At 45.1% G+C, this 66,966-nt stretch overlaps 1 protein-coding gene across 2 annotated transcripts; it reads right to left on the bottom strand.

Moving 5' to 3' along the window:
• Nucleotides 1–26,725: 26,725 nt before the first annotated feature.
• On the bottom strand, nt 26,726–66,312 carry LOC115167286 (coiled-coil domain-containing protein 69). 2 transcript variants are annotated; one of them, XM_029721557.1, is made up of 10 exons: nt 66,109–66,312; nt 60,776–60,842; nt 56,442–56,626; nt 38,582–38,620; nt 31,351–31,438; nt 30,681–30,754; nt 30,444–30,545; nt 29,871–29,990; nt 29,475–29,572; nt 26,726–28,029 (listed from the first exon to the last, which is right to left on the bottom strand). In XM_029721557.1, exons 1-10 carry the CDS (start codon nt 66,127–66,129, stop codon nt 27,861–27,863), a joined length of 963 nt encoding a protein of 320 aa, XP_029577417.1. In that variant the 5' UTR covers nt 66,130–66,312; the 3' UTR covers nt 26,726–27,860. The 2 variants fall into 2 exon arrangements, with proteins under 2 accessions (XP_029577417.1, XP_029577427.1); XM_029721567.1 differs by lacking the exon at nt 38,582–38,620 and having other exon boundaries at nt 66,109–66,311.
• Between the last annotated feature and the right edge of the window lie 654 nt (nt 66,313–66,966).

Below are 66,966 nucleotides of genomic sequence, written 5' to 3'. Positions count from 1 at the left end.
CTCTGTACCGGTACCCCCTGTATATAGCCTCGTTATTGTTATGTTATTGTGTTACTTTTCATTTATTTTTATTTTTTACTTTCCTTTATTTGGTAAATATTTTCTTAACTCTTCTTGAACTGCACTGTTGGTTAATTAAAAAACGTCTTCAGGATTAGTGGGTCCACTGAGGTACGGTTGAGCTAACGTAGGCTAACGCGATTAACATGAGGTTGTAAGTAACAAGAACATTTCCCAGGACATAGACATATCTGATATTGGCAGAAAGCTTAAATTCTTGTTAATCTAACTGCACTGTCCAATATACAGTAGCTATTACAGTGAAAGAATACCATGCTATTGTTTGAGGAGAGTGCAAAACTTTGAACATGAAAAGATATTAATAAACAAATTAGGCACATTTGGGCAGTCTTGATACAACATTTTGAACAGAAATGCAATGGTTCATTGGATCAGTCTAAAATGTTGCGCATACACTGCTGCCATCTAATGGCCAAACTCTAATTTGCAGCTGGGCTGGAATAATACATTATGGCCTTTCTCTTGCATTTCAAAAAAACGTTTTTTTTTCTTCTTTGTATTATCTTTTACCAGAACTAATGTGTTATATTCTCTTACATTAATTTCACATTTCCACAAACTTCAAAGTGTTTCCTTTCAAATGGTACCAAGAATAAGCATATCCTTGCTTCAGGACATGAGCTAAAGGCAGTTGGATTTTGGTTTGTCGTTTTAGGCGAAAATTGAAAAAAAGGGGTTGATCCTTAAGGGCTTGTAAGTAAGCATTTCACGGTAAGGTCGACACTTGTTGTATTCTGCATTTCACGGTAAGGTCGACACTTGTTGTATTCTGCATTTCACGGTAAGGTCGACACTTGTTGTATTCTGCATTTCACGGTAAGGTCGACACTTGTTGTATTCTGCATTTCACGGTAAGGTCGACACTTGTTGTATTCTGCATTTCACGGTAAGGTCGACACTTGTTGTATTCTGCATTTCACGGTAAGGTCGACACTTGTTGTATTCTGCATTTCACGGTAAGGTCAACACTTGTTGTATTCTGCATTTCACGGTAAGGTCGACACTTGTTGTATTCTGCATTTCACGGTAAGGTCGACACTTGTTGTATTCTGCATTTCACGGTAAGGTCGACACTTGTTGTATTCTGCATTTCACGGTAAGGTCGACACTTGTTGTATTCTGCATTTCACGGTAAGGTCGACACTTGTTGTATTCGGCGGCATGTGACAAATAAAGTTTGATCTCATTTGATAAAGCCAGAGAGTTGTATTGACAGATGATGGTGATATCATAAAGCCAGAGAGTTGTATTGACAGATGATGGGGATGAGGGTATCATAAAGCCAGAGAGTTGTATTGACAGATGATGGGGATGAGGGTATCATAAAGCCAGAGAGTTGTATTGACAGATGATGGGGATGAGGGTATCATAAAGCCAGAGAGTTGTATTGACAGATGATGGGGATGAGGGTATCATAAAGCCAGAGAGTTGTATTGACAGATGATGGGGATGAGGGTATCATAAAGCCAGAGAGTTGTATTGACAGATGATGGGGATGAGGGTATCATAAAGCCAGAGAGTTGTACTGACAGATGATGATGAGGGTATCATAAAGCCAGAGAGTTGTATTGACAGATGATGATGATGAGGGTATCATAAAGCCAGAGAGTTGTATTCACAGATGATGGTGATGAGGGTATCATAAAGCCAGGAGAGTTGTATTGACAGATGATGGGGATGAGGGTATCATAAAGCCAGAGAGTTGTACTGACAGATGATGATAAGGGTATGATAAAGCCAGAGAGTTGTATTGACAGATGATGATGAGGGTATCATAAAGCCAGAGAGTTGTACTGACAGATGATGATAAGGGTATCATAAAGCCAGAGAGTTGTATTGACAGATGATGATGAGGGTATCATAAAGCCAGAGAGTTGTATTGACAGATGATGGGGATGAGGGTATCATAAAGCCAGAGAGTTGTACTGACAGATGATCACTGTCAGGTTCCATCCGTTACAGTCCCTGTCACCCGTCACCATATTACTATCTCTTTACTTGACATACGTACAGTTTCTGCAATCCACCGTTGCTCCATTATTTACATTTACATTTTAGTCATTTAGCAGGCGCTCTTATCCAGAGCGACTTACAGTAGTGAATGCATACATTTCATGCATTTTTTGTTGTTGAATATATACATATATATATTATATATATTTTTTTGTTCTGGCCCCCCGTGGGAATCGAACCCACAACCCTGGCGTTGCACACACCATGTTGGCGTTGCACACACCATGCTGGCGTTGCACACACCATGATGGCGTTGCACACACCATGCTGGCGTTGCACACACCATGCTGGCGTTGCACACACCATGCTGGCGTTGCACACACCATGCTGGCGTTGCACACACCATGCTGGCGTTGCACACACCATGCTGGCGTTGCACACACCATGCTGGCGTTGCACACACCATGCTGGCGTTGCACACACCATGCTGGCGTTGCACACACCATGCTCTGGCCATTAGGAAATATCAAATTACAAATTACGTTTTCCTGTCCAAATGCATACTTAGAACCTCCACTAGTCAATCAACACGACAAATGATGTCTAGGCTCATTAAGTAAAAACACACACTTGCATCCCTATTGGCACTATATTTCCTGTTTAGTGCAGTACTTTTTAACCAGTGCCCAAAGGGTTCTCGTCAAAAGTAGGGAAAAGGGTGCCATTTGGAAAGTAACCAACCTGTGCTTCTACTGGTGTCGCTTGGTCTTAGATGAAGTACTATTGACTTTCAAACGTAATTTGGACGACTGGGTGCAGTTGGAAAGAGCTATAGTAGCGTCACTGATGGGATTTAAAGTGCTCCATTTTCAGCGGCCGTCACAGAATATGCAAATGTTGAGTGGCACCAGCCGAGTTTAAACAAATGCATTGTCGTCATGTATCATTAAGAACTGCTGCATGGGGTCAATATCCTCTCAACCCAATGCCTTTCTGCTGCATGGGGTCAATATACTCTACTATCATGGTAAATAAATGTTGAGGTCTTGAATTCTTCAATGTAGATGTGCAGTAAATACAGTGAGACACGAGATCAAATACAATACCAAGATGTTCCTATCATTGTAAATACAATACCAAGATATTCCTATCATTGGAAATACAATACCAAGATGTTCCTATCATTGTAAATACAATACCAAGATATTCCTATCATTGTAAATACAATACCAAGATATTCCTATCATTGTAAATACAATACCAAGATATTCCTATCATTGTAAATACAATACCAAGATGATCCTATCATCGTAAATACAATACCAAGATGATCCTATCATTGTAAATACAATACCAAGATGATCCTATCATTGTAAATACAATACCAAGATGATCCTATCATTGTAAATACAATACCAAGATGATCCTATCATTGTAAATACAATACCAAGATGATCCTATCATTGTAAATACATCGTAAGTTTGACATGTGTGTAATGCGATCCTCCATTTAGACTTGTACCTTGGAATTAGCCGGTTGCTCAACTATGTCACCATATTATCTTAACTAAGCCGACAAGTGAGAAGTCTGGAGCAAAACGATGACTGAGCCTTGAGCAAGAGAATGGAGACAGTTGTGTTTTTTTTCTGAAGCTAATCTGTCAGTTATGAATTGTCAGACGCCATACCACCTGACACTGAAGGGTTTTTGAATTTGAAACATTACTTGCTAAATAGTCAATAGTCTGTTGATGTTCAGGTAAATAGTGCAAGTTTGGGCCTGAGATGAGAGCTCTACAAGCCAGCCAATGTATTCATGATACAACTGTATTTAAGATAATCTCAGTGTGACTAAGATCCCTTCTGGCTAAATAACATCTAGGTTTCCCTGAAATCTGTGGCTGGATTTTATTCAGCAGTCATTTCATATGTTTGACCAAACGTCAGAGCTTTGGCGTCATACAATTAACAATAGCAGATTTTTTTTTTTAAAGTGATCATTCACAATCTTCCTCAGAGTTATGATTCTACAACGACTAGGTGTGAGACTACGCCACCAGACTACAATGTGAGTACATACATCCTAATAGAACGCTTCATTCTCGGTAGTGTTGCCTTTGTAACAGAGTTCCAGTCTATCCAAAGGTATACTGCATCTTCATTAAGACAGATGAATGACAGGCATGATCAAAAGCTACTTTCAACAAAGTCTCAAGCCAACATCATTGTGGTATGATATATTTAGTTGTATTGTGTTCATTGGTACCTAAATGACATCCTGTTATCCCGTTCTGTTAAAAGGTTTTGACACAATGATTTTCTTTGAGTTGGGTTCACTCCAGAACATAGGTGTGTGTTAAGCAGTTTAGTGTTGGTGTAGATAGATGATTGACACCTTGGCATACTACCATCTCTGCTAAAGGTTAAAAAACATGCTATTGATGCACAACGTGGCATCTTAGGGCAGAGTTAGACACACTAAAGTATTGCTGTTAGTGTACACAAGGAAGTTTTCCAACCAAAGCCTGTCGAATAAAGTAAGCACATCTGCCCACAATGCCGAAATCTACGTTAGCAACAATACATTACGCCAGTGGTTCCCAAACTGTGGGTCACGACCCGCTTTGTGGGTTGCAGCAGGTTCCAGGTGGGGAGCGGGACGTCTAATTGGCGAAAGAGTTTCATGTGAATATTCAAAATCTGCATAAAAAGAATGTGTATTTTCCCACCAGAGATGTGTTTCATCAAACTGACTTTCTGCAGATAAAAATCAGTGATGAGGTAGTGCATACAATTTTTTTTATTTTTTTATTTTTATATTAACCTTAAACCAGGCAAGTCAGTTAAGAACACTGATTTACAATGACGGCCTACCAGAAGGCAAAAGGCTTCCGGCAGGGATGGGGGCTGGGATTCATAATAAAATAAAAAATATAGGACTAAACACACATCAAAACAAGAGAAACACCACAACACTACATAGAGAGAGACCTAAGACAACAACATAGCATGGCAGCAACACACGAAAACACAGCATGGTAGCAGCCTCAAAACATTATTGGGCACAGACAACAGCACAAAGGGCAAGAAGGTAAGTATGAATTCACTCGGATTTAAACTGTGGATGGAAATGTTGTTATTGTCACTGAAATATGTTGATTGGGCCACAACAACAGTCGAAAAAATATACTTCTCAAATGGCACACAATTCCCACAATTGGGATGCAGTCATTTGTCTAAAAGTAACAACCACAGGTAAATAGACTTCTTAGGAAACGATTTGTGGCCACATCATGTCGCAACTGGCATATGTTACAGTAAACGTAATGCAGCCTGCCTTCCCCCTTCCAATACCTTTCACTACAATCATCAACTCATCACTGTAAAATACCTGTATTTAAAGCGTAAAGGTATGACGAAAATACCTACCTACCGCCAACCTAGTTTCTGTTGCTGTCTCTGCACGTATTGGGCCATTTCCATACATCTGTAGAAACACATCACCTCTAATGCACTAGCTGGAGGTACTGTCTGTCTGTGTCGGAGTCCCAAATGGTACCCTATTGCCTTTATAGTGCACTACTTTTGACCCCTACCCTATGGGCCCTGATCAAAAGTAGTGCACTACACAGGGAATAGTGTGCCGTTTGAGTAACAGCCATGTGTCTGTGGATTTATAGGAAGGTGTCTGACTGTTAAATGTATAATTATTTTCACATTTCCTTCCTGCCTGATACCACCTCTCTCTCCACACAGCTAGGCCTGGAGCAGGGGGCCGGGGGTGCAGAGCAGTCGAGCAGCCGCTGATGGTGTGTGTGTCTGAGGGTGGAGAGCAGAGGGACTGGCTGGGAGAGGGGCCTTATCTGATCCAGACCACTTTGGGATGGAAAGAGACACGTGGAATTCTGGAACGATATATTACCACCTAAGTAGCCATAAACCCAGAGTTAGTGTTATACCTGACTAGGCAATCTGTGACGGCTTCAGGCATCATCCACTCAGCTCCTCAGAGTGGAAAAGAGGGTTTTATGCGGCAGACGTGAGGAGGCTGCTTAGCTTAAATGGCATTTAGAGAAACAGACAAAAGCATATTTGAAAAATAAATACTGGACAGAGAGACAGGAACATTATTATTAAAAATATAATGGTAACACATTCTTCTGCATTATAACTACAATGAATAACTTATGCTGTAGTTGTCATGGCACCTTGTGGCAGCCTAGGCAGAGAGCTCATGTCAATTCTGTACATATTTCATCATATTTAAGAATTTGTATCTAAATAGTTTAACATACTTTTGTTTTTTCAATAGCTAAATGAGTGCAGATCAAGTCTTATATCATTAATTGGATTCCTGCCTGTAAATGAATGAAAATCAACATTGTCAACAAGCTAGTTAATGCTACATAATTGGTGTGTGTTTTTATTTGAACTACACCTACAGACTTGGGGTTGGTTTTTACCAACAGTGATCCAAGAGGAGGCTATGCATCCAGAGTTGGCAGCTTTTTCATTGCTCAGGAGGATACTTTTAAAGTAAGGAGTGGGCTGTACTCTGTGGGGAACTCAAACTTCATCACAGAGTGTCAATACAGAGATTCTGCAGACGAGGGAGATTCCCTGATGACATGGAGCTGCCTGTCTACCTGCCTACCTAGAGCCACCTGCCTGCCTGCCTGCCTGCCTGCCTGCCTGCCTGCCTGCCTGCCTGCCTGCCCTTGGACATGCTGACCGGATAACCACACTCTCCATCTAGCTATGAGCTTCCAGATCCTCTCATGTCCACGGCTGCCCATCTGGAGGTTTCAAGAAGCACTCAAACAGACTTGATCTAGAAGCACTCAAACAGACTTGATCTAGAAGCAATCAAACAGACTTGATCTAGAAGCACTCAAACATACACTTGATCTAGAAGCACTCAAACATACACTTGATCTAGAAAAACTCCAACAAACTTGATCTAGAATCAAATGAAATCAAATAAAAATGTATTTGTCACATACACATGGTTAGCAGATGTCAATGCGAGTGTAGCAAAATGCTTGTGCTTCTAGTTCCGGCAGTGCAGTAATATCTAACAAGTAATCTAACAATTCCCCAACAACTACCTAATACACACAAATCTAAAGGGGTAAATGAGAATATGTACATATCATCATATCACATCATATCAACTGTATATGCAGAGAGGCTGAAACTTCAAACTCAATGTAATCTGCTCATAAAGCAGAGTTTCTGTGGCAACGAACAAAGGGGACGTCCTACGAATATGGTGACAAGGCCAGCTGCCTTTTGGCACACCAACTTAAAGGCCAGTCAATATCTCATCTTATCTCTCAGCTATATGTGTCACGGCTGTCGTCGGTGAATGAGGACCAAAATGCAGCAGGTACGTGTATGCTCATTTTGACTTTTATTTAACTATCAAAAGAACACTCCAAAACAACAAAACACGAAAACGAACGAACAACAAAACAGTCTGGCAAAGCCTAGGGCTGAACACAGAACAATCACCCACAAATCACAAACAAACACACCCTTATATATGGGACTCTCAATCAAAGGCAGATAGACAACACCTGCCTTCAACTGAGAGTCCCAACCCCAATTAACCAACATAGAAACACACTCACCAGATTAGACATAGAAATACATAAACATAGACTATAAACCAAAACCCCGGAAATACTAAATCAAACACCCTTTAACCAAACACACCACCCTGAACCACATAAAACAAATACCCTCTGTCACGCCCTGACCAAACTACAAAACAATTAACCTTATATACTGGCCAGGACGTGACAGTACCCCCCCTTAAAGGTGCTACCCCGGAAGCACCTTAACAAAACAAAAAAAATACCCCCAAACAATACCCAAAAGAAAAATACCCCCTTACTAAAGGGAGGGAAGGGAGGGTGGCTGCCGTCAACGACGGCACTGTGCTACACCCCCCCTCCCCAACCCACCTATTTTTGGAGGTGGCTCCGGCTCAGGCCGTTCCAGGCTGTCTGGGCAGTCTGGCAGCTCGGGACAGTCTGGCAACTCGGGACAGTCTGGGCAGTCTGGCAACTCGGGACAGTCTGGGCAGTCTGGCCACTCGGGGCAGTTCAGCGCAGTCTGGCCACTCGGGGCAGTTCAGCGCAGTCTGGCCACTCGGGGCAGTTCAGCGCAGTCTGGCCACTCGGGGCAGTTCAGCGCAGTCTGGCCACTCGGGGCAGTTCAGCGCAGTCTGGCCACTCGGGGCAGTTCAGCGCAGTCTGGCCACTCGGGGCAGTTCAGCGCAGTCTGGCCACTCGGGGCAGTTCAGCGCAGTCTGGCCACTCGGGGCAGTTCAGCGCAGTCTGGCCACTCGGGGCAGTTCAGCGCAGTCTGGCCCCTCCGGCAGTTCAGCGCAGTCTGGCCCCTCCGGCAGTTCAGCGCAGTCTGGCCCCTCCGGCAGTTCAGCGCAGTCTGGCCCCTCCGGCAGTTCAGCGCAGTCTGGCCCCTCCGGCAGTTCAGCGCAGTCTGGCCCCTCCGGCAGTTCAGCGCAGTCTGACCACTCCGACGACTGTTGACTGGCGGGCAGCTCCGACGACTGTTGACTGGCGGGCAGCTCCGACGACTGTTGACTGGCGGGCAGCTCCGACGACTGTTGACTGGCGGGCAGCTCCGACGACTGTTGACTGGCGGGCAGCTCCGACGACTGTTGACTGGCGGGCAGCTCCGACGACTGTTGACTGGCGAGGCTGGGTTTACGCACTTGCCGTTTAGTGCGGGGTGCGGGAACAGGACGAGTCGGACTGGGTGGACGCACTTCCGGGTCCGCACGAGAGACAGGAGCTGCAAACCCAGGGCTATGGAGGCGCACAGCCGGTCTAGATCTTACCTCCTGTACAACCCGCCTTGGCTGGATGGAACTAGTAGCCCTGTACGAGCGGAGTGCTCGTACAGGGCAGACTGGGCTGTGCAGGGGCCTGATGGTAGCCGTGCGTAGAGCGGGAGTTGGGTAGCCTGGTCCTCGGAGGCGTACCGGCGACCAGATGCGCTGCGCAGGCATCCTCCTACCAGGCTGGATGCCCGCTCTAGCACGGCACCTGCGAGGGGCTGGAATAACTCGCACCGGACTGTGCGTGCGTATGGGTGAGAGTGCGCTTCTCAGCAAAACATGGCGCTCCCCACCTCATACGCTCCTCCATATAACCACGGGTAGCTGGCTTCCGGCTCTTCCTTCGCCTAGCCAAACTACCCATGTGCCCCCCCCAAAAAAATTCTTGGAGGTGCCTCTCGTGCTTCTCTCTCAGCGCGTCTCTGGCCTCGTACCATCGCCTCTCCGCCTTGGCTGCCTCTATTTCCTCCCAAGTCCACTTCTCCCGCCAGTCCAACTCGAACGCCGTCTGCTCCTTCCTCTGCTGCTTGGTCCTTGAGTGGTGGGTGATTCTGTCACGGCTGTCGTCGGTGAATGAGGACCAAAATGCAGCAGGTACGTGTATGCTCATTTTGACTTTTATTTAACTATCAAAAGAACACTCCAAAACAACAAAACACAAAAACGAACAAACAACAAAACAGTCTGGCTGAACACAGAACAATCACCCACAAATCACAAACAAACACACCCTTATATATGGGACTCTCAATCAAAGGCAGATAGACAACACCTGCCTTCAACTGAGAGTCCCAACCCCAATTAACCAACATAGAAACACACTCACCAGATTAGACATAGAAATACATAAACATAGACTATAAACCAAAACCCCAGAAATACTAAATCAAACACCCTTTAACCAAACACACCACCCTGAACCACATAAAACAAATACCCTCTGTCACATCCTGACCAAACTACAAAACAATTAACCTTATATACTGGCCAGGACGTGACAATATGACTCCTCCCGTAATCTTACAAGTGATCCCTCTAATATTAATTCAAATCAAATCAAATTTATTTATATAGCCCTTCTTACATCAGCTGATATCTCAAAGTGCTGTACAGAAACCCAGCCTAAAACCCCAAACAGCAAGCAATGCAGGTGTAGAAGCACGGTGGCTAGGAAAAACTCCCTAGAAAGGCCAAAACCTAGGAAGGAACCTAGATAGGAACCAGGCTATGAGGGGTGGCCAGTCCTCTTCTGGCTGTGCCGGGTGGAGATTTTAACAGCACATGGCCTAGATGTTCAAATGTTCATAAATGACCAGCATTGTCAAATAATAATAATCATAGTAGTTGTCGAGGTTGCAACAAGTCAGTAACACAAGAGTAAGTGTCATTTGGCTTTTTCATAGCCGATCTTTGAGAGTATCTCTACCGCTCCTGCTGTCTCTAGAGAGTTGAAAACAGCAGGTCTGGGACAGGTAGCACGTCCGGTGAATAGGTCAGGGTTCCAGCAGGTCTGGGACAACAGGTCTGGGACAGGTAGCACGTCCGGTGAACAGGTCAGGGTTCCATAGCTGCAGGCAGAACAGTTGGAACTGGAGCAGCAGCACGGCCAGGTGAACTGGGGACAGCAAGGAGTCATCAAGCCAGGTAGTCCTGAGGCATGGTCCTAGGGCTCAGGTCCTCCGAGAGAGCGAAAGAAAGAAAAAGAAAGAGAGAATTAGAGAGAGCATATTTAAATTCACACAGGACACCGGAAAAGACAAGAGAAATACTCCAGATGTGACAGACTGACCCTATCCCCCGACACATAAACTACTGCAGCATAAATACTGGAGGCTGAGACAGGAGGGGTCAGGAGACACTGTGGCCCCATCCGATGAAACCCCCGGACAGGGCAAAACAGGTAGGATATAACCCCACCCACTTTGCCAAAGCACAGCCTCCACACCACTAGAGGGATATCTCCAACCACCAACATACCATCCCGGAACAAGGCCGAGTATAGCCCACAAAGATCTCAGCCCAAGGGGGGCACCAACCCAGACAGGAAGACCACGTCAGTGACTCAACCTACTCAAGTGACGCACCCCTCCCAGGGACGGCATGGAAGAACACCAGTAAGCCAGTGACTCAGCCCCCGTAATAGGGGTAGAGGCAGAGAATCCCAGTGGAAAGAGGGGAAACCGGCCAGGCAGAGACAGCAAGGGCGGTTCGTTGCTCCAGCCTTTCCGTTCACCTTCACACCCCTGGGTCAGACTACACTTAATCATAGGACCTACTGAAGAGATGTGTCTTCAGTAAAGACTTAAAGGTTGAGACTAAAAATGGAGCTCTATAGGAGAAAGCCCTGCCTCCAGCTGTTTGCTTAGAAATTCTAGGAACAATTAGGAGGCCCGCGTCTTGTGACCGTAGCGTACGTGTAGGTATGTACGGCAGGACCAAATCGGAAAGATAGGTAGGAGCAAGCTCATGTAATGCTTTGTAGGTTAGCAGTAAAACCTTGAAATCAGCCCTTGCCTTAACAGGAAGCCAGTGTAGGGAGGCTAGCACTGAAGTTTATTTAGTGCTTTATCCGGGTAGCTGGAAAGTAGAGCATTGCAGTAGTCCAACCTAGAAGTAACAAAGGCATGGATTAATTTTTCTGCGTCATTTTTGGACAGAAAGTTTCAGATTTTTGCAATGTTACGTAGATGGAAAAAAGCTGTCCTTGAAACAGTCTTGATATGTTCTTCAAAAGAGAGATCAGGGTCCAGAGTAACGCCGAGGTCCTTCACAGTTTTATTTGAGACGACTGTACAACCATCCAGATTAATTATCAGATTCAACAGAAGATCTCTTTGTTTTCTGGGACCTAGAACAAGCATCTCTGTTTTGTCCGAGTTTAAGAGTAGAAAGTTTGCAGCCATCCACTTCCTTATGTCTGAGACACAGGCTTCTAGCGAGGGCAATTTTGGGGCTTCACCATGTTTCATTGAAATGTACAGCTGTGTGTCATTCGCATAGCAGTGAAATTTAACATAATGTTTTTGAATGACATCCCGAAGAGGTCCTAAAACGGAACCTTGAGGAACACCGAAATTTACAGTTGATTTGTCAGAGGACAAACCAATCACAGAGACAAACTGATATCTTTCCGACAGATAAGACCTAAACCAGGCCAGAACTTGTCCATGTAGACCAATTTGGGTTTCCAATCTCTCCAAAAGAATGTGGTGATCGATGGTATCAAAAGCAGCACTAAGATCTAGGAGCACGAGGACAGACGCAGAACCTCGGTCTGACATCATTAAAAGGTAATTTACCACCTTTACAAGTGCAGTCTCAGTGCTATGATGGGGTCTAAAACCAGACTGAAGTGTTTTGTGTACATTGTTTGTCTTCAGGAAGGCAGTGAGTTGCTGCGCAACAGCTTTTTCTAACATTTTTGAGAGGAATGGAAGATTCGATATAGGCCGATAGTTTTTTATAATTTCTGGGTCAAGATTTGGCTTTTTCAAGAGAGGCTGTATTACTGCCACTTTTAGTGAGTTTGGTACACATCCGGTAGATAGAGAGCCGTTTATTATGTTCAACATAGGAGGGCCAAGCACAGGAAGCAGCTCTTTCAGTAGTTTAGTTGGAATAGGGTCCAGTATGCAGCTTGAAGGTTTAGAGGCCATGATTATTTTCATATAAGTATATGGATGAGTGATGGCCGAGCGGCATAGGCAAGGTGCAATATAAAATACAGTATATACATGTGATATGAGTAATGTAAGATATGTAAACATTATTAAAGTGGCATTGTTTAAAGTGACTAGTGATCCATTTATTAAGGTGGCCAGTGATTGGGTCTCAATGTAGGCAGCAGCCTCTCTGAGTTAGTGATTGCTGTTTAGCAGTCTGATGGCCTTGAGATCTCTCGGTCCCAGCTTTGACGCACCTGTACTGTACTGACCTCGCCTTCTGGATGATAGCGGTGTGAACAGACAGTGGCTCGGGTGGTTGTTGTCCTTGATGATCTTTTTCACCTTCCTGTGACATCGGGTGCTGTAGGTGTCATGGAGGGCAGGTTGTTTGCCCCCGGTGATGCGTTGTGCAGACCTCACTACCCTCTGGAGAGACTTGCTGTTGAGGGCAGTGCAGTTGCCATACCAGGCTGTGATACAGCCCAACACGATGCTCTTGATTGTGCATCTGTAAAAGTTTGTCATGGTTTTGGGTGACAAGCCAAATTTCTTCAGCCTCCTGAGGTTGAAGAGGTGCTGTTGCACCTTCTTCACCACACTGTCTGTGTGGGTGGACCATTTCAGTTTGTCCATGATGTGTACGCAGAGGAACTTTCCACCTTCTCCACTGCTGTCCTTTCGATGTGGATGGGGGGTGCTCCCTCTGTTGTTTCCTGAAGTCCACAACCATCTCTTTTGTTTTCTTGACGTTGAGTGAGAGGTTATTTTCCTGACACCACACTCTGAGTGCCCTCACCTCCTCCCTGTAGGCTGTCTCGTTGTTGTTGGTGATCAAGCCCACTACTGTTGTATCTTCTGCAAACTTGATGATTGAGTTGGAGGCGTGCATGGCCACGCAGTCGTGGGTGAACAGGGATCACAGGAGAGGGCTGAGCCCCTGTGGGGCCCCAGTGTTGAAGGTCAGCGAAGTGGAGATGTTGTTTCCTACCTTCACCACTTGGGGGTGGCCCGCCAGAAAGTCCAAGACCCAATTGCACAGGTTGGAAGCACTCAAACAGACTTGGTCTAGCTGATCTGGATACTTTTGTAGCCTACATTTATTTTTTAAATACTTTTTGTTGTTTATTTTGTTTAACAAGCGCTTTGAGATTTTGTCCGTAATGAAAGTGTTATATAAGTTAAATAAATAATTTATTATAATTATTAAAACATTATTATAATGCATTATAACACTTGCCATGAGCGTTGTTTTAAGATAATCTCATAACGATTCTGACTAAAAAACAGGTATTTGGAGTAAATCAAACCTGCTGTCTCCTACTACCAGTCTCTATGGCCTGTCTCCTACTACCAGTCTCCATGGGCCTGTCTCTATCTACCAGTCTCTATGGACCTGTCTCTTACTACCAGTCTCTATGGGCCTGTCTCTTACTACCAGTCTCTATGGACCTGTCTCCTACTACCAGTCTCTATGGGCCTGTCTCTTACTACCAGTCTCTATGGGCCTGTCTCTTACTACCAGTCTCTATGGGCCTGTCTCTATCTACCATTCTCTATGGGCCTGTCTCTTACTACCAGTCTCTATGGGCCTGTCTCCTACTACCAGTCTCTATGGGTCTGTCTCTTACTACCAGTCTCTATGGGCCTGTCTCTTACTACCAGTCTCCATGGGCCTGTCTCTTACTACCAGTCTCTATGGGTCTGTCTCTTACTACCAGTCTCTATGGGCCTGTCTCTTACTACCAGTCTCTATGGGCCTGTCTCTTACTACCAGTCTCTATGGGCCTGTCTCTTACTACCAGTCTCCATGGGCCTGTCTCTTACTACCAGTCTCTATGGGTCTGTCTCCTACTACCAGTCTCTATGGGCCTGTCTCCTACTACCAGTCTCTATGGGCCTGTCTCCTACTACCAGTCTCTATGGGCCTGTCTCCTACTACCAGTCTCTATGGACCTGTCTCTTACTACCAGTCTCTATGGGCCTGTCTCTTACTACCTGTCTCTATGGACCTGTCTCTTACTACCAGTCTCTATGGGTCTGTCTCTTACTACCAGTCTCTATGGGCCTGTCTCTTACTACCAGTCTCTATGGGCCTGTCTCTATCTACCAGTCTCTATGGGCCTGTCTCTTACTACCAGTCTCTATGGGCCTGTCTCTTACTACCAGTCTCCATGGGCCTGTCTCTTACTACCAGTCTCTATGGGCCTGTCTCTTACTACCAGTCTCTATGGGCCTGTCTCTTACTACCAGTCTCTATGGACCTGTCTCTTACTACCAGTCTCCATGGGCCTGTCTCCTACTACCAGTCTCTATGGGCCTGTCTCCTATTACCTGTCTCCATGGGCCTGTCTTCTACTACCTGTCTCCTGGGCCTGTCTCCTACTACCTGTCTCCTGGGCCTGTCTCCTACTACCTGTCTCCTGGGCCTGTCTCCTACTACCTGTCTCCATGGGCCTGTCTCCTACTACCTGTCTCCTGGGCCTGTCTCCTACTACCTGTCTCCTGGGCTCTCTCGTCAGAGACTGAATCTGAACAGAACACACCTTATCACAGCTCTTCTCTGTCTCTCTGGCATGCTCTCTAGGCCAGATCATCGTTCTACAACCTGGTCTTTTAGCGTGATCTGCCAGACACACACCTAGCCCAGCCTGTCAGGAGCCGTGCCCTTTTATCTACTGGGTTTACCTGCTGGCCCAGGTTGAAAGGCTGTTTATTTGACACCTAATGTGTTGACAGGTGTCAGGGCCGTCAGGGCCCAGAAAACCGCCTTTCCCTTTGTCTTCCCCCAGCCAGAGGGAAGGAGTGAAGGAGGGAAGGATGCATCTCCTCCTCCTCCACCTCCTGAAGGCCCTAGGGTGTTCCTGTGGTGGCGTATGTTTCCAGTTCTCTCCCAGGAGGTTATGGGGCTTTAACCAGCCCAAACGGGTCCCCGGGGAACAACATTAAGCCTTAAACACCTCAGTGCTTCTGCTCTGTTTGTTTTGCAGCTGGTCTTTATGTTGATGACTTGTTTGTTTGTCTGTCTGTCCTCTCGCTTGTTTAACGCCGTTGTATTTGAAGGAAGGAAATGTCTTTTGTTCGATGAATTAGAAAAACATAAACGCTTAAAAACACATCAGGCTTAGTTATCTTTTTTCTTTTGTCATTATGTTTAATAAAGTTGTATATCTTGTAATTGGCATTACAAAATATAATTGCAATTTCTCGTAATGTCAAATGTTTAGTATAACGTCATATTATATCGCATCACTAAATGTAATTGTCATGATCTAATAACCTATAACGTAATGCTCTATGTCAATCCTGTACAGGTGTTCATATCAATTGTCACAGAAAAAAACACCCTACATTTCTCCTTGACGGAATGACGTTTTACCTCCAAACTGATCCTAATGCCTGGGAGATGTCTGTCTGACTGACAGAGTGAGTGAACTCAAATGAATGATGAGTCTCTCTGTGATGTTGTGCACACGGAATGACGAGGTAAAAGACTTGTCTCTGTGATGTTTTGCACGGACAGAATGTGGTCAGGCCTGGTCTGTCACTGTTCTGAGGAAAGTGCCACTTATATACACTGATTTACCCACAAGGCCGCAGGCAGGCCGGTCCCTTCTGATGACAGCTTTTCATTTTCAAAATGACTTTGAGTATCAGTACCTACATCTGTGATAGTGGGGAGGAAACCTCTGTCTACGTGTGAGTGAGTGATGGGACATATGTTGTGAGATGGTTTAGATAATGCTTGGGAATCAATGTGGAAGGTCACACCATGCACCACACCACTGTCCTCTCAACTATCTGACTGCAGTTACTATGGTGTTAGAGGCAGAGGGTTCTCTTCAGTCACTATGGTGTTAGAGGCAGAGGGTTCTCTTCAGTCACTATGGTGTTAGAGGCAGAGGGTTCTCTTCAGTCACTATGGTGTTAGAGGCAGAGGGTTCTCTTCAGTCACTATGGTGTTAGAGGCAGAGGAGGGTTCTCTTCAGTCACTATGGTGTTAGAGGCAGAGGGTTCTCGTCAGTTACTATGGTGTTAGAGGCAGAGGGTTCTCTTCAGTCACTATGGTGTTAGAGGCAGAGGAGGGTTCTCTTCAGTCACTATGGTGTTAGAGGCAGAGGAGGGTTCTCTTCAGTCACTATGGTGTTAGAGGCAGAGGAGGGTTCTCTTCAGTCACTATGGTGTTAGAGGCAGAGGGTTCTCGTCAGTTACTATGGTGTTAGAGGCAGAGGGTTCTCTTCAGTCACTATGGTGTTAGAGGCAGAGGAGGGTTCTCTTCAGTCACTATGGTGTTAGAGACAGAGGGTTCTCTTCAGTCACTATGGTGTTAGAGGCAGAGGAGGGTTCTCTTCAGTCACTATGGTGTTAGACGCAGAGGGTTCTCTTCAGTCACTATGGTGTTAGAGGCAGAGGAGGGTTCTCTTCAGTCACTATGGTGTTAGAGGCAGAGGAGGGTTCTCTTCAGTTACTATGGTGTTAGAGGCAGAGGAGGGTTCTCTTCAGTTACTATGGTGTTAGAGGCAGAGGGTTCTCTTCAGTCACTATGGTGTTAGAGGCAGAGGGTTCTCTTCAGTCACTATGGTGTTAGAGGCAGAGGAGGGTTCTCTTCAGTCACTATGGTGTTAGAGGCAGAGGGTTCTCTTCAGTCACTATGGTGTTAGAAGCAGAGGGTTCTCTTCAGTTACTATGGTGTTAGACGCAGAGGGTTCTCTTCAGTCACTATGGTGTTAGAGGCAGAGGGTTCTCTTCAGTCACTATGGTGTTAGAAGCAGAGGGTTCTCTTCAGTCACTATGGTGTTAGAGGCAGAGGAGGGTTCTCTTCAGTTACTATGGTGTTAGAGGCAGAGGAGGGTTCTCTTCAGTTACTATGGTGTTAGAGGCAGAGGGTTCTCTTCAGTCACTATGGTGTTAGAGGCAGAGGGTTCTCTTCAGTCACTATGGTGTTAGAGGCAGAGGAGGGTTCTCTTCAGGCACTATGGTGTTAGAGGCAGAGGGTTCTCTTCAGTCACTATGGTGTTAGAGGCAGAGGAGGGTTCTCTTCAGTCACTATGGTGTTAGAGGCAGAGGAGGGTTCTCTTCAGTCACTATGGTGTTAGAGGCAGAGGAGGGTTCTCTTCAGTCACTATGGTGTTAGAGACAGAGGAGGGTTCTCTTCAGTCACTATGGTGTTAGAGGCAGAGGAGGGTTCTCTTCAGTCACTATGGGGTTAGAGGCAGAGGAGGGTTCTCTTCAGTCACTATGGTGTTAGAGGCAGAGGAGGGTTCTCTTCAGTCACTATGGTGTTAGAGGCAGAGGAGGGTTCTCTTCAGCATTGTGTGACATAAGTCATCTCAGACACTCCTGCTGAGTAGATTAGATTCGATTAGAATCACTTTATTATCCCTTTGGGGAGATTCTGCTTGTAGTGTTGTGAACAAAATAGGACAATACAGGACATAAACAATCAAACCGGACAAGACCACACAGTGCATTGTTGTGTATTGTCTTCTTTATCCTATTGTAGAAGTATATGGTGCTCTATAAGAGCTCATAGTCCATAAAGTCCATGAGGAGTTAGATCTGGAACAGTCATGATGGGCTCACAGACTTCCTGTTTCCATAATAATTAGCCCCTATCATTGGCCAAGTTGTAGCCTATCGTCGTTGGGGATGTCATGTAGAACGCTATAGATTCACCACATCCTTCACCATGAACCAGAAGGATTCTAGACAGAGAAATATGTTTCCAGAATAGATCTAGAAATGTCAGAAGTTGCCCATTTAACTATAGTATGTCATTATAGTGACGCAAGTTATACATCACATTAGATTACATATCATTTCTATGGTAAAGTAACAGATAGTTTACGTCTTATTCAATGTAACTTTTAGTTTAACGTCTACCTGTAGGAATAGGAACCGCAGGGTTATCATTGACTATGTAACTTTTAGTTTAACGTCTGCCTGTAGGAATAGCAACCGCAGGGTTATCATTGACTATGCAACTTTTAGTTTAACGTCTGCCTGTAGGAATAGGAACCGCAGGGTTATCATTGACTATGTAACTTTTAGTTTAACGTCTGCCTGTAGGAATAGGAACCGCAGGGTTATCATTGACTATGTAACTTTTAGTTTAACGTCTGCCTGTAGGAATAGGAACCGCAGGGTTATCATTGACTATGTAACTTTTAGTTTAACGTCTGCCTGTAGGAATAGGAACCGCAGAGTTATCATTGACTATGCAGATCGTTTTGGTGGCGAAAAGTCTATATTTTGAGTATGGGGTCCATTCATTGACGACATCTCACAGACGGTATATTTTTGTTCCAGACCCTAACCAACTGAAATTAGCCAAGTGCCTCTTAGTGAGGCCTACTTAACACTTGTTGTCGAGGACAAATTTCTCCAGGAGGTGTAGTACCATTAACTAAACTCCGACATGTTTTCACCTGTATGAGAGCTATGCCAAAAATGTCATAACTCACTGTTTCCCAGGGTTTAAAGCAAAGACATGACGTTATACCAGAGACGAGGCAGTCGGCAGATGAGGGAGACTGATAGGTTTACCCCTACAGAAACAGAAACAAATAGCTCCCGTTCAGGATCTAATCTACACTGTTAATCTGTGTGTGTAATGAACATGTCATTAATTGTGTCATGGCATATCCAGTGACTGGCAGAACAGTAGACGTGTTGGCTGGTTATTCTGACAGACAAATGAGAGAGTAAATAGAATTAATTCATCATTGTTGTCTCCAGTTTGAGGGATTTTACAGTAATAAATAATAGAAGGATTGAAGTATTTATTTTCGTCTATGAGATTGATTTTAGCCATGTAATAAAAGACATTATTACGTCAAAAGCTGTAAACGAATGCCACATTAGCATGGCCCTAATATCAAGGTTAAAATCTGATTTGTATCCCTATAACTACCTATTTGTATGTGTATTTCTGTATAAAACAAATATTACATTTTGAATGTCTATATCTGTTTTTCTATGCAAGTTTTCTTGTTGTGATTAATTAATATAACGTCTTAATAACGTGACATGTCCATAAATCCAAACCCCAAATCATCTTCATCAGTGTTACATCATCTGCTGGGCCGGATCAGTCATAGGACTGATGTACAGATACAGACTGGAACGACATGCACCTGGGACAGAGCGGGATTGGGTTTCATTGGAAGGCAGGCAGCGCTACCTCCAAGCCTGTTGATTTATACAGTGTAACTGACTTGTTTAAGACATTAATCTTCCTTATTTGATGGGACGGCTGAACAAACAACACCACGGTGTCTTAAGCTGATGGAAGCTAACTACGACCACAAGACAAGACTCCAGTTGTAATACGCTCTGGAACTACACTGAGACCTCTAGTGTTTTATCTCAGGAACTCTCTTGAACTCATGTTGCAAGGACAAACATTACATACCGGTATATACAAATACTGTACGTATATGAACAAATATTAATTATACACATTGTATACAATTGATATGAACATGAATATATTGAACAAAGTATACAGAACTAAAAGGAAAAAAAATATGTGAGATGTCAAATCTAAATGGCCCGTATGTTCAAAGCCTTGTGGACATTTAGGTTTGAGTCATTTGTAAATGTAGAAAGCAGGAGATGGGGTTGGACAGGAGGGTGCGAGGCAGACCATCTGTACATGGAGCCCTGCCTACAAGACCATTTGGCTCTGGGTGAGGTGGTATAGTAGGACCTGCTAGTGCTGAATGGCTGGTCATGTATGAACAGGGTTGGTGCTGGTTAATGGCTGGTCATGTCTGAACAGGGTTGGTGCTGGTTAATGGATGGTCATGTATGAACAGGGTTGGTGCTGGTTATTGGCTGGTCATGTCTGAATAGGGTTGGTGCTGGTTAATGGCTGGTCATGTCTGAACAGGGTTGGTGCTGGTTAATGGCTGGTCATGTCTGGACAGGGTTGGTGCTGGTTAATGGCTGGTCATGTCTGGACAGGGTTGGTGCTGGTTATTGGCTGGTCATGTATGAACAGGGTTGGTGCTGGTTAATGGCTGGTCATGTCTGGACAGGGTTGGTGCTGGTTAATGGCTGGTCATGTCTGAACAGGGTTGGTGCTGGTTAATGGATGGTCATGTCTGGACAGGGTTGGTGCTGGTTATTGGCTGGTCATGTATGAACAGGGTTGGTGCTGGTTAATGGATGGTCATGTATGAACAGGGTTGGTGCTGGTTAATGGCTGGTCATGACTGGACAGGGTTGGTGCTGGTTAATGGCTGGTTATGTATGAACAGGGTTGGTGCTGGTTAATGGCTGGTTATGTATGAACAGGGTTGGTGCTGGTAAATGGCTGGTCATGTCTGAACAGGGTTGGTGCTGGTGAATGGCTGGTCATGTATGAACAGGGTTGGTGCTGGTTAATGGCTGGTCATGTATGAACAGGGTTGGTGCTGGTTAATGGCTGGTTATGTATGAACAGGGTTGGTGCTGGTTAATGGCTGGTCATGTCTGAATAGGGTTGGTGCTGGTTAATGGCTGGTCATGTATGAACAGGGTTGGTGCTGGTTAATGGCTGGTCATGTATGAACAGGTTTGGTGCTGGTTAATGGCTGGTCATGTCTGAATAGGGTTGGTGCTGGTGAATGGCTGGTCATGTATGAACAGGGTTGGTGCTGGTGAATGGCTGGTCATGTATGAACAGGGTTGGTGCTGGTTAATGGCTGGTCATGTATGAACAGGGTTGGTGCTGGTTAAAGGCTGGTTATGTATGAACAGGGTTGGTGCTGGTTAATGGCTGGTCATGTCTGAATAGGGTTGGTGCTGGTTAATGGCTGGTCATGTATGAACAGGGTTGGTGCTGGTTAATGGCTGGTCATGTATGAACAGGTTTGGTGCTGGTTAATGGCTGGTCATGTATGAACAGGGTTGGTGCTGGTTAATGGCTGGTTATGTATGAACAGGGTTGGTGCTGGTTAATGGCTGGTCATGTATGAACAGGGTTGGTGCTGGTTAATGGCTGGTAATGTATGAACAGGGTTGGTGCTGGTTAATGGCTGGTCATGTCTGAATAGGGTTGGTGCTGGTTAATGGCTGGTCATGTATGAACAGGGTTGGTGCTGGTTATTGGCTGGTCATGTATGAACAGGGTTGGTGCTGGTTAATGGATGGTCATGTATGAACAGGGTTGGTGCTGGTTAATGGCTGGTCATGACTGGACAGGGTTGGTGCTGGTTAATGGCTGGTTATGTATGAACAGGGTTGGTGCTGGTTAATGGCTGGTTATGTATGAACAGGGTTGGTGCTGGTAAATGGCTGGTCATGTCTGAACAGGGTTGGTGCTGGTGAATGGCTGGTCATGTATGAACAGGGTTGGTGCTGGTTAATGGCTGGTCATGTATGAACAGGGTTGGTGCTGGTTAATGGCTGGTTATGTATGAACAGGGTTGGTGCTGGTTAATGGCTGGTCATGTCTGAATAGGGTTGGTGCTGGTTAATGGCTGGTCATGTATGAACAGGGTTGGTGCTGGTTAATGGCTGGTCATGTATGAACAGGTTTGGTGCTGGTTAATGGCTGGTCATGTCTGAATAGGGTTGGTGCTGGTGAATGGCTGGTCATGTATGAACAGGGTTGGTGCTGGTGAATGGCTGGTCATGTATGAACAGGGTTGGTGCTGGTTAATGGCTGGTCATGTATGAACAGGGTTGGTGCTGGTTAAAGGCTGGTTATGTATGAACAGGGTTGGTGCTGGTTAATGGCTGGTCATGTCTGAATAGGGTTGGTGCTGGTTAATGGCTGGTCATGTATGAACAGGGTTGGTGCTGGTTAATGGCTGGTCATGTATGAACAGGTTTGGTGCTGGTTAATGGCTGGTCATGTATGAACAGGGTTGGTGCTGGTTAATGGCTGGTTATGTATGAACAGGGTTGGTGCTGGTTAATGGCTGGTCATGTATGAACAGGGTTGGTGCTGGTTAATGGCTGGTAATGTATGAACAGGGTTGGTGCTGGTTAATGGCTGGTCATGTATGAACAGGGTTGGTGCTAGTGCTGATTGGATGGTCATGTCTGAACAGGGTTGGTGCTGGTTAATGGCTGGTCATGTATGAACAGGGTTGGTGCTGGTTAATAGCTGGTCATGTATGAACAGGGTTGGTGCTGGTTAATGGCTGGTCATGTATGAACAGGGTTGGTGCTAGTTAATGGCTGGTCATGTATGAACAGGGTTGGTGCTGGTTAATGGCTGGTTATGTATGAACAGGGTTGGTGCTGGTTAATGGCTGGTCATGTGTGAACAGGGTTGGTGCTGGTTAATAGCTGGTCATGTGTGAACAGGGTTGGTGCTGGTTAATGGCTGGTCATGTATGAACAGGGTTGGTGCTGGTTAATGGCTGGTCATGTATGAACAGGGTTGGTGCTGGTTAATGGCTGGTCATGTATGAACAGGGTTGGTGCTGGTTAATGGCTGGTCATGTATGAACAGGGTTGGTGCTGGTTAATGGCTGGTCATGTATGAACAGGGTTGGTGCTGGTTAATGGCTGGTCATGTATGAACAGGGTTGGTGCTGGTTAATGGCTGGTCATGTATGAACAGGGTTGGTGCTGGTTAATGGCTGGTCATGTATGAACAGGGTTGGTGCTGGTTAATGGCTGGTCATGTATGAACAGGGTTGGTGCTGGTTAATGGCTGGTCATGTATGAACAGGGTTGGTGCTGGTTAATGGCTGGTCATGTATGAACAGGGTTGGTGCTGGTTAATGGCTGGTCATGTATGAACAGGGTTGGTGCTGGTTAATGGCTGGTCATGTATGAACAGGGTTGGTGCTGGTTAATGGCTGGTCATGTATGAACAGGGTTGGTGCTGGTTAATGGCTGGTCATGTATGAACAGGGTTGGTGCTGGTTAATGGCTGGTCATGTATGAACAGGGTTGGTGCTGGTTAATGGCTGGTCATGTATGAACAGGGTTGGTGCTGGTTAATGGCTGGTCATGTATGAACAGGTTTGGTGCTGGTTAATGGCTGGTCATGTATGAACAGGGTTGGTGCTGGTTAATGGCTGGTCATGTATGAACAGGGTTGGTGCTGGTTAATGGCTGGTCATGTATGAACAGGGTTGGTGCTGGTTAATGGCTGGTCATGACTGAACAGGGTTGGTGCTGGTTAATGGCTGGTCATGTATGAACAGGGTTGGTGCTGGTTAATGGCTGGTCATGTATGAACAGGGTTGGTGCTGGTTAATGGCTGGTCATGTATGAACAGGGTTGGTGCTGGTTAATGGCTGGTCATGTATGAACAGGGTTGGTGCTGGTTAATGGCTGGTCATGTATGAACAGGGTTGGTGCTGGTTAATGGCTGGTCATGTCTGAACAGGGTTGGTGCTGGTTAATGGCTGGTCATGTATGAACAGGGTTGGTGCTGGTTAATGGCTGGTCATGTATGAACAGGGTTGGTGCTGGTTAATGGCTGGTCATGTATGAACAGGGTTGGTGCTGGTTAATGGCTGGTCATGTCTGAACAGGGTTGGTGCTGGTTAATGGCTGGTCATGTATGAACAGGGTTGGTGCTGGTTAATGGCTGGTCATGTATGAACAGGGTTGGTGCTGGTTAATGGCTGGTCATGTATGAACAGGGTTGGTGCTGGTTAATGGCTGGTCATGTATGAACAGGGTTGGTGCTGGTTAATGGCTGGTCATGTATGAACAGGGTTGGTGCTGGTTAATGGCTGGTCATGTATGAACAGGGTTGGTGCTGGTTAATGGCTGGTCATGTATGAACAGGGTTGGTGCTGGTTAATGGCTGGTCATGACTGGACAGGGTTTTTCTCACCTCACTTCAGTATTTTTCTCACAGAGGTTTATCTGGATATACAGTGTAACATAAACAAGTCAAATGTATATCATTAGCTTTTAATGAATTTGTGATGTGTTTTTCACAGTCTGTAATGGCCATCAATTCCTGAAATGAAACACACTGGAGAGAATGGAGAAAATGACTTGCCGAGTTGCATTTTTGTCTGAATTTAAAACAAATAAGGTAAAATAATTGTTAGGATGCCACCAAAATCGACTAAAACCCAAGGCGGGTCGAGAACAGGCAGAACACAGTGAAAGAGATGGTGGGGGGACTACACCTTCTTTTCCTCAAAGCTGTTTTCCCTAGGGTGCAATTTTCACCTTTTTTGTTCTAAGCAAATGCGATGAAAAACACCTCAGTTACCACAAATAGCAGTTGGCAATAACCTACAGAAATGTGCACGAGGTTTTTAATTCCCCACTTGGTAATTTAAGGGGTTATCGTTGCCTGTAATAAAATAATGGAAATTATTATAAATAAAGGCACTAGAAGCAGTCCATTTCACACGTTATTAATCAGACATGAAGACACAGAGCAGAGGTAACGGCAACATTATTTTCAGTCGTCTGTTAATGAATATGGGGGATATGCTTTTATTTCTGAGCAATTAGGAAATGATGATGAGACAGGGACAGGTATGGCACTAAATTCACACAGCTAATGATGCACAGAGGGACCAAGACAATTCAGGTGTGTTCAAAACACGGTCATGACACCAGACACTGCTCCTCGTCTCTCTTTGTACTCCACCTCCCAGGAAAGATTAACGGTAGAACAGAGTTGTACTTCCCTGTCGAGACTCTGTTTCACCAGGAAGCATTGTGGGTGTTTGGCTTGGTGATAACTTTAAATGTTGTTAACCTCTAACAATAAACAAAGACCATTTATAGGAAAAATATAATAGTAAAAAAAAAAAAAAAGGAAAATGAGGAAGTAACAAAGGACAGGTCACCATTTCAGCATTTACAGGTTCAGCCTCCGGTCTACGGTTAGTTGTTATGCTAGCCAGGCTGCATGTGTCTGTGTGCAGGTGGGGTTGACATGCTCCTCATTGTGACTGGGAGTTGTAATAGGATGCTGCAGTGTGTGTCATTGGAGATGTAAACACAGAAAGGTGTTCCTCCAGTCCTGTGAAATGCCCTGGGAACTGGGTGACACCACAGCCAGGGGTTTGACCTGCAGTTAGCGTGGAGCCCCACCAGGTATTGTCCTGGCTTGTCAAACATCCACTGACATAATGATCCTTTTTACATCCGCTGAGCAAACGGTTCCGCTGCCGGCCGCAACAAGACAGAGAACGGGTGAAAGGGATGAGAGTGGTCCCACGTTCACCTCCTCTGCTCCCCATCTGCCCTGAGCAAAGCACCGGGAAGGGATGGGGGAAATCAAGCCCCAGGGTGCAAAAGCCACCAATGAATGTGTCAATCAGCTTCCCCTTAGCGGTTGTTGTTAGTGACATCTAACACACAGTGGGAGTGGATGAGGTCATGACTGCAGGGTAAATTAGTGTAGAAGTTATGAACTAATTAATAGTTTATTAACAGTTTCTAAACTACTTAATAAACCTTTTTCAACATTATAAAGTATACCTTAAACATTGTCAGCATCTTTGTTGCATACTCACATTGATTAGACGAATATATAATGTTCATAATGTTCATTATGACGGCCTTTTTCTTTCAGTGAAAACATACCAGTGAAATCAAATAAGGTGACAGTAGAGAAGATAATACGGAAAAGGACACAGCCAAAGCAATACTCATCAAGTCTTTCCACCCAACTGTCCTGTTCTGCCCCCTAGCGTTTATCCCGGTGAATTACACACAGTATGGAAAAACAACCACGTGCGGAAAAGGACACAGCCAAAGCAATACTCATCAAGTCTTTCCACCCAACTGTCCTGTTCTGCCCCCTAGCGTTTATCACGGTGAATTACACACAGTATGGAGAAACAACCACGTGCTACTTGCCACTAAAAGCAGTTTAACATATATCTGAGAAGAGCCTTTTGGTAGAAATAGGAAGAGAATAAACACTAAATAATACAGCAAGAGAATATGACTTCCCCGTTTGTCAGATGGAATATAAAAAGTTAAAAAATAATGAACACTAGCTTATTACTCTCGTGTGGCGCAGCGGTCTAAGGCACTGCATCTCAGTGTTAGAGGTGTGTTTGGGAGTCCCATAGGACAATTGTCCCAGCGGTGTAGGCCGTCATTGTAAATAAGAACTTGTTCTTAACTGACTTGCCTAGTTAAACAAACGAATGAAAACTATTTACATTTCACACAACCTGCCCCCTAGTGGAGACAATGACACATTTCACACAAACACTTGCAGTTCAGATGCAGCTGTTTATTGTGACCTCCTCTCTCCTTCTAGATCTATCCGCTACCTTCGAAGAGAGGAGCATCAGCTAAATGATTCAAATGAAAATGTAAAACCAACAAAATGTAAAACACAGAAGTAAATGCAAGAATAACAAAATTACATGAACTACCTCTCACATTTAGTACTAGTAAAATACTGATTAAAAGTGCTAGTGCATCAGAAGAAAAAATATATTTTTAAACACAGAAATGCTTCTGTTTCTTTGTTACTTAAAAAAAAGTCAAAAAAATATCCATTGTCCTCATCTGCAAAAAAAAGAACAAAATCAAACTGCCAACATGGCAATCTATTTTCCATATTCTATAAAAGAGTATAAACATATCCCAATACAAAGGCAGTTGTCTAAAGTAACTGTTTAAATGGTATATATTGCATTATATTCTGTAACGTCTATTCCATACTGAGTGATGTAAAACCTTGACACTGCATTTTGATAGACGTAATAGTGTCTCGATAGGAAGCTAGATAAAACATTTTTTTTTTAGCTACTAAGTTTGTACTACATGATTGAACATCTGTCTACAACCGCAAGTCAAACCCTCAAAGTGAACACTGTCACATTCACCTAGAATATTCTCAGTTGAACAGTAACACAACTATGAGAATGTCATTTGAATGATAATCTCAGTTAAACAGCAGGAGTCAGTTAAGTCCAACAGCCCCAAAAACAGTCCTTTTGTATGAACACCATACTGCTATAGAAAACATGATGTACTGTAAGGCACAGCAGGTACAAAACTGGACTAAAAACATTATTTGGCATCAGGTTTCATCAAACATGTGACTATAGCCTTTTGTAAAGGTACCTGGACTTTGGTTGTCAAAGTAAGGTTAGGGTTGCAAAAAGTCCCGAAACATTCCCAAAAGCCCCTGCTTTTTCAGAAATCCCACTTGAAGAATTTCAGGGTGGAGGAATCACTCATTATGTATTCCTTCCTGATTCTTAGAATCCTCCAAGAAGGGATTTCTGAAAAAAAAAAAAAAAACTACTTTCAGAAGTAGGGGAACGTTTCCGGATTCAGGATCCATGCTTACAACCCTAGACAGGATTAAGACCGAGGTAACCCTGACTGTCCTGTTCGGATCAGCTGGGGGAGATCTCAGACACTATGGGGAAGGACGGGAAGGTAGGACAGGAGTCTCTGTGCTTCAGTTTAAACATGAGTTGCTCTTTCTCCTGGGTGAGCCTCTGACAGAGACCTGTCTGCCTGTCTAACACCCCCTGAAGGTCCAGGTGCTCCTTGGAGAGCTGCCTACAGACAGGAGCACAGGGAAGGATATATAATCAGAAGAGAACACATTTATCAACATTGACAGTTTAGGACAGAAAGACATTGATAATGACCTAAAAAAAAAAAAATCTGTAGCAAAGTACTTTATAGTCAATCTTTTGCTGACCTCAAATTACTATTCTTCATCAAAATCCTACATGCATTGTCATAAGTAGAAGTAGCACTAAAAACTAATCCAGCATCTATATAAACTACACAAGTTTGGATGGTGAAATGTAACTTTTACACTTAAGTACTGTAAACTGCCATAACTTGCTTCCACTAAGAAATATCCCTCCACTTTCTCCACCAAGTGGCGCCACATTCACATCTTATGTAAATGCAATAGCCGTTTCCTATATTTGAGTTTGCTTGAACAGAACTTGTTAAGTTGTTAATCTATTTACAACCTTGTTGCCATGTATTCTTCTACAATGTGACTTCCTGGTAACAACATTAACTCCAGGGTAACTGACTGACTGTTCCCAACAACTCCAGGGTAACTGACTGACTGTTCCCAACAACTCCAGGGTAACTGACTGACTGTTCCCAACAACTCCAGGGTAACTGACTGACTGTACCCAACAACTCCAGGGTAACTGACTGACTGTACCCAACAACTCCAGGGTAACTGACTGACTGTACCCAACAACTCCAGGGTAACTGACTGACTGTACCCAACAACTCCAGGGTAACTGACTGACTGTTCCCAACAACTCCAGGGTAACTGACTGACTGTTCCCAACAACTCCAGGGTAACTGACTGTTCCCAACAACTCCAGGGTAACTGACTGTTCCCAACAACTCCAGGGTAACTGACTGTTCCCAACAACTCCAGGGTAACTGACTGTTCCCAACAACTCTAGGGTAACTGACTGTTCCCAACAACTCCTGGGTAACTGACTGTTCCCAACAACTCCTGGGTAACTGACTGTTCCCAACAACTCCAGGGTAACTGACTGACTGTACCCAACAACTCCAGGGTAACTGACTGACTGTACCCAACAACTCCAGGGTAACTGACTGACTGTACCCAACAACTCCAGGGTAACTGACTGACTGTACCCAACAACTCCAGGGTAACTGACTGACTGTACCCAACAACTCCAGGGTAACTGACTGACTGTTCCCAACAACTCCAGGGTAACTGACTGACTGTTCCCAACAACTCCAGGGTAACTGACTGTTCCCAACAACTCCAGGGTAACTGACTGTTCCCAACAACTCCAGGGTAACTGACTGTTCCCAACAACTCCAGGGTAACTGACTGTTCCCAACAACTCCTGGGTAACTGACTGTTCCCAACAACTCCAGGGTAACTGACTGTTCCCAACAACTCCTGGGTAACTGACTGTTCCCAACAACTCCTGGGTAACTGACTGTTCCAACAGAGAGACAGAGACGGTGTGGATATCATATGGTCTTACTGTAGAAGGCTTTGATGGTTGTCGATCCGAACCCTCAGGTCCTCATTGTTCTGTAGAACATTTATGACCTGGTCTTCTAGAGAGAGATTCTTCTCCACCTGACAGGGTAGAAATAAAACAGAGTAAGGACCCAATCAGCAATCAGGGTGGTGAAGACGACATGTTGACATTCACAGACTTTGTGAAACTATAACCCAGAGTATTTTTTGACAATGCAGAGCACCTCAGATGTCTTGTTTCGGTTTGATTTCCTCTGTAAAGTGTATTGAGACTGCGATGATGCAGTTTAAATAAAGAATGACTTGAATTAGACTATAGCAGAAATCTCAAAGAGTCAGATGCCTGGACTAGTCTGTCAGCCAGTCCCCAGTCCAAGTCCCAGTCTCTGTTCCCTACCAGAACCTGCATCTGTAGCAGTTTGTTCCCCTGCGCCTGAATACGTTCACTCTTCATCTCAATGACAAACAGCAGACTCTCCTGCTCCCGCTCCCAGAATGGCCCAGGACTGCCGTGGGCCTGGAGAGAGAGAGGGAGGGGAAAGAGAGAGGTGTGAGAGAAAGAGAGGGGAAAGAGAGAAGGAGAGGGGAAAGAGAGAAGGAGAGGGGAAAGAGAGAAGGAGAGAGAAGGAGAGAGAAGGAGAGGGGAAAGAGAGGAGAGGGGAAAGAGAGAAGGAGAGGGGAAAGAGAGAAGGAGAGGGGAAAGAGAGAAGGAGAGGGGAAAGAGAGGAGAGGGGAAAGAGAGAAGGAGAGAGAAGGAGAGAAGGGGAGGGGAAAGAGGGAGCGAGAAAGGGAGGGGAAAGAGAATGAGAGAGAAGGAGGAGTATAAAATTAACAGCATACTAACGAAACCTGGAGACCAGATGTCTAAAGCAACAGTCCAACTAAGTGAACTGGTTACGGGATTATGCACACGCCACGCAGAAACAAACACACTGTGCAGACACGTGTACACACACACACACACACACACCTGAATGTTCCGCTGCAGGTCCTTCTTGAAGGTAGACTCGTCAACTCTCTTCTTTAACTGATTGTACACGTAGAGCTCTGTGGTCAGCTCCTCTACCTCGTCCTTGAAAAGAATACCCACTGGTCAGTTCTGTACTTCCTATTACACAGTTAGAAGGTACGGGATGCTGTATAGACCACAGTACATCAAAACAGGTGATACAAACTGATCAAGTTAAAGAGACAACTAAACACACACCTTCAACGTTTTCTCAGCTGCCTGGTGGGTCTCTGTTAGTCGTTTTGTCTCTTCACTCTGTATCCTCTGCCGTTCTGTAAGGAATAATAGGGATTCTACATCTAATTACATGGGCAGGAATAACATCCGTCAATGATTACTCATTCTAGAACCAACAGAAAAGCATCCGTCAATGATTACTCATTCTAGAACCAACAGAAAAGCATCCGTCAATGATTACTCATTCTAGAACCAACAGAAAAGCATCCGTCAATGATTACTCATTCTAGAACCAACAGAAAAGCATCCGTCAATGATTACTCATTCTAGAACCAACAGAAAAGCATCCGTCAATGATTACTCATTCTAGAACCAACAGAAAAGCATCCGTCAATGATTACTCATTCTAGAACCAACAGAAAAGCATCCGTCAATGATTACTCATTCTAGAACCAACAGAAAAACAGTCAATGATTACTCATTCTAGAACCAACAGAAAAACATCTGTCAATGATTACTCATTCTAGAACCAACAGAAAAACAGTCAATGATTACTCATTCTAGAACCAACAGAAAAACAGTCAATTATTACTCATTCTAAAACAAATAGAAAACAAAATGCAGTTCCAAAACAAAATAATCAATATGGTTATAAGATCTACAGAAGTTATTTGACATGGTCTCGTCTTGCCTTCCAGCTGTCTCTCATGCTGCTCTGCAGTCCTCTGGCTCTTCTCCCCATAGAGAACAGTCAGGTCAGCAGCCGTCTCTGTTTTCACCTGGAGATGATCAACACCACAAGGACAGGGTTGAAGCCATGTACAGCCACACTTGTCATAGGAGATAGACAAAGTCAATATCAAATATAAACAAACAGTGAGACCTTTGTTATATAAACAAGCGTATAATACCAGATGAGCCAGCCATAACTCACTGTTGTACCAGGTGTATAATACCAGATGACTCAGCCATAACTCACTGTTGTACCAGGTGTATAATACCAGATGACTCAGCCATAACTCACTGTTGTACCAGGTGTATAATACCAGATGAGCCAGCCATAACTCACTGTTGTACCAGGTGTATAATACCAGATGAGCCAGCCATAAAACTCACTGTTGTACCAGGTGTATAATACCAGATGAGCCAGCCATAAAACTCACTGTTGTACCAGGTGTATAATACCAGATGAGCCAGCCATAAAACTCACTGTTGTACCAGGTGTATAATACCAGATGAGCCAGCCATAAAACTCACTGTTGTACCAGGTGTATAATACCAGATGAGCCAGCCATAAAACTCACTGTTGTACCAGGTGTATAATACCAGATGAGCCAGCCATAAAACTCACTGTTGTACCAGGTGTATAATACCAGATGAGCCAGCCATAAAACTCACTGTTGTACCAGGTGTATAATACCAGATGAGCCAGCCATAAAACTCACTGTTGTACCAGGTGTATAATACCAGATGAGCCAGCCATAAAACTCACTGTTGTACCAGGTGTATAATACCAGATGAGCCAGCCATAAAACTCACTGTTGTACCAGGTGTATAATACCAGATGAGCCAGCCATAAAACTCACTGTTGTACCAGGTGTATAATACCAGATGAGCCAGCCATAAAACTCACTGTTGTACCAGGTGTATAATACCAGATGAGCCAGCCATAAAACTCACTGTTGTACCAGGTGTATAATACCAGATGAGCCAGCCATAAAACTCACTGTTGTACCAGGTGTATAATACCAGATGAGCCAGCCATAAAACTCACTGTTGTACCAGGTGTATAATACCAGATGAGCCAGCCATAAAACTCACTGTTGTACCAGGTGTATAATACCAGATGAGCCAGCCATAAAACTCACTGTTGTACCAGGTGTATAATACCAGATGAGCCAGCCATAAAACTCACTGTTGTACCAGGTGTATAATACCAGATGAGCCAGCCATAAAACTCACTGTTGTACCAGGTGTATAATACCAGATGAGCCAGCCATAAACTCACTGTTGTACCAGGTGTATAATACCAGATGACTCAGCCATAACTCACTGTTGTACCAGGTGTATAATACCAGATGACTCCAGCCATAACTCACTGTTGTACCAGGTGTATAATACCAGATGAGCCAGCCATAAACTCACTGTTGTACCAGGTGTATAATACCAGATGAGCCAGCCATAAAACTCACTGTTGTACCAGGTGTATAATACCAGATGAGCCAGCCATAAAACTCACTGTTGTACCAGGTGTATAATACCAGATGAGCCAGCCATAAAACTCACTGTTGTACCAGGTGTATAATACCAGATGAGCCAGCCATAAAACTCACTGTTGTACCAGGTGTATAATACCAGATGAGCCAGCCATAAAACTCACTGTTGTACCAGGTGTATAATACCAGATGAGCCAGCCATAAAACTCACTGTTGTACCAGGTGTATAATACCAGATGAGCCAGCCATAAAACTCACTGTTGTACCAGGTGTATAATACCAGATGAGCCAGCCATAAAACTCACTGTTGTACCAGGTGTATAATACCAGATGAGCCAGCCATAAAACTCACTGTTGTACCAGGTGTATAATACCAGATGAGCCAGCCATAAAACTCACTGTTGTACCAGGTGTATAATACCAGATGAGCCAGCCATAAAACTCACTGTTGTACCAGGTGTATAATACCAGATGAGCCAGCCATAAAACTCACTGTTGTACCAGGTGTATAATACCAGATGAGCCAGCCATAAAACTCACTGTTGTACCAGGTGTATAATACCAGATGAGCCAGCCATAAAACTCACTGTTGTACCAGGTGTATAATACCAGATGAGCCAGCCATAAAACTCACTGTTGTACCAGGTGTATAATACCAGATGAGCCAGCCATAAAACTCACTGTTGTACCAGGTGTATAATACCAGATGAGCCAGCCATAAAACTCACTGTTGTACCAGGTGTATAATACCAGATGAGCCAGCCATAAACTCACTGTTGTACCAGGTGTATAATACCAGATGAGCCAGCCATAAAACTCACTGTTGTACCAGGTGTATAATACCAGATGAGCCAGCCATAAAACTCACTGTTGTACCAGGTGTATAATACCAGATGAGCCAGCCATAAAACTCACTGTTGTACCAGGTGTATAATACCAGATGAGCCAGCCATAAAACTCACTGTTGTACCAGGTGTATAATACCAGATGAGCCAGCCATAAAACTCACTGTTGTACCAGGTGTATAATACCAGATGAGCCAGCCATAAACTCACTGTTGTACCAGGTGTATAATACCAGATGAGCCAGCCATAAAACTCACTGTTGTACCAGGTGTATAATACCAGATGAGCCAGCCATAAAACTCACTGTTGTACCAGGTGTATAATACCAGATGAGCCAGCCATAAAACTCACTGTTGTACCAGGTGTATAATACCAGATGAGCCAGCCATAAAACTCACTGTTGTACCAGGTGTATAATACCAGATGAGCCAGCCATAAAACTCACTGTTGTACCAGGTGTATAATACCAGATGAGCCAGCCATAAAACTCACTGTTGTACCAGGTGTATAATACCAGATGAGCCAGCCATAAAACTCACTGTTGTACCAGGTGTATAATACCAGATGAGCCAGCCATAAAACTCACTGTTGTACCAGGTGTATAATACCAGATGAGCCAGCCATAAAACTCACTGTTGTACCAGGTGTATAATACCAGATGAGCCAGCCATAACTCACTGTTGTACCAGGTGTATAATACCAGATGAGCCAGCCATAAAACTCACTGTTGTACCAGGTGTATAATACCAGATGAGCCAGCCATAAAACTCACTGTTGTACCAGGTGTATAATACCAGATGAGCCAGCCATAAAACTCACTGTTGTACCAGGTGTATAATACCAGATGAGCCAGCCATAAAACTCACTGTTGTACCAGGTGTATAATACCAGATGAGCCAGCCATAACTCACTGTTGTACCAGGTGTATAATACCAGATGAGCCAGCCATAACTCACTGTTGTACCAGGTGTATAATACCAGATGACTCAGCCATAACTCACTGCTCAACCAGGCCATGCCAATATGAGGACAGACAACATTTAACAATCCAACTGGCTGCTACCAACCAATCACTCAATACACAATAAACCTTCCAAGACTTCTCACTTCTCGTTCTTACTTTGTCAACTATGTTTGCACAAATCACTGCCTCCCCCCCTTCTGGAAAGGCATTGTGATCCCAAAGCAGCCAAACAGGTCTAGGATGCAACCCAAACTGAACCCTATTCCCTACTTAGAGCGCTACTTTTGAGCAGAGCCCTTATGAGATGTTGTGTCCGCAATGGCACCCTCTTGCTCTGTTGACAGGAGGTTTACAAGTCCATGGCCAGAGAACTATGCAGGCAGTCGCACAGGCATCACGCACCCACTGTAGGCAGTCACAATACACACATACCAAATAGGCAAAGATTGTGTAATGGAAAAGCATGTGTTTATTATCTCCGACAGCTGTAAAATATATGACTTGACATCAAGTTACTGTGCTGCTCTGGTTATTCTGCCTTCAGCTTGCGCCGACTTGAAGCTGCACATCCTGGAATCATAGGTAGTGTCCCAAATGGCACCCTATTCCTTATGTAGTGCACTACTTTTACCAGGGCCCATAGGGACTATATAGGGAATAGGGTGCCATTTTGGACACAGCCACTATGAGACCTCAATTCAAAAAGATACTTTGTGTAATTAAAATGCAAATCACAATGCAATCCTGCAGGAAGAGCAGAAGGACGTTTTTTTTCACCCTGCAGGAAGAGCAAAATGACTTTTTCTGATCTGCTTAGTAATAATTATGTCCACATATACCTTAGTAGTGGCTTTGTGGTTCACACGAATTAATACTAATGCCCTTTTCATACTATTGTTCCAACCCTGTGCCAACTGTAGTGTTGGTCCCGGATATTTCCTTTTCACATTGTCCTCTCCAACACGGTTCCAGCAACTATAGAGGATATACTGTATAACCAGGCCAGTACAGTTGGCTAGGCTCTGCAAAGTAGTGTGGAAAGGGTACATGGTGAATGTACACTGAACAAAAATATAAAAACGCAACATGTAAAGTGTTGGTCCCATGTTTCATGAGCCGAAATAAAAGACGCCAGAAACGTTCCATCCGCACAAAAAGCTGATTTCTCTCACATTTTGTGCACAAATTTGTTTACATCCCAGTTAGTGAGCATTTCTCCTTTGCCAAGATAATCCATCCACCTGACAGGTGTGACATATCAAGAAGCTGATTAAACAGCATGATCATTACACAGGTGCACCTTGTGCCAGGGACAATAAAAAGGCCACTAAAATGTGCAGTTTTGTCACAATACAATGCCACAGATGTCTCAAGTTGAGGGGGCACACAATTGGCATGCTGACTACAGGTACGTCCACCAGAGCTGTTGCCAGAGAACTTAATGTTAATTTCTCTACCATAAGCCGCCTCCAACGTTGTTTTAGAGAATTTTGTAGTACGTCTAGCCGGCCTCACAACTGCAGACCAAGTGTATGGCATTGTGTGGGCGAGTGGTTTGCTGATGTCAACGTTGTGAACAGAGTGTCCCATGGTGGCAGTGGGGGTATGGTATGGGCAGGCATAAGCTACGGACAATGAACACAATTACATTTTATCAATGGTAATTTGAATGTACAGAAATACCGTGATGAGATCCTGAGGCCAATTGTCGTGCCATTCATCCGCCGCCATCACCTCATGTTTCAATATGATAATGCACGGCCCCATGTCTCAAGGATCTGGACACAATTCCTGGAAGCTAAAAATGTCCCAGTTCTTCCATGGCCTGCATACTCACCAGACATGTCACCCATTGTGCATGTTTGGGATGCTCTGGCTCGATGTGTATGACAGCGTCTTCCAGTTCCTTCCAATATCCAGCAACTTCGCACAACCATTGAAGAGGAGTGGGACAACATTCCACAGGCCACAATCAACAGCCTGATCAACTGTATGCGAAGGAGATGTCGTGCTACATGAGAGAAATGGTGGTCACACCAGATAATGACTGGTTTTCTGATCCGCGCCCCTACATTTTTTTAAAGGTATCTGTGACAGATGCATATCTGTATTCCAGTTATGTGAAATCCATGTATTAGGGCCTAATCAATTAATTTAAAATTGACAGATTTCCTTATATGAACTGTAACTCAGTAAAATCTTAGAAATTGTTGCATGTTGCGTTTATATTTTTGTTCAGTGTAAATAGTACAGGTATATAAACTCAGCAAAAAAGAAAACGTCCCTTTTTCAGGACCCTGTCTTTCAAAGATAATTCATAAAAATCCAAATAACTTCACAGATCTTCATTGTAAAGGGTTTAAACAGGGTTTCCCATGCTTGTTCAATGAACCATAAACAATTAATGAACATGCACCTGTGGAACGGTCGTTAAGACACTAACAGCTTAGGTAGGCAATTAACGGTAGGCAATTAAGGTCACAGTTATGAAAACTTAGGACACGAAAGAGGCCTTTCTACTGACTCTGAAAAACACCAAAATAAAGACGTTGTAAGGTGCTGTAGGTATGCTGTAAGGAGGCATGAGGACTGCAATAAAATGCAATGTCCATACTATGAGATGCCTAAGACAGCGCTACAGGGAGACAAGACGGACAGCTGATCATCCTCACAGTGGCAGACCACGTGTAACAACACCTGCACAGGATCGGTACATCCGAAGATCACACCTGCAGGTACAGGATGGCAACAACAACTGCCCGAGTTACACCAGGAATGCACAATCCCTCCATCAGTGCTCAGACTGTCTGGAATAGGCTGAGAGAGGCTGGACTGAGGGCTTGTAGCCCTGTTGTAAGGCAGGTCCTCACCAGACATCACTGGCAACAACGTCGCCTATGGGCACAAACCCACCGTCGCTGGACCAGACAGGACTGGCAAAAAGTGCTCTTCACTGATGAGTCGCGGTTTTGTCTCACCAGGGGTGATGGTTGGATTCCCGTTTATCGTCGAAGGAATGAGCGTTACACCGAGGCCTGTACTCTGGAGCATGATCGATTTGGAGGTGGAGGGTCCGTTATGGTCTGGGGCGGTGTGTCACAGCATCATCGGACTGAGCTTGTTGTCATTGCAGGCAATCTCAACGCTGTGCGTTACAGGGAAGACATCCTCCTCCCTCATGTGGTACCCTTCCTGCAGGCTCATGACCCTCACATGACAATGCCACCAGCCATACTGCTCATTCTGTGCATGATTTCCTGCAAGACAGGAATGTCAGTGTTCCGCCATGGCCAGCGAAGAGCCCAGATCGCAATCCCATTGAGCACGTCTGGGACCTGTTGGATCGAAGGGTGGAGGCTAGGGCCATTCCCCCCAGAAATGTCAGATATCTTGCAGGTGCCTTGCTGGAAGAGTGGGGTAACATCTCACTGCAAGAACTGGCAAATCTGGTGCAGTCCATGAGGAGGAGATGCACTGCAGTACTTAATGCAGCTGGTGGCCACACCAGATACTGACTGTCACTTTTGATTTTGACCCCCCGTTTTGTTCAGGGACACATTATTCCATTTCTGTTAGTCACATGTCTGTGGAACTTGTTCAATTTATGTCTGTTGTTGAATCTTACGTTCATACAAATATTTACACATGTTAAGTTTGCTGAAAATAAACTTAGCTGAAAGTGAGAGGACATTTCTTTTTTTGCTGAGTTCAGTATATGATAAACGGTATATGGTGAATGTAAAATGGTACAGGGTATAGGTATAAGGTAAAGGGTATATGAAGGGCTGGAGGTAAAACTCCAGCTGGAGAAGAGGCTTGGGAAACACTAGTGAACTGACGGTTAGAGCTAGGGTGAGGGGTTGGGGTTAGGGAAGGGAGCTAGCCGTTACTACCTACCTTCTCAGCAGGGCCGGTCCTTGCCGTTCTGCCACAAAACTAGAATAGTCCCAGTAAGCAAAATGACGTTGAAAAGACAGGTGAAAAACATTTTCCAGACGTTGAAGTTAGGTTCAATTTAGGTTCTGAATGAAAGGTGAAAAATACATTTTCTGTACGTTTTAAATACATTTTTTTCAGGATGTTGAAAAGGTGTCTTTTCTGGATGTTGAAATCAGGTTCATTTCTGGTTCTGAATAAAAGTTTAAAATGCAAATTTTCCCGATGTTGAAAATACGTATTTTCCCGATGTTGAAATCAGATGTCTATGATTGGTTCAGATTTGGTGTGGCCCGGAGCAGAAATCTACATCCGTGAACGTTGAAATCAAGGCCAGTCTGGACCGCACCAAATCTGAACCAAACAGATGTCTATGATTGGTTCAGATTATGTCTGGACCGGGCCAAAACCAATGTCTGTGGATATAGAAATCAAGGCCGTTCCGGACTGCACCAAAAAAATTTAAAAAGCGATTGAAAGGCATCAGCTTGGGTCTGTGCTTACCAAGGTGTAGCCTACAGTGTTGCCTGAAACTGAATTTTGGTAGGCCTACCATTTGTAAAACAGGCATTGCATTGCCTTTATTAGTCTTGATTCCTGTGACCAATCAATTTGGCTATTTAAACACTGAATAGCAGCTACCCAACTTTTATCAGGAGTTATCGTGAGCCTATTTGCAATGTGTTTACACAGCAGGAAACGCAGAAGTATTTTCTTTTTCCACTATGATCAGCTTGTCAAAAATGTATGGATACAAACTTGAAAGCTCTGATCATGACAATGGGGTGAGCCTTAGACCACAGATGATGCATTTCTGTTCTAACCAAATAGATAGATATGACGTGGTAACCAGGATGGATAGGTAACCCTTTAACCCACTTTTTATAGATCATAAATCCACTACTACATTATGTGTGCTCTGAACCACAGCATCACGGAGAAGCGCGGCCGGACGGCTCATTAGGCAGCCGCTTGTGGCAGCAGATTGACGAGGGCAGTATTTTCTGACTTTTGGGCCAGTAACAGAAAGGTTGCTGGTTCGAATCCCCGAGCTGACTAGGTGAAAAATCTGCCATTGTGCCCTTGAGCAAGGCACTTAGCCCTAAATGCTCCTGTATGTCGCTCTGGACAAGAGCATCTGTTAAAATGACTAAACTGTCTAATGTTATGAGCTCAATTCTCTGGTTCACCTACAGTGCCTTCTGAAAGGATTCAGATTTTGTTAGGTTACAGCCTTACTCTAAAATTGGTTAAATAGTTTTTCCCCCCCCCTCATCAATCAACACACAATACCCCATAATTACAAAGCAAAAAAAACAGGTTTTTAGAAACGTTTGAAAATGTATTACAAATAAAAACAGAAATACCATATTTCTGAAGTATTCAGACCCTTTACTCAGTACTTTGTTGAAGCATCTTTGGCAGTGACTACAGCCTTGAGTCTTTTTGGGTATGACGCTACAAGCTTGGGTTGGCACACCTGTATTTGGGGAGTTTCTCCCATTCTCCTCTGTGGATCCTCTAAAGCTCTGTCAGGTTGGATGGGGAGCGTTGCTTCACTGCTATTTTCAGGTCTCTCCAGAGTTGTTCAATCGGGTTCAAGTCCGGGCTCTGGCTGGGCCACTCAAGGACATTGAGACTTGTCCCGAAGCCACTCGCCGCTGAAAAACAGCCCCACAGCAGAACAGAGAATCTTGTTTCTCATGGTCTGAGAGTCTTTAGGTGCCTTTTGGACAACTCCAAGCGGGCTGTTATGTGCCTTTTACTGAAGAGTGGCTTTCATCTGGCCACTCTACCATTAAGGCCTGATTGGTGGAGAGCTGGTTGTCCTTCTGGAAGATTCTCCCATCTCCACAGAGGAAGTCTAGAGCTCTGTCAGAGTGACCATCGGGTTCTTGGTCACCTCCCTGACCAAGGCCCTTCACCCCCAATTGCTCAGTTTGGCCGGGCAGCCAGGTCTAGGAAGAGTCTTGGTGGTTCCAAACTTCTTCCATTTAAGAATGATGGGAGGCCACTGTGTTCAATGCTGTAGAAATGTTTTGGTACCCTTCCCCCAGATCTGTGCCTCGACACAACCCTTTCTCGGAGCTTTACGGACAATTCCTTCGACCTCATGGTTTGGTTTTTTCTCTGACATGCACTGTCAACTGTGGGACCTTTCCAAATCTTGTCCAATCAATTGAATTTACCACAGGTGTTCTCCAATCAAGTTGTAGAAACATCTCAAGGATGACCAATGGAAACAGGATGCACATTACCTCAATTTCGTGTCTCATAGCAAAGGGTCTGAATACTTTTGTAAATAAGGTATCTGATTTTTATTTTTAATACACCCGTTTTCGCTTTGTCATTATGGAGTAGTGTGTGTAGATTGCTGAGGATTTTATATTTTTATTTAATCCATTATAGAATAATGCTGTAACGTAACAAAATGTGGAAAAAGTCAAGGGGTCTGAAAACTTTCCGAAGGCACTTTACCTTCTCAATGATGTTGTGGACCAGGAAACATAGCCATCCTTGGGGGTTATCTACCTTCTCAGTGATGTTGTGGACCAGGGACAGAGCTCTCTATGGGGTTATCTACCTTCTCAGTGATGTTGTGGACCAGGGAACAGAGCTCTCTATGGGGTTATCTACCTTCTCAGTGATGTTGTGGACCAGGGAACAGAGCTCTCTATGGGGTTAGATACCTTCTCAGTGATGTTGTGGACCAGAGAACAGAGCTCTCCTTGGGGGTTATCTACCTTCTCAGTGATGTTGTGGACCAGGGAACAGAGCTCTCTATGGGGTTATCTACCTTCTCAGTGATGTTGTGGACCAGGGAACAGAGCTCTCTATGGGGTTATCTACCTTCTCAGTGATGTTGTGGACCAGGGCACAGAGCTCTACTTGGGGGTTATCTACCTTCTCAGTGATGTTGTGGACCAGGGAACAGAGCTCTCTATGGGGTTTATCTACCTTCTCAGTGATGTTGTGGACCAGAGCACAGAGCTATCTATGGGGTTTATCTACCTTCTCAGTGATGTTGTGGACCAGAGCTCTCCCTGGGGGTTATCTACCTTCTCAGTGATGTTGTGGACCAGGGAACAGAGCTCTCCTTGGGGGTTATCTACCTTCTCAGTGATGTTGTGGACCAGGGAACAGAGCTCTCTATGGGGTTATCTACCTTCTCAGTGATGTTGTGGAACAGAGCTCTCTATGGGGTTATCTACCTTCTCAGTGATGTTGTGGACCAGAGCTCTCCTTGGGGGATATCTACCTTCTCAGTGATGTTGTGGACCAGAGCTCTCCTTGGGGGTTATCTACCTTCTCAGTGATGTTGTGGACCAGAGCTCTCCTTGGGGGTTATCTACCTTCTCAGTGATGTTGTGGACCAGAGCTCTCCTTGGGGGTTATCTACCTTCTCAGTGATGTTGTGGACCAGAGCTCTCCTTGGGGGTTATCTACCTTCTCAGTGATGTTGTGGACCAGGGAACAGAGCTCTCTATGGGGTTATCTACCTTCTCAGTGATGTTGTGGACCAGGGAACAGAGCTCTCTATGGGGTTATCTACCTTCTCAGTGATGTTGTGGACCAGGGAACAGAGCTCTCTATGGGGTTATCTACCTTCTCAGTGATGTTGTGGACCAGGGAACAGAGCTCTCTATGGGGTTATCTACCTTCTCAGTGATGTTGTGGACCAGGGAACAGAGCTCTCTATGGGGTTATCTACCTTCTCAGTGATGTTGTGGACCAGGGAACAGAGCTCTCTATGGGGTTAGATACCTTCTCAGTGATGTTGTGGACCAGAGAACAGAGCTCTCCTTGGGGGTTATCTACCTTCTCAGTGATGTTGTGGACCAGGGAACAGAGCTCTCTATGGGGTTATCTACCTTCTCAGTGATGTTGTGGACCAGGGAACAGAGCTCTCTATGGGGTTATCTACCTTCTCAGTGATGTTGTGGACCAGAGCACAGAGCTCTCCTTGGGGTTATCTACCTTCTCAGTGATTTTGTGGACCAGAGCTCTCCTTGGGGTTATCTACCTTCTCAGTGATGTTGTGGACCAGAGCACAGAGCTCTCTATGGGGTTATCTACCTTCTCAGTGATGTTGTGGACCAGGGCACAGAGCTCTACTTGGGGGTTATCTACCTTCTCAGTGATGTTGTGGACCAGGGAACAGAGCTCTCTATGGGGTTTATCTACCTTCTCAGTGATGTTGTGGACCAGAGCACAGAGCTCTCTATGGGGTTTATCTACCTTCTCAGTGATGTTGTGGACCAGAGCTCTCCTTGGGGGTTATCTACCTTCTCAGTGATGTTGTGGACCAGGGAACAGAGCTCTCCTTGGGGGTTATCTACCTTCTCAGTGATGTTGTGGAACAGAGCTCTCTATGGGGTTATCTACCTTCTCAGTGATGTTGTGGACCAGAGCTCTCCTTGGGGGTTATCTACCTTCTCAGTGATGTTGTGGACTAGAGCACAGAGCTCTCCTTGGGGTTATCTACCTTCTCAGTGATGTTGTGGACCAGGGAACAGAGCTCTCTATGGGGTTAGATACCTTCTCAGTGATGTTGTGGACCAGAGCACAGAGCTCTCCTTGGGGGTTATCTACCTTCTCAGTGATGTTGTGGACCAGAGCTCTCCTTGGGGTTATCTACCTTCTCAGTGATGTTGTGGACCAGAGCACAGAGCTCTCTATGGGGTTATCTACCTTCTCAGTGATGTTGTGGACCAGGGAACAGAGCTCTACTTGGGGGTTATCTACCTTCTCAGTGATGTTGTGGACCAGGGAACAGAGCTCTCTATGGGGTTTATCTACCTTCTCAGTGATGTTGTGGACCAGAGCACAGAGCTCTCTATGGGGTTTATCTACCTTCTCAGTGATGTTGTGGAACAGAGCTCTCTATGGGGTTATCTACCTTCTCAGTGATGTTGTGGACCAGAGCTCTCCTTGGGGGTTATCTACCTTCTCAGTGATGTTGTGGACCAGAGCTCTCCTTGGGGGTTATCTACCTTCTCAGTGATGTTGTGGACCAGAGCTCTCCTTGGGGGTTATCTACCTTCTCAGTGATGTTGTGGACCAGAGCTCTCCTTGGGGGTTATCTACCTTCTCAGTGATGTTGTGGACCAGAGCTCTCCTTGGGGGTTATCTACCTTCTCAGTGATGTTGTGGACCAGAGCTCTCCTTGGGGGTTATCTACCTTCTCAGTGATGTTGTGGACCAGGGCACAGAGCTCTCTATGGGGTTATCTACCTTCTCAGTGATGTTGTGGACCAGGGCACAGAGCTCTACTTGGGGGTTATCTACCTTCTCAGTGATGTTGTGGACCAGGGAACAGAGCTCTCTATGGGGTTTATCTACCTTCTCAGTGATGTTGTGGACCAGAGCACAGAGCTCTCTATGGGGTTTATCTACCTTCTCAGTGATGTTGTGGACCAGAGCTCTCCTTGGGGGTTATCTACCTTCTCAGTGATGTTGTGGACCAGAGCTCTCTATGGGGTTATCTACCTTCTCAGTGATGTTGTGGACCAGAGCTCTCCTTGGGGGTTATCTACCTTCTCAGTGATGTTGTGGACCAGAGCTCTCCTTGGGGGTTATCTACCTTCTCAGTGATGTTGTGGACCAGAGCACAGAGCTCTCTATGGGGTTATCTACCTTCTCAGTGATGTTGTGGACCAGGGCACAGAGCTCTACTTGGGGGTTATCTACCTTCTCAGTGATGTTGTGGACCAGGGAACAGAGCTCTCTATGGGGTTTATCTACCTTCTCAGTGATGTTGTGGACCAGAGCACAGAGCTCTCTATGGGGTTTATCTACCTTCTCAGTGATGTTGTGGACCAGAGCTCTCCTTGGGGGTTATCTACCTTCTCAGTGATGTTGTGGACCAGGGAACAGAGCTCTCCTTGGGGGTTATCTACCTTCTCAGTGATGTTGTGGAACAGAGCTCTCTATGGGGTTATCTACCTTCTCAGTGATGTTGTGGACCAGAGCTCTCCTTGGGGGTTATCTACCTTCTCAGTGATGTTGTGGACTAGAGCACAGAGCTCTCCTTGGGGTTATCTACCTTCTCAGTGATGTTGTGGACCAGGGAACAGAGCTCTCTATGGGGTTAGATACCTTCTCAGTGATGATGTGGACCAGAGCACAGAGCTCTCCTTGGGGGTTATCTACCTTCTCAGTGATGTTGTGGACCAGAGCTCTCCTTGGGGTTATCTACCTTCTCAGTGATGTTGTGGACCAGAGCACAGAGCTCTCTATGGGGTTATCTACCTTCTCAGTGATGTTGTGGACCAGGGAACAGAGCTCTACTTGGGGGTTATCTACCTTCTCAGTGATGTTGTGGACCAGAGCACAGAGCTCTCTATGGGGTTTATCTACCTTCTCAGTGATGTTGTGGACCAGAGCTCTCCTTGGGGGTTATCTACCTTCTCAGTGATGTTGTGGACCAGGGAACAGAGCTCTCCTTGGGGGTTATCTACCTTCTCAGTGATGTTGTGGAACAGAGCTCTCTATGGGGTTATCTACCTTCTCAGTGATGTTGTGGACCAGAGCTCTCCTTGGGGGTTATCTACCTTCTCAGTGATGTTGTGGACTAGAGCACAGAGCTCTCCTTGGGGTTATCTACCTTCTCAGTGATGTTGTGGACCAGGGAACAGAGCTCTCTATGGGGTTAGATACCTTCTCAGTGATGTTGTGGACCAGAGCACAGAGCTCTCCTTGGGGGTTATCTACCTTCTCAGTGATGTTGTGGACCAGAGCTCTCCTTGGGGTTATCTACCTTCTCAGTGATGTTGTGGACCAGAGCACAGAGCTCTCTATGGGGTTATCTACCTTCTCAGTGATGTTGTGGACCAGGGAACAGAGCTCTACTTGGGGGTTATCTACCTTCTCAGTGATGTTGTGGACCAGGGAACAGAGCTCTCTATGGGGTTATCTACCTTCTCAGTGATGTTGTGGACCAGGGCACAGAGCTCTACTTGGGGGTTATCTACCTTCTCAGTGATGTTGTGGACCAGGGAACAGAGCTCTCTATGGGGTTTATCTACCTTCTCAGTGATGTTGTGGACCAGAGCACAGAGCTCTCTATGGGGTTTATCTACCTTCTCAGTGATGTTGTGGACCAGAGCTCTCCTTGGGGGTTATCTACCTTCTCAGTGATGTTGTGGACCAGAGCTCTCTATGGGGTTATCTACCTTCTCAGTGATGTTGTGGACCAGAGCTCTCCTTGGGGGTTATCTACCTTCTCAGTGATGTTGTGGACCAGAGCTCTCCTTGGGGGTTATCTACCTTCTCAGTGATGTTGTGGACCAGAGCTCTCCTTGGGGGTTATCTACCTTCTCAGTGATGTTGTGGACCAGAGCACAGAGCTCTCTATGGGGTTATCTACCTTCTCAGTGATGTTGTGGACCAGGGCACAGAGCTCTACTTGGGGGTTATCTACCTTCTCAGTGATGTTGTGGACCAGGGAACAGAGCTCTCTATGGGGTTTATCTACCTTCTCAGTGATGTTGTGGACCAGAGCACAGAGCTCTCTATGGGGTTTATCTACCTTCTCAGTGATGTTGTGGACCAGAGCTCTCCTTGGGGGTTATCTACCTTCTCAGTGATGTTGTGGACCAGAGCTCTCCTTGGGGGTTATCTACCTTCTCAGTGATGTTGTGGACCAGAGCTCTCCTTGGGGGTTATCTACCTTCTCAGTGATGTTGTGGACCAGAGCTCTCCTTGGGGGTTATCTACCTTCTCAGTGATGTTGTGGACCAGAGCTCTCCTTGGGGGTTATCTACCTTCTCAGTGATGTTGTGGACCAGAGCTCTCCTTGGGGGTTATCTACCTTCTCAGTGATGTTGTGGACCAGAGCACAGAGCTCTCTATGGGGTTATCTACCTTCTCAGTGATGTTGTGGACCAGGGCACAGAGCTCTCTATGGGGTTTATCTACCTTCTCAGTGATGTTGTGGACCAGGGAACAGAGCTCTCTATGGGGTTTATCTACCTTCTCAGTGATGTTGTGGACCAGAGCACAGAGCTCTCTATGGGGTTTATCTACCTTCTCAGTGATGTTGTGGACCAGAGCTCTCCTTGGGGGTTATCTACCTTCTCAGTGATGTTGTGGACCAGAGCTCTCCTTGGGGGTTATCTACCTTCTCAGTGATGTTGTGGACCAGAGCTCTCCTTGGGGGTTATCTACCTTCTCAGTGATGTTGTGGACCAGAGCTCTCCTTGGGGGTTATCTACCTTCTCAGTGATGTTGTGGACCAGAGCTCTCCTTGGGGGTTATCTACCTTCTCAGTGATGTTGTGGACCAGAGCTCTCCTTGGGGGTTATCTACCTTCTCAGTGATGTTGTGGACCAGAGCTCTCCTTGGGGGTTATCTACCTTCTCAGTGATGTTGTGGACCAGAGCTCTCCTTGGGGGTTATCTACTTCTCAGTGATGTTGTGGACCAGAGCTCTCCTTGGGGGTTATCTACCTTCTCAGTGATGTTGTGGACCAGAGCTCTCCTTGGGGGTTATCTACCTTCTCAGTGATGTTGTGGACCAGAGCTCTCCTTGGGGGTTATCTACCTTCTCAGTGATGTTGTGGACCAGAGCTCTCCTTGGGGGTTATCTACCTTCTCAGTGATGTTGTGGACCAGAGCTCTCCTTGGGGGTTATCTACCTTCTCAGTGATGTTGTGGACCAGAGCACAGAGCTCTCTATGGGGTTATCTACCTTCTCAGTGATGTTGTGGACCAGGGCACAGAGCTCTACTTGGGGGTTATCTACCTTCTCAGTGATGTTGTGGACCAGGGAACAGAGCTCTCTATGGGGTTTATCTACCTTCTCAGTGATGTTGTGGACCAGAGCTCTCCTTGGGGGTTATCTACCTTCTCAGTGATGTTGTGGACCAGAGCTCTCCTTGGGGGTTATCTACCTTCTCAGTGATGTTGTGGACCAGAGCTCTCCTTGGGGGTTATCTACCTTCTCAGTGATGTTGTGGACCAGAGCTCTCCTTGGGGGTTATCTACCTTCTCAGTGATGTTGTGGACCAGAGCTCTCCTTGGGGGTTATCTACCTTCTCAGTGATGTTGTGGACCAGAGCTCTCCTTGGGGGTTATCTACCTTCTCAGTGATGTTGTGGACCAGGGCACAGAGCTCTCCTTGGGGGTTTATCTACCTTCTCAGTGATGTTGTGGACCAGAGCTCTCCTTGGGGGTTATCTACCTTCTCAGTGATGTTGTGGACCAGAGCTCTCTATGGGGTTATCTACCTTCTCAGTGATGTTGTGGACCAGAGCTCTCCTTGGGGGTTATCTACCTTCTCAGTGATGTGTGGACCAGAGCTCTCCTTGGGGGTTATCTACCTTCTCAGTGATGTTGTGGACCAGAGCTCTCCTTGGGGGTTATCTACCTTCTCAGTGATGTTGTGGACCAGAGCTCTCCTTGGGGGTTATCTACCTTCTCAGTGATGTTGTGGACCAGGGCACAGAGCTCTCTATGGGGTTATCTACCTTCTCAGTGATGTTGTGGACCAGGGAACAGAGCTCTCTATGGGGTTATCTACCTTCTCAGTGATGTTGTGGACCAGGGAACAGAGCTCTCTATGGGGTTATCTACCTTCTCAGTGATGTTGTGGACCAGGGAACAGAGCTCTCTATGGGGTTATCTACCTTCTCAGTGATGTTGTGGACCAGGGAACAGAGCTCTCTATGGGGTTAGATACCTTCTCAGTGATGTTGTGGACCAGAGAACAGAGCTCTCCTTGGGGGTTATCTACCTTCTCAGTGATGTTGTGGACCAGGGCACAGAGCTCTCCTTGGGGGTTATCTACCTTCTCAGTGATGTTGTGGACCAGAGCTCTCCTTGGGGTTATCTACCTTCTCAGTGATGTTGTGGACCAGAGCACAGAGCTCTCTATGGGGTTATCTACCTTCTCAGTGATGTTGTGGACCAGGGCACAGAGCTCTATTTGGGGGTTATCTACCTTCTCAGTGATGTTGTGGACCAGGGAACAGAGCTCTCTATGGGGTTTATCTACCTTCTCAGTGATGTTGTGGACCAGAGCTCTCCCTGGGGGTTATCTACCTTCTCAGTGATGTTGTGGACCAGGGAACAGAGCTCTCCTTGGGGGTTATCTACCTTCTCAGTGATGTTGTGGACCAGGGAACAGAGCTCTCTATGGGGTTATCTACCTTCTCAGTGATGTTGTGGAACAGAGCTCTCTATGGGGTTATCTACCTTCTCAGTGATGTTGTGGACCAGAGCTCTCCTTGGGGGTTATCTACCTTCTCAGTGATGTTGTGGACCAGAGCTCTCCTTGGGGGTTATCTACCTTCTCAGTGATGTTGTGGACCAGAGCTCTCCTTGGGGGTTATCTACCTTCTCAGTGATGTTGTGGACCAGAGCTCTCCTTGGGGGTTATCTACCTTCTCAGTGATGTTGTGGACCAGAGCTCTACTTGGGGGTTATCTACCTTCTCAGTGATGTTGTGGACCAGAGCTCTCCTTGGGGGTTATCTAATTTCTCAGTGATGTTGTGGACCAGGGCACAGAGCTCTCTATGGGGTTATCTACCTTCTCAGTGATGTTGTGGACCAGGGAACAGAGCTCTCTATGGGGTTATCTACCTTCTCAGTGATGTTGTGGACCAGGGAACAGAGCTCTCTATGGGGTTATCTACCTTCTCAGTGATGTTGTGGACCAGGGAACAGAGCTCTCTATGGGGTTATCTACCTTCTCAGTGATGTTGTGGACCAGGGAACAGAGCTCTCTATGGGGTTATCTACCTTCTCAGTGATGTTGTGGACCAGAGCACAGAGCTCTCCTTGGGGTTATCTACCTTCTCAGTGATGTTGTGGACCAGAGCACAGAGCTCTCCTTGGGGTTATCTACCTTCTCAGTGATGTTGTGGACCAGGGAACAGAGCTCTCTATGGGGTTATCTACCTTCTCAGTGATGTTGTGGACCAGAGCACAGAGCTCTCCTTGGGGGTTATCTACCTTCTCAGTGATGTTGTGGACCAGAGCTCTCCTTGGGGTTATCTACCTTCTCAGTGATGTTGTGGACCAGAGCACAGAGCTCTCTATGGGGTTATCTACCTTCTCAGTGATGTTGTGGACCAGGGCACAGAGCTCTACTTGGGGGTTATCTACCTTCTCAGTGATGTTGTGGACCAGGGAACAGAGCTCTCTATGGGGTTTATCTACCTTCTCAGTGATATGGTGGACCAGAGCACAGAGCTCTCTATGGGGTTTATCTACCTTCTCAGTGATGTTGTGGACCAGAGCTCTCCTTGGGGGTTATCTACCTTCTCAGTGATGTTGTGGACCAGGGAACAGAGCTCTCTATGGGGTTATCTACCTTCTCAGTGATGTTGTGGACCAGAGCACAGAGCTCTCCTTGGGGGTTATCTACCTTCTCAGTGATGTTGTGGACCAGAGCTCTACTTGGGGGTTATCTACCTTCTCAGTGATGTTGTGGACCAGAGCTCTCCTTGGGGGTTATCTAATTTCTCAGTGATGTTGTGGACCAGGGCACAGAGCTCTCTATGGGGTTATCTACCTTCTCAGTGATGTTGTGGACCAGGGAACAGAGCTCTCTATGGGGTTATCTACCTTCTCAGTGATGTTGTGGACCAGGGAACAGAGCTCTCTATGGGGTTATCTACCTTCTCAGTGATGTTGTGGACCAGGGAACAGAGCTCTCTATGGGGTTATCTACCTTCTCAGTGATGTTGTGGACCAGGGAACAGAGCTCTCTATGGGGTTATCTACCTTCTCAGTGATGTTGTGGACCAGAGCACAGAGCTCTCCTTGGGGTTATCTACCTTCTCAGTGATGTTGTGGACCAGAGCACAGAGCTCTCCTTGGGGTTATCTACCTTCTCAGTGATGTTGTGGACCAGGGAACAGAGCTCTCTATGGGGTTATCTACCTTCTCAGTGATGTTGTGGACCAGAGCACAGAGCTCTCCTTGGGGGTTATCTACCTTCTCAGTGATGTTGTGGACCAGAGCTCTCCTTGGGGTTATCTACCTTCTCAGTGATGTTGTGGACCAGAGCTCTCCTTGGGGGTTATCTACCTTCTCAGTGATGTTGTGGACCAGGGAACAGAGCTCTCCTTGGGGGTTATCTACCTTCTCAGTGATGTTTTGGAACAGAGCTCTCTATGGGGTTATCTACCTTCTCAGTGATGTTGTGGACCAGAGCTCTCCTTGGGGGTTATCTACCTTCTCAGTGATGTTGTGGACTAGAGCACAGAGCTCTCCTTGGGGTTATCTACCTTCTCAGTGATGTTGTGGACCAGGGAACAGAGCTCTCTATGGGGTTATCTACCTTCTCAGTGATGTTGTGGACCAGAGCACAGAGCTCTCCTTGGGGGTTATCTACCTTCTCAGTGATGTTGTGGACCAGAGCTCTCCTTGGGGTTATCTACCTTCTCAGTGATGTTGTGGACCAGAGCACAGAGCTCTCTATGGGGTTATCTACCTTCTCAGTGATGTTGTGGACCAGGGAACAGAGCTCTCTATGGGGTTTATCTACCTTCTCAGTGATGTTGTGGACCAGAGCACAGAGCTCTCCATGGGGTTTATCTACCTTCTCAGTGATGTTGTGGACCAGAGCTCTCCTTGGGGGTTATCTACCTTCTCAGTGATGTTGTGGACCAGAGCTCTCCTTGGGGGTTATCTACCTTCTCAGTGATGTTGTGGACCAGAGCTCTCCTTGGGGGTTATCTACCTTCTCAGTGATGTTGTGGACCAGAGCTCTCCTTGGGGGTTATCTACCTTCTCAGTGATGTTGTGGACCAGAGCTCTCCTTGGGGGTTATCTACCTTCTCAGTGATGTTGTGGACCAGAGCTCTCCTTGGGGGTTATCTACCTTCTCAGTGATGTTGTGGACCAGAGCTCTCCTTGGGGGTTATCTACCTTCTCAGTCATGTTGTGGACCAGAGCTCTCTATGGGGTTATCTACCTTCTCAGTGATGTTGTGGACCAGAGCACAGAGCTCTCTATGGGGTTATCTACCTTCTCAGTGATGTTGTGGACCAGGGCACAGAGCTCTACTTGGGGGTTATCTACCTTCTCAGTGATGTTGTGGACCAGGGAACAGAGCTCTCTATTAGGTTTTCTACCTTCTCAGTGATGTTGTGGACCAGGGCACAGAGCTCTACTTGGGGGTTATCTACCTTCTCAGTGATGTTGTGGACCAGAGCACAGAGCTCTCTATGGGGTTATCTACCTTCTCAGTGATGTTGTGGACCAGAGCACAGAGCTCTCTATGGGGTTATCTACCTTCTCAGTGATGTTGTGGACCAGGGCACAGAGCTCTCCTTGGGGTTATCTACCTTCTCAGTGATGTTGTGGACCAGGGCACAGAGCTCTACTTGGGGGTTATCTACCTTCTCAGTGATGTTGTGGACCAGAGCACAGAGCTCTCTATGGGGTTATCTACCTTCTCAGTGATGTTGTGGACCAGGGAACAGAGCTCTCTATGGGGTTTTCTACCTTCTCAGTGATGTTGTGGACCAGGGCACAGAGCTCTCTATGGGGTTTTCTACCTTCTCAGTGATGTTGTGGACCAGGGCACAGAGCTCTCTATGGGGTTATCTACCTTCTCAGTGATGTTGTGGACCAGAGCACAGAGCTCTCTATGGGGTTATCTACCTTCTCAGTGATGTTGTGGACCAGAGCTCTCCTTGGGGGTTATCTACCTTCTCAGTGATGTTGTGGACCAGAGCTCTCCTTGGGGGTTATCTACCTTCTCAGTGATGTTGTGGACCAGAGCTCTCCTTGGGGGTTATCTACCTTCTCAGTGATGTTGTGGACCAGAGCTCTCCTTGGGGGTTATCTACCTTCTCAGTGATGTTGTGTACCAGAGCTCTCCTTGGGGGTTATCTACCTTCTCAGTGATGTTGTGGACCAGAGCTCTCCTTGGGGGTTATCTACCTTCTCAGTGATGTTGTGGACCAGGGCACAGAGCTCTACTTGGGGGTTATCTACCTTCTCAGTGATGTTGTGGACCAGGGAACAGAGCTCTCTATTAGGTTTTCTACCTTCTCAGTGATGTTGTGGACCAGGGCACAGAGCTCTACTTGGGGGTTATCTACCTTCTCAGTGATGTTGTGGACCAGAGCACAGAGCTCTCTATGGGGTTATCTACCTTCTCAGTGATGTTGTGGACCAGAGCACAGAGCTCTCTATGGGGTTATCTACCTTCTCAGTGATGTTGTGGACCAGGGCACAGAGCTCTCCTTGGGGTTATCTACCTTCTCAGTGATGTTGTGGACCAGGGCACAGAGCTCTACTTGGGGGTTATCTACCTTCTCAGTGATGTTGTGGACCAGAGCACAGAGCTCTCTATGGGGTTATCTACCTTCTCAGTGATGTTGTGGACCAGGGAACAGAGCTCTCTATGGGGTTTTCTACCTTCTCAGTGATGTTGTGGACCAGGGCACAGAGCTCTCTATGGGGTTTTCTACCTTCTCAGTGATGTTGTGGACCAGGGCACAGAGCTCTCTATGGGGTTATCTACCTTCTCAGTGATGTTGTGGACCAGAGCTCTCCTTGGGGGTTATCTACCTTCTCAGTGATGTTGTGGACCAGAGCTCTCCTTGGGGGTTATCTACCTTCTCAGTGATGTTGTGGACCAGAGCTCTCCTTGGGGGTTATCTACCTTCTCAGTGATGTTGTGGACCAGGGAACAGAGCTCTCTATGGGGTTTTCTACCTTCTCAGTGATGTTGTGGACCAGGGCACAGAGCTCTCTATGGGGTTTTCTACCTTCTCAGTGATGTTGTGGACCAGGGCACAGAGCTCTCCTTGGGGGTTATCTACCTTCTCAGTGATGTTGTGGACCAGAGCTCTCCTTGGGGGTTATCTACCTTCTCAGTGATGTTGTGGACCAGAGCTCTCCTTGGGGGTTATCTACCTTCTCAGTGATGTTGTGGACCAGAGCTCTCCTTGGGGGTTATCTACCTTCTCAGTGATGTTGTGTACCAGAGCTCTCCTTGGGGGTTATCTACCTTCTCAGTGATGTTGTGGACCAGAGCTCTCCTTGGGGGTTATCTACCTTCTCAGTGATGTTGTGGACCAGAGCTCTCCTTGGGGGTTATCTACCTTCTCAGTGATGTTGTGGACCAGAGCTCTCCTTGGGGGTTATCTACCTTCTCAGTGATGTTGTGGACCAGAGCTCTCCTTGGGGGTTATCTACCTTCTCAGTGATGTTGTGGACCAGAGCTCTCCTTGGGGGTTATCTACCTTCTCAGTGATGTTGTGGACCAGAGCTCTCCTTGGGGGTTATCTACCTTCTCAGTGATGTTGTGGACCAGAGCTCTCCTTGGGGGTTATCTACCTTCTCAGTGATGTTGTGGACCAGAGCTCTCCTTGGGGGTTATCTACCTTCTCAGTGATGTTGTGGACCAGAGCTCTCCTTGGGGGTTATCTACCTTCTCAGTGATGTTGTGGACCAGAGCTCTCCTTGGGGGTTATCTACCTTCTCAGTGATGTTGTGGACCAGAGCTCTCCTTGGGGGTTATCTACCTTCTCAGTGATGTTGTGGACCAGAGCTCTCCTTGGGGGTTATCTACCTTCTCAGTGATGTTGTGGACCAGAGCTCTCCTTGGGGGTTATCTACCTTCTCAGTGATGTTGTGGACCAGAGCTCTCCTTGGGGGTTATCTACCTTCTCAGTGATGTTGTGGACCAGAGCTCTCCTTGGGGGTTATCTACCTTCTCAGTGATGTTGTGGACCAGAGCTCTCCTTGGGGGTTATCTACCTTCTCAGTGATGTTGTGGACCAGAGCTCTCCTTGGGGGTATCTACCTTCTCAGTGATGTTGTGGACCAGAGCTCTCCTTGGGGGTTATCTACCTTCTCAGTGATGTTGTGGACCAGAGCTCTCCTTGGGGGTTATCTACCTTCTCAGTGATGTTGTGGACCAGAGCTCTCCTTGGGGGTTATCTACCTTCTCAGTGATGTTGTGGACCAGAGCTCTCCTTGGGGGTTATCTACCTTCTCAGTGATGTTGTGGACCAGAGCTCTCCTTGGGGGTTATCTACCTTCTCAGTGATGTTGTGGACCAGAGCTCTCCTTGGGGGTTATCTACCTTCTCAGTGATGTTGTGGACCAGAGCTCTCCTTGGGGGTTATCTACCTTCTCAGTGATGTTGTGGACCAGAGCTCTCCTTGGGGGTTATCTACCTTCTCAGTGATGTTGTGGACCAGAGCTCTCCTTGGGGGTTATCTACCTTCTCAGTGATGTTGTGGACCAGAGCTCTCCTTGGGGGTTATCTACCTTCTCAGTGATGTTGTGGACCAGAGCTCTCCTTGGGGGTTATCTACCTTCTCAGTGATGTTGTGGACCAGAGCTCTCCTTGGGGGTTATCTACCTTCTCAGTGATGTTGTGGACCAGAGCTCTCCTTGGGGGTTATCTACCTTCTCAGTGATGTTGTGGACCAGAGCTCTCCTTGGGGTTATCTACCTTCTCAGTGATGTTGTGGACCAGAGCTCTCCTTGGGGGTTATCTACCTTCTCAGTGATGTTGTGGACCAGAGCTCTCCTTGGGGGTTATCTACCTTCTCAGTGATGTTGTGGACCAGAGCTCTCCTTGGGGGTTATCTACCTTCTCAGTGATGTTGTGGACCAGAGCTCTCCTTGGGGGTTATCTACCTTCTCAGTGATGTTGTGGACCAGAGCTCTCCTTGGGGGTTATCTACCTTCTCAGTGATGTTGTGGACCAGAGCTCTCCTTGGGGGTTATCTACCTTCTCAGTGATGTTGTGGACCAGAGCTCTCCTTGGGGGTTATCTACCTTCTCAGTGATGTTGTGGACCAGAGCTCTCCTTGGGGGTTATCTACCTTCTCAGTGATGTTGTGGACCAGAGCTCTCCTTGGGGTTATCTACCTTCTCAGTGATGTTGTGGACCAGAGCACAGAGCTCTCTATGGGGTTATCTACCTTCTCAGTGATGTTGTGGACCAGGGCACAGAGCTCTACTTGGGGGTTATCTACCTTCTCAGTGATGTTGTGGACCAGAGCACAGAGCTCTTCTTGGGGTTATCTACCTTCTCAGTGATGTTGTGGACCAGGGAACAGAGCTCTCTATGGGGTTATCTACCTTCTCAGTGATGTTGTGGACCAGAGCTCTCCTTGGGGTTATCTACCTTCTCAGTGATGTTGTGGACCAGAGCACAGAGCTCTCTATGGGGTTATCTACCTTCTCAGTGATGTTGTAGACCAGGGCACAGAGCTCTACTTGGGGGTTATCTACCTTCTCAGTGATGTTGTGGACCAGGGAACAGAGCTCTCTATGGGGTTATCTACCTTCTCAGTGATGTTGTGGACCAGAGCACAGAGCTCTCTATGGGGTTATCTACCTTCTCAGTGATGTTGTGGACCAGGGCACAGAGCTCTACTTGGGGGTTATCTACCTTCTCAGTGATGTTGTGGACCAGGGCACAGAGCTCTACTTGGGGGTTATCTACCTTCTCAGTGATGTTGTGGACCAGGGCACAGAGCTCTACTTGGGGGTTATCTACCTTCTCAGTGATGTTGTGGACCAGAGCTCTCCTTGGGGGTTATCTACCTTCTCAGTGATGTTGTGGACCAGAGCTCTCCTTGGGGGTTATCTACCTTCTCAGTGATGTTGTGGACCAGAGCTCTCCTTGGGGGTTATCTACCTTCTCAGTGATGTTGTGGACCAGAGCTCTCCTTGGGGGTTATCTACCTTCTCAGTGATGTTGTGGACCAGAGCTCTCCTTGGGGGTTATCTACCTTCTCAGTGATGTTGTGGACCAGAGCTCTCCTTGGGGGTTATCTACCTTCTCAGTGATGTTGTGGACCAGGGCACAGAGCTCTACTTGGGGGTTATCTACCTTCTCAGTGATGTTGTGGACCAGGGCACAGAGCTCTCCTTGGGTTGGGTCTTTTAGTAGCTCCTCCCTCTCCTGGGTCCCAGAGGCAGATAGCACCTCCCGTAGGATCTTCAGCTGCCACTCATACTGACCCAGCTGCTTCTCCGTTTCTAGACCCACGTTCAGCTCCTCCAGAGGGACTTTACCTGGAGGAGGGGAAACCAGGGTTGTATTCAGTAGGTAACAAACAGAAGAAAACAAAAACAGGGAGGAACTACCTGGAAGAGGGGAAACCAGGGTTGTATTCAGTAGGTATCAAACAGAAACAGGGAGGAACTACCTGGACATGTCCAATAACAAATGCTTGTTTTACATGGCAAAATCCTACATTTGCTACATTACAATGTAGCTGAATATGACCCAGTGCTGTGGTTATCAAGGCAAAACTTTGCTGGAATGCTCAGATAGAAATGTTGTGAATAGAGCGGATATGATTTCTTATCCTACATGTCTACATAATAGATGTATCTTGTTCAGTATGTTCCACACAGTGGGCAGAGGGTTTGAACCAAACCAGACATGGCTGCAACATTTACTGGTCTGACTAGACTCAGTACAACACCAGTAGAATATACAATCTGTCGCCTATAAATAAAATACTCCTAACTACTCTGATATTTGTAGGGGGTGAAAAGCGCCGGTCCAACTTCTGAGGAAGTCATGTAATGGACTAGTTTGGTGAACCACGTTCCGAGTGATGATTGACCTTCCTAAGACATGGAGACTTGAGCTAGCTCCACTAGCTAATGCCTAGGTTTTAGCTCAGCAGGCTAGACTAACACAGTCTTGTTTTCTTAGGCAGTTGTTGAAGGCAATGATCCTGAGACCCATAATTACATGGCAACAGAGAACACTTCAAGTACAACAGAGTACACAAGACAGTACTTGTTGAGTATTCTAATGCAGACAGCACTGTGTTGACACATCAGTGTTTACATCTCAGTATCCAAAACTGACTGGCTGAAATTAGGTAATTGTGATGTCACTTTAATGAGTAATTCCAACCAGTTTCTGGGTGTAGTGACATCATTTAAACCACCGGGATCATGAAAGTGTGTATCAGTTAACCTTTTAAATGTAACGGCAAAATGTAGATTTACACCTAAATAGACGTACCCAAAAGTAACTGCTTTTCATGTGTAATTACATGATTGTGACATGCCAAAACGTGGTATATTTGGAAAGAAGACATCTGGGAGATTATGAGTAAATAAATCAGAAGATAGGAGTTACATAGTTCAGAATACACAAGATCAAGCACACACAAAATAACCGGTATTTTTTTTTATTTATTTTGAAAGTCATCTTTCATTGACAAGCTATAAGTGAGTTATTGATGACTAGAGCTGGAAACACAGACGGCTTCCACAACATGTGAAGAATATCAGAAAAAAAATGGGATTGACAGACCTAACAAATCAAAATGGGCAGATGTTTTAGTGAGTGGTGTCACGGGATGTTTCCAAGTGTCCCTAAACCGCTCCAAAGTGGCACATAAATTAGATCATTCCAGTGCCATTACATATTTGCAATTCCTAAATGCTATTTGTTCAGTATAAAAACACAATTTCTACCATATGAACCTCACTCAAACATTGTGGTGGTGTTATGGTGTATCCAGGGTATATTCAAGTGTTCTTTCAAACTCTCCAAAGTATCCGAATTTGGTAACTGAACTGTTTTTGCACACTGGATGTGCCTAAAAGTAACTAACTACTATTGTTCACTATAAAAACGAAATATCTACAACACCAACCTCTCTCAAACATCATGGTGGTTTCAGGGTCACTCTCCAAAGTGCCTGAACATTTAGCCTAGGCATATCTAATGTATTGGTCCCACACAAATTAACTGTTCACAAAAACAATATAAAAAGCAACAGATAAAAAATAAAAAATAAAAATATATATATATATAAAAAAAAAAAGGTCTTATCAAACACAAACCTGGTTACACACGTGTCCGTCACAAAATAAATTGCAAAAACATAAGTAAGCTGAACAACTTACAAATGGCATTCGTGTTTGTTTTACATCTCAGGTGTAGACGATTTGATTTCACCTTCACCGTAGCTTGTGCATGTTGTGATAGTCTTCGAAGCAGTCCCTCTCTGACCAGGAAACAAAAAGTGAACTGGCATTTCTGACATGGTTACTTCCCTAGAGGCATTCCTTTTTATTTTTTCAAGCGGTCTGTGATAAGTGGATGCAGAGCCATCAGACGGGATGATTGACATAGCAGTGGGGGGGTGAAGACCTTGACCAGCGGGGACGCTTGCTGGGGAGGGGCGGCTCCCAAACATCAAAATCCTCTGCTTCCTCCTGTGATTAATAAAATAAAAGGTATATATATTGTTGGAAGACAAACAGAATTACAGTTGACTAAATTTACAAAAAAACATTAAAAAAACATGTAAAGTAAAAACACCATTTGTACAGTGACTCACATAGGTGTGAAGAACACACACACACACACACACACACTGCAAACAGTAACACTTTGGAGACAAAGCCAGAGGTGAGAACCACAAATAAACAATGGCCATGAGAGTTTAGAGGCCTCTCCAAAGTTACAAGGATGAAAATTAGAACAGCAAACTAATATGAAACATAGACAATAACTACTTTGGAATTATTTAACATTGAAATTACTTGTTACATAGGCCTATGTACACTAAATCCAAAAAGCAGACAACTTATAAAAAACAAATACATATAGTAAATAAGCTATATCAAGTCATGAAAATAATTTACTTACAGATCTAAAAGTGGATCCAATCCTTCTAGAAAGCAATCTTTGTCGGCCGAGTGGAAATCCTTGTTGTCCAAATCGCTCCCCTGATCTGAGTCCGTCCAGTATTTTATTCAAAGTTTCTATGTCATAGCGACCTTCTTTTTAGCTTCCTGTTTAATATTCTAAGTTCTTACCATTTCCCCCCCTTGAGAAGCAATCTTTTATGTTAAAGCGATGAAATAGGTTTACAATGTAATGGAGCGTGATTGGTGCGTCTCGTGTCTGAGCCAGGTAACAATAGCTCGCATTACACATAAAAAGGTCCTAAGCCTTGCTTTATTCCACCCAGGTCAACTGCATATCCCTGAAAATCTTATCTCATTGGCTACAAGATTGGCACCTTGACATAGTAGCCAATCCCGTGTGTAATGAATGCCTACGGGGTGTAAGCAGGCAACATTATATTTTTTATGCGCAAAGATATAGTCACTTGGTGGACGTTCGACGTGGCCATTAAGTCATACATCATCAGATAACATTAAACAATACACTGGATTTGTTCCTACCAACCTAAGGATTAACTTCATACCCCCACATATGGCTATAGCTCAAACACAGACCCAATCGAAGCTTACCTTGTAAGATGTTTGGTGAAAACGTTGTGTAAAATAAACATTTTGACTCTCGGGGCTGGTGATCAATAACGGTAGGTCACAGGCAGATAAATAAGATATCATCATGATCTGTGGAGTCCCGGCTTTCGATGTGTATCGACGTATTCCGTGTTTATTTAGTTTATGCTTCACAACACTAACCGGAATGTAGGTAGCAGCCATCTTGAAATAAGGTCGTCGGCTCAGCCTGCCGTTATATATTCGTATGCTCATATATATTAACAAATCACACCAAAGATTTTAAGGCACAGCTCAATAGCCAAGATACTCAGTTTTCTGCAGACTGTGAATACAGTTTTCATACCAGACTGAATTGAACAAAACAGAGTCCCCAAATACGAATCAAACCCACAATCCTGGAGTTGCAAGCACTATGCCACTGCCAACTGAGCTATACAGGAGGACAGTTATTATGTAGTGGTTATTAGTGGGCCCAATAATAAAGAGGACACATGTCAGTATGGGCGCCTAGCTTTTATAATGCATCAAAAGAGGCAGATTGATGTGTAAAACCCTCAGAGATGTAATAAAGAAAACCTGACAAGCAGCAGGAGAGGAGTCTACAACACTACAGTCTAAAACACTACAGGAAACCACACCCCTCACCTCCATCTTGATGGTTGTTGACCTTCCTTCTACAACACTCACCTCCTCCATCTTGATGGTTGTTGACCTTCCTTCTATACCACTACAGGAAACACCATTCACCTCCATCTTGATGGTTGTTGACCTTCCTTCTACACCACTACAGGAAACACCACTCACCACCTCCATCTTGATGGTTGTTGACCTTCCTTCTACACCACTACAGGAAACACCACTCACCACCTCCATCTTGATGGTTGTTGACCTTCCTTCTACACCACTACAGGAAACCCCACCACTCACCTCCTCCATCTTGATGGTTGTTGACTTCCTTCACCGTTTTCTCCTCCTCCTTCGCTTTGTTTTTCCTCTAAAAATATAGAGAAAAGACAATGTTGTCATTTATCAACTCTGGTCTAGTTCACACAATATTAAACATTGTCTTATTTAACCATATCTGGGTAAATTAGAGGAGATTATGGTACACAAAATACCTAAAGACAGTTCACACCCCATTTCACTTTGTTTTTCCTCTACAAGAAGAAAAGAGTGTGTGGTCTGATGTAGGAATACATTATGACTATATCTCAACATATTACAGATATACCAAAGTACTGAGAATACCTCAACACTATTTGAGACGTTTTGAAGTTACCAGGGAAATCATAACTTAGTAAACTAAAGCAGGGTAGGAGCTTATGTAAAGCTTCTGATGGCTGCTTGACCCATATTGCTCTCTCACAGGGATTGATTAATACCCACATGACTGGAAATGAATCATTTGTTTGTTCAAAGTTATATAACATGTCCATGCTACAGTGTTCATACTATTTGTACAATGTGATACACTGATTTACTTCAAAACGAATCATACCAGTACTTACGGAGTCTTAATAAACATTTCTGTGTTAGATACATTACGTTGTTGTAGAATAACCTATACTAGGTGAGCATAGACTATTACACTAAGGAGTTACAGTGAGGTCAATCATAAGTGCTTTTGTAATAGGGCAATTCTAGCATAGGTCACTACTCTATACCAAGCTATTCCTAAAACTGTCAAACAATACCAAGGTTCCTGACGTAACTTGGATACCAGATCACATTATGTCCTGTCCTCACTGTGTAGACTGAAGAATTAAGTCTGTGTAGACTGTAATTTTTTTTTTTTTTATTAAGTTGTATTGTCAAACAGCAGATAGGTGCAGTGAAATGTGTTGTTTAACAGGGTCAGCCATAGTAGTATGGTAGGTGTTGTTTTACAGGGTCAGCCATAGTAGTATGATAGGTGTTGTTGTACAGGGTCAGCCATAGTAGTATGATAGGTGATGTTGTACAAGGTCAGCCATAGTAGTATGGTAGGTGCAGTGTAATGTGTTGTTTAACAGGGTCAGCCATAGTAGTATGGTAGGTGCAGTGAAATGTGTTGTTTTACAAGGTCAGCCATAGTAGTATGATAGGTGTTGTTTTACAGGGTCAGCCATAGTAGTATGATAGGTGTTGTTGTACAGGGTCAGCCATAGTAGTATGATAGGTGATGTTGTACAAGGTCAGCCATAGTAGTATGGTAGGTGCAGTGTAATGTGTTGTTTAACAGGGTCAGCCATAGTAGTATGGTAGGTGCAGTGAAATGTGTTGTTTTACAAGGTCAGCCATAGTAGTATGATAGGTGTTGTTTTACAGGGTCAGCCATAGTAGTATGATAGGTGTTGTTGTACAGGGTCAGCCATAGTAGTATGATAGGTGATGTTGTACAGGGTCAGCCATAGTAGTATGATAGGTGTTGTTGTACAGGGTCAGCCATAGTGGTATGATAGGTGTTGTTTTACAGGGTCAGTCATAGTGGTATGATAGGTGTTGTTTTACAAGGTCAGCCATAGTAGTATGATAGGTGTTGTTTTACAAGGTCAGCCATAGTAGTATGGTAGGTGCAGTGTAATGTGTTGTTTAACAGGGTCAGCCATAGTAGTATGGTAGGTGCAGTGTAATGTGTTGTTTTACAGGATCAGCCATAGTAGTATGGTAGGTGTTGTTTTACAGGGTCAGTCATAGTAGTATGATAGGTGTTGTTTTACAGGGTCAGCCATAGTAGTATGGTAGGTGTTGTTTTACAGGGTCAGTCATAGTAGTATGGTAGGTGCAGTGTAATGTGTTGTTTAACAGGGTCAGCCATAGTAGTATGGTAGGTGCAGTGTAATGTGTTGTTTTACAGGATCAGCCATAGTAGTATGGTAGGTGTTGTTTTACAGGGTCAGTCATAGTAGTATGATAGGTGTTGTTTTACAGGGTCAGCCATAGTAGTATGGTAGGTGTTGTTTTACAGGGTCAGCCATAGTAGTATGGTAGGTGTTGTTTTACAGGGTCAGCCATAGTAGTATGATAGGTGTTGTTTTACAAGGTCAGCCATAGTAGTATGATAGGTGTTGTTTTACAAGGTCAGCCATAGTAGTATGGTAGGTGTTGTTTTACAGGGTCAGTCATAGTAGTATGATAGGTGTTGTTTTACAGGGTCAGTCATAGTAGTATGATAGGTGTTGTTTTACAGGGTCAGCCATAGTAGTATGGTAGGTGTTGTTTTACAGGGTCAGTCATAGTAGTATGATAGGTGTTGTTTTACAAGGTCAGTCATAGTAGTATGGTAGGTGTTGTTTTACAAGGTCAGCCATAGTAGTATGATAGGTGCGCTGGAGCAAATTAGAGTTAAAGGCACAGAAAGATTTTTCACTTTGACGGCTCAGGCATTCAAACCAGCGACTTTTCGGTTACTGGCCCAACGTTCTAACCGCTAGGCTACCTGCCACAATACAGTATGGCGGTCCATGGAGGCCAGCCACCTCCTGACATTACACAACGTTATTCCACCACCACTAACGCTGTATAAAAACACATAGAAACACACCAAACAAAATGGTGTACCAGTTTCATTTGTGCCTGGAAAACAGAGCGTGTCCCCCAAATGGCACCCTATTTCCTACATAGTGCACTACTTTTGACCAGAGCCCTATGACACCCTACATAGTGCACTACTTTTGACCAGAGCCCTATGACACCCTACATAGTGCACTACTTTTGACCAGAGCCCTATGACACCCTACATAGTGCACTACTTTTGACCAGAGCCCTATGACACCCTACATAGTGCACTACTTTTGACCAGAGCCCTATGACACCCTACATAGTGCACTACTTTTGACCAGAGCCCTATGACGCCCTATGACACCCTATATAGTGCACTACTTTTGACCAGAGCCCTATGGACCCTGGTCTCATAGGGAGTTCACTACAAAGGGAAGAGTGTGTCATTTTGGACACTAGCCCAATAAATACCATAATATGTAACATTCCAATAAAAAATAAAAAAAAATCTAATTTTCCAATAAATACTATAATATCTAACATTCCAATAAGACAAGTGACTCCAGGAAGACAATGTAGAGACCAGTACAGCATGAGGTTTGTTTTATTACCTTCTTTAAGTCCCAGTAAAGGATGTTAAACACACAAGTCCAGGAGCATATGTTGAAGAGGGGCTGGAAAGGCTCTCTTTAACACCACCATAAATCACATCTTCACTTCCTTCTCACTATGCACATCCCAAAACGCACCCTATTCAGTGCACTACTTTTGACCAAGGCCCATAGAGCAGTGCCCAAAGTAGTGCACTACAGAGGGAATAGGGTACCATTTGGGACAGAGGGCCCATCTCCACAGTCTTTTTAAACATAGGAGAAACTGCAACGTGGAGGCATGTCTTCACTGACTAAACTCACTGGGAACATCCTAGCCCCATGGCAAACTGTAGCCTACACTGGACTCCTAATGTTTACAAGTTCTTCCTGGCCCCCAAGAGTACAAGGTTAAGATTGAATGTTTTGTGAGAAACATCTAGTTCAGCTATGCTCTCACAAGAGTTGAAAGAAACTTTCCAAGAAGAGTGTAGAATAAAGATGTGTCCCCTCAAAGGGCCATACATAGGAGACAGACATGTACCCCAGGCTGATAGAACTAGAAAAACAGCCCCTAAACTCAAAAGGAAATTCAGAAAACTAAAACCACATCTTCAATACAACAAAGGACATTCAGACTTAGTTAAGGGATATTTAATTTAGACTGTGGTTGAGTCTAGCAGAGAAACAAATGTTCCTTGAGATTTCATTAACACTTGGCTGAGTCTCTTCATGTGGCATTTTCATCATGGTCCATATGGAGCCATATTGCTGTGTGTGTGTGTGTGTGTGTGTGTGTGTGTGTGTGTGTGTGTGTCTCTCTCCCTCTCTAGCAGAACTTCACACGTCTCCAGTTGCTTACGTCAACCAGCCAAACAGATGGTTTTGTGATCTGCCCTGCAGAAGTTGCCTTACAGCTTGCCAGTGGCTTGCACTGCCTCTAAGTCCTTGCTTACTTTTTGTAGAAGAAAAATATTTGCAATCTCAAGGAGAGTTAGGAGTGTTCATATCAAGCACCACCAGGTACCATTGATAAATGAAGGAATCCACTCACATAGAATACTGGCTAAACAATCAAATAATTCCCTCTGCTTTTAAACTGTGCAAGTGGTCTCACTTATCTGGCAAACAGACACATTGAAATGATATCCCTTTCAACGCAACAATTTATCTAGTCTACCTACTCTATGCCTCCGGGAAGTGGTACAAATCTGGGGTATCATATCTGTATGGTACAAATCTGGGGTATCATATCTGTATGGTACAAATCTGGGGTATCATATCTGTATGGTACAAATCTGGGGTATCATATCTGTATGGTACAAATCTGGGGTATCATATCTGGATGTAATATAAACCTGTGCCACTGGCTGTAAATGTCAAAGAGGCAGTACTAGTACATGAATTAACTGTAGCCTAAAAACTACATTTAGTTGCATATAAAATATTACAATTGCTATATCCTCAAGTCACTTCCGTTCTATCACAAACAGTGCAGTTTCTAGTCATTGGTAGACGTCATAGAAAACATGAACTGATTATGTGAACCATGTAGAAAAACCCAACAACTCATATGACCAGAAAGTAGAAAACTTTGACAGATGTAATCCAATGACTACGCAGGCTACAGGGTGTCAATAAAGACAATGTACAATTTACTGGTGATGATGATACAATCACACAGTGTATCAATGATCTCATCCTTCAGTGTCATCACTGACTGTCAATGTCTGGCCAAACTGCAATTTCTTATAAGTAATTCGGGAAGAATTACATCAGATGAGTTCCCTGCACCGCTACAATAGACAAGTAGTTTTCAAACTCGTGGGATAGTCAGTATGAGGATCGACTACATATCTTAAGTTATTTTCAGTTGTTTCAAAACGTAGAACACTTTGCACAAATTGTCTGATAGCCTAAATCACGCGTTTCAAAACATTGATGTTAATGAATGTGTAATCTCGGTTGTAAAAACCACGAGATTAATGCACGTGGGAAATTAGGCTAAACTAACAAACAGTTTTGCGTGATCTATTTTTTTTAAAACACGGCTGTGTTGTGCCAGGAATCGGTGCGATAACCGCAGCTACAATAACAAAACACCACTTGGTTCGCTAATTAACTTCCTAGATGATTTCACAACAAATATGAATAAATACATTTATTTTTTTTACAAATTCCGCCACACACCTTGCTGTGGCTGCAACCCATGCCTGCCCCGGGTCCACTCGTCAACCCTACCGGTCCTTTCCTAGAGTTACCAACTCTTCTGAACGCCGGGATGTGGTCGGGTCTCTCAAGACTTCTGTGCAGCTCACTCACAACAACTCACTCAAGTCTACCAGATGGGCGGTTATTTTTCAAAACCACAAACACTGATTTTAAAACAATCTGGACGAACCTAAATACCCAGGTTCAAGAAGGGGGAACAGTGTAAAGGTCAGTGGATTGCGCATCCTGTTGCGCACAATTTAGGTTCGTGGGTGTTTCAAGTCTATTGATTTGAAAGTTTACCGTAATACACCGAAGACACGACCCATCAGACAATACAATGATTTACAACGCAAATAATAGGTTACCTAATCATGCGTTTCATCCATGGAAAAGGTTTCCTTTTGCCTAAGCTATTTAATCATAACAGGCCTATAATATGCCCCGGAATATTGAATTCTCACTGTAATAAGACAAAAATAAAGAATTGTACAGATTGATATGAATCTGTAATTTTGTTTATAATACATGTTGGGGAACAGTCCATGTGAAAAACACACAAACAAGTCCATGGAAATGTAATAGACACAGAGTAGATCCATCCATCCATCCAGGGAGGGAGGGCTGTCAGAAGGGCATGGGCCATGGACCTTCATGTTTTTCCTTTACAGACTAATTCCTTCTCTGAAGAGGAGGTCATGTTGATCTTAAAAGGAGGGGTAGCCAGCTGTAAAGACTCCATATCAAAGCCTTGCCCCTGTAGGCTGCACATAGCCCTCTGGGATAACTTACCAACCTACAACATTTCATCCTGTCCCATAGTTAAGAATCATTGTT

The sequence above is a fragment of the Salmo trutta genome, chromosome 3 (assembly GCF_901001165.1).
Source record: "Salmo trutta chromosome 3, fSalTru1.1, whole genome shotgun sequence".
NCBI lineage: Eukaryota > Metazoa > Chordata > Actinopteri > Salmoniformes > Salmonidae > Salmo > Salmo trutta.
The sequence above is the reverse complement of the archived record's forward strand: the minus strand, read 5'-3'. Positions and strand labels throughout refer to the sequence as shown.

What these genes read in the sequence shown, in the direction of transcription:
- LOC115167286 (XM_029721557.1), bottom strand. Translation starts at nt 66,129, where the DNA reads ATGGGTTGCAGCCACAGCAAG. An exon ending in CAGCTGAGAAAACGTTGAAG is followed by an intron (nt 30,546 to 30,680) that starts GTGTGTGTTTAG and finishes ATTCTTTTCAAG; the next exon opens with GACGAGGTAGAGGAGCTGAC. An exon ending in ACCTGCAGCGGAACATTCAG is followed by an intron (nt 29,991 to 30,443) that starts GTGTGTGTGTGT and finishes CTCTCTCTCCAG; the next exon opens with GCCCACGGCAGTCCTGGGCC.